The following is a 72,089-nucleotide window of genomic DNA, read 5'->3' on the forward strand; positions in this document are numbered from 1 at the left end:
CATTCAAAAAATAGTAGTTAATTTTTTTGTTATTTATAATTTTTACAATGTATTTGGTTTTTTTAATTAAAAATTTTAAAAATTAAAATAAAAATAAAAATAAATAAATAAATAAATAAAACAATTGAATTCATAAATATTATATAGCACTGAATTTTTTATTGCTGTGTTGTTGTTTTCGTTAAATAACAAAAAAATTAATTACTATTTTTTGAATACCATAAAAAACTTTTAAGAAATAACTTAGAAGAATGTTAAATAAAGGTGGACAAAAAAAAAATCTTAAAATTTTTTGGATATTTTAGATATTTTTAAAGTCATGTGTCATGTGATTTTAGAAGATATTTTTAGAATCAGGGCATAAACAAAAAATGTGATGCACGTAAGATGAAAAAAAAAAAACTCTTTCCCGAATACATTTTTTACGAAAATTTCTGCGTAATAATTTTTTTTAAAAAATAATCCCCTTTATTAAATTTTATTACATAAATATAAAAATGTCTATGGATAAGAGCCGAACACCAAACGAAGAAGCTTTAGACTTCGTTTCTATGTTTAACGAAATTTATTTTCAAACTTTTACACACAATTTAAGTTCTTTTGTTACAGACGGTTTTCTTAAGGACTTATTTGAAAAAAACCCTTCAGTACCTAAGGATAAAGCCCAGATACTGATAGAGAGGTTTGGCGAGACAGCCAACCCTGCGAACTTCACTACACAAGCTCAAGCTACAAATATACAACCCACCACCCTTTCGCTAATATTTTCTATAGCGCTATATGCTGCGTCCAGGTCTTGGGATAATTTTTCTACCCAATTCTATGGCAAATTTGGCGATACTGGTGATGATGATGATGACGAAGATAGGAATCTCAGGATACTGATGATTACCTAATGGATGCGTCACCTTTTTTGATCAAGATGTAGATGATCTAATACGCCAAGGATTCCAAAAACCACCAAATCCAGTACCTATCAAGCTTCCATCAATGCCTGATATAGTAATGACCCCTGTTGATCAAACTGTGATACCCGAAAATTCCCGGAAGAAAGATAAACAAAAGGCGTGTGTTACAGATGATAAACAAGTCGTGTACCAATCAACAAAGGCAAAACCTGATGTGAAAACATCAGCCAAAAATTCCCATAAGGGAAAGAAATCATCCGAACCGGAGGTTACGCAGATACTGACAGGATACGAAGCTGTCGGAGAGGAGCAAGAGCGAATCTGAGACATAATAGTTTACGATATCCCGTATACCTGGAACCTGCAGAAAATAATAGCAGAGTTAAAATTTTGAGGGAACGCTATTAAATGTTCCGTTAAACGGCAACATAAGTATCAGACTCTTCGAGTCAAAATAGCACTTTCTTCATTTGCCCTTCCCCAGTTTAATAAATATTGGATGACAGACCTGGGAGGTATACCCGTTAGATGGTTCCCTGCAAGTTGGACTTTACGAGAAAGAAAACAACGTGAAAAGTTTCAAGCCGTTATTCATGACATTCCGGAGGAAATGACAATGGCTGCCTTGTGGATGGACCGTAAACCATGTGAATTTTTAATGAGGTGCGGTGCTAGCTCATTTAAAATTATCCAAACAAGCAAAGGAAGGAGGAAACTTGTGGCCTATTTCGAGAATTGGGAGACCACACTAAGGGCTTTAGATATGCCACAGTTTTTCGTACCTGACGGTAAGGAGTTGAAATGGTGTCGACACTCCATCCCCACCTTGAAGAAAGCACAAAACAAACCGAAGGCTAAAAATACACCAAATCTGAAAATATCAGGTAAGTCTGATAAGAATTTGGAAAGTAATCAGCCTAAGAAGAAGGATAAACCTACATCCTTGAAGAAAGTCCCGATAAATAATAACCAGGAGGAGAAACACCCAAAGAATTAGAAGAAGGCAAAGAATACCTCGAAGAAAAAGGGTGGTAATAAAGATAACAAGGCGGTTTTAGCAGAGATTTTAACTTTATTGCAGAAACTAGTTTAGCCTATGCTTTGATTAGCGGTTTTACGAATTTCAGAATTGTATTATTTTTTAGGATAGAATAAATTTATGTTTAGTACCACAACTTCTTGGAAAGGGGACTTGTCCTTTTTACTTTTTTTCCCCTCCTTATTTTTACCCAGTGTGTTTGCCTGGCCTTTTACCGGACGTGGTAGTGGTTTAGGTCTTTTTTTTCGAGAAGCTCGGGTTGGCTTCCAGCTCCTCTGGAAATTGATGGTAGGATTCAGTTGGGCTGTATTATATAGGTTTTGTTACTTATTAATCTTGCTCATGTTTATAATTCCCGCCGGCTTTACATAAAATAAAATAAATGTGATGCACATAAACAAATTTAAGGTTACACCTGATCCTTGGATTTTATTGGCCATACACACGTGCAGACAGACAACAACATGAAGTGTCCTACGCTTACGCTTCAGACAATAAAAAAGAGAACGCATAAAATGAGAAAAAGAATCTGCTAACAAAAATAGATTAGTAAAATGACATTGTTATTAGTGAGCAAATAAATTAATTAAACCCAAAGTTTGTGTTAAATGCAAAATCGCAAATGAGACAACTTAGCCTTATATTTAACCAAGTTACGGACAGAAGAGGTAACTGTAGAGCATTCAACCTCTGACAGATGGGTGACTTGCATGTGTAGGTAAACAACTTGTTAAAGGGTCAACTTCGCAAGATGGAGAGTAGCAGCAAATAAATTGCATTCTTGTTTGATTTGTTTTTGAATGAAATCCTGAGAACTATTAATGTTAAACTATACTCCTAGAAAATGGAAAGATGAAGAAGTTTGTAAGGTGAAAGTGACAGGAGACAAATCTTGAACGGAAGAAATAGCATTAGTAGCTAAAACATATTTATTATTATTGGCAAAAGTATTGTTGAAGCAATAAAATTCTTCTGTAATTGATAACATATGTTTCATCCCAGCTTTCGAAGAGGAAATTAAAGTGGAATCGTCCATAAAGACCAAATTATTAATTTGCAAACTATTTGTCAGAGATGGAGAGGAAGATAAAGAAGCAGGAGCCAAAGGAGAAGTCAAACAATAAGGATCTTGCATGTTGTTTTTGAGAGCCATAAGTGAAGGATCAATATAAATGACCCATAAAAGTGGAGAAATAACCTCGCCTTGATCTATGCTAATGCAGACCCTATAAGGAGGGTGGAGCCATGTGCAGTGATAACTCAATTGGAATGAACCATAAATAATGCTAGAAGAAATTGTATAGCATTATTCGGGAGACGCAGATGTTAAAGAGCGAATCGTAAGTCTACAGAATCGAAGGCCTTAGAAATATTTTGGGAAAGAACCCATAATGGTTGTTTAGTGATCACAGAGTCATGAATAATGGATTCAAGCATAATAATGGGATCGCAACAAGCATCACCAGGAAGTCCAGCAAAATTTCCTTCTTGAAGAATATTGTTTGAGGCTAAAAGAGTAGCCAAGCGATTATAAAATAATTTGACTAAGGTCTTATCATGGATGACTTCTAACAAAGTGATAGGATGTGTATTTTTGAGTTGACACTTCCATTCAAAATAGAAAAACTAAAGCTTGTCACCATAAATCAGGAATATTCGCATCGAAAAGGCAAGCGCTTACAAGGCTCAGAATAAGGGAAGAAGCACGAGGATGACCATTCATCAAGAGTGGGAGGATCCATAAGGGTATTATAAATATCAGAAGGATAACATTTATTTATTTATTTATTTATTTTATGTGAAGCAGGGAGAGAGATATACAAAGGCATGACATATAGTACAACCTAAACGAAATCTACCATCGACAACCAGAGAAGCTGGAAACTGACCTGAACTTCTTGAAAAAAAAGACCTGCACTACTACCACGTCCGATAATAATCCAGGCGAACACACTGGGTAAAAAAGAAAAAAAAAGTGGAGAAGACAAGTCTTCTTTCCAAGAAATTGTGGTACAACACATAAACATATTCTATCCTAAAAATAATACAATTCTGAAATTCGTAAAACTGCTAATTAAAGCGTAGGCTAAACTAGTTTCTGTAATAAAGTCAAAATTTCTGCTAAAACCGCCTTGTTATCTTTATTATTACCTTCTTCTTTGAGGATTTCTTTGCCTTCTTCTGAGTATTCGGGTATTTCTCCTCCCGGCCTGGTTATTATTTTTAGAGACTTTTTTTAAGGATGCAAGTTTATCCTTCTTCTTAGGCTGATTACGATCCAAATTTTTGTCAGACTTACCTGACTTTTTCGTATTCGGTGTATTTTTAGCCTTTGGTTTACATTGTGCTTTCTTCAAGGTAGAAATGGAGTGTTGACACCATTTCAACTCCTTACTACCATTAGGTACGAAAAACTGTGGCGTATCTAAGGCCCTTAGTGTGGTCTCCCAATTCTTGAAATAGGCCACAAGTTTTCTCCTTTCTTTACTTGTTTGAATTACTTTAAATGAGCTAACACCGCACTTCATTAAAAATTCACATGGTTTATAATCCATCCACAAGATAGCCATTATCATATCCTCCGGAATGTCATGAATAACGGCTTAGAACTTTTCACGTTGTTTTCTTTCTCATAAAGTCCAACTTGCAGGGAACCATCTAATGGGTATATCTCCCAGGTCAAAGAGTCTGATACTTGTGCTGGCGTTTAGGCTGTTGCAACCTAATTGTTTGTTTAACGTCCAGGCCTTTTGAAAAAATTAAGGGGGGAGGGGGGCTTAAGTTAAACAAACTAAATAAATAAACATAGGAAAATTTGAAAATTTCAGAAGGGATTATTTATCATTATATGTTTATTAGCTTTTAAATTTTTTCAAAAATAGAGGGGGTATTTAATAATAAGTGTTTATTAGATCTCAAATTTTTAAAAAAATAGAGGGGGGTGGTGGACGTTAAACAAATAATCAAGTTGGAATGGCCTTAACTGAACACTTTATAGTATTTCCCCATAGTTTTAACTCTGCTATAATTTTCTGCAGGTCCCAGGTATACGGATATCATAAACTATTATGTCTTGGATTTGCTCTTGCTCCTCTCTGACAGTTTCGTATTCTGTCAGTATCTGTGTAGCTTCCAGTTCGGATGATTTCTTTCCCTTATGGGAATTTTTGGCTGATGTTTTCACATCAGGTTTTGCCTTTGTTGATTGGTTCATGGTTTGTTTATCATATGTAACATGTGCCTTTTGTTTATCATTCTTCCGGGAGTTTTCAGGTATTACAGTTTGATCAACAGGGGTCATTACTAGAAGGACCCCGGATATCTCCAAAACAGGTCATAAGTCACACTTTCGGCAGATTGGCCCATTTTTCGGGCATAACAAAAAATCGTTTTTTGTAAATATCTCGGCATCCAGTGGTCCAATTTTGATGAACTTTTTTTTAAATTGTAGAGCTAAATGAGGGCTACAAAATAAAAAAAAGTTCATTAAAATTGAATTACTGGATGCTGAGATATTTACAAAAAACGATTTTTTGAGTTTCAGCAAAAAGGGGTGTTTTTGGCCAAAAGTCCATTATGACCTTTATATTAGATATCCGGGGTCCTTTACTAGATCAGGCACTGATGAAAGCTTGATAGGTACTGGATTTTGTGGTTTCTGGAATCCTTGGCGTATTAGATCATCTTCATCAAGCGTTAGCAAAGGTGACTCATCCATCAGATAATCATCAGTATTCCATATGGGCCGATTTGGCTCACTTCAGTTATATCACCTGCGAAAATGATCAATGGTCGATCATTACCAGTTTAACTATTATACATATCACATTTGTCATTATTACTTTACAGAAACCTTGAATTTTTAAACAATACCGAATTGATATAATAATGATGTTAAATAAATATCGTGGCGATATCGATTTGCAAATGATATCATTATGATATCGCAATGATATTATTTCAATATATCGAAATGATATCGTAAAGATATTTGTTTGAAAAAATATCAGATTGATATCATTTCGATATTGTTATAACAACAATGAATTTTTTGAAAAATGGGAAGTAAATACGATATTAATATGATATCGTTCCAACATTAATTCAATATCAATATGATATCGTAAAGATATCACTTTATAATTATCTAATCGACATCATAACGATATTGACGAAACATCAAATCGATATCACTTTACTAAAAATGGCCAATTTTTTGAAATGATTTTGTAATAATTTTGAAATACTACATAAATACATTTAATACATCAAAATGGTTTTATTATATTTTTGTTATTATTTTGTAATTATATTGTATCTAGGTCTATAAAAATAACTCATAATAATATCACAATAATTTTTTAATGTTTTTGTTATTATTTTATTATTATAATATAATTAACTTTGATATTATTTTAATATTTTAATCTCAAAAATACCTCAAATATATCTTGATATATTTTAAAAATTTTACAAAATAATTGCACAATTGTTTTGAAAGCCATTGTATCTAGGTCTATAAAAATATTTCAAAAAATTGGCCATTTTTAGTAAAGCATTTCGATATTGTTATAACAATAATGAAAAATAGAAAGTAAATACGATATTAATATGATATCGTTCTAACATTAATCCAATATCAATATGATATCGTAAAGATATCACTTTATAATTATCTAATCGACATCATAACGATATTGACGAAACATCAAATCGATATCATTTCGATATTGTTATAACAACAATGAAAAATAGAAAGTAAATACGATATTAATATGATATCGTTCTAACATTAATTCAATATCAATATGATATCGTAAAGATATCACTTTATAATTATCTAATCGATATTGACAAATAATGAAACGATATCATTTTGATATTGTTATAACAATAATGATTTTTTTTTAATAAATGCAATATCAATATAATATTATTTTAATATTAATTCAGTATCAAAATAATATCAAAATGATATTATCTATAAAAATATCAAATCAATCAAATATCGTTAAATTCAATTTTATAATATTTTAATAATTTGTAATCTAATTTAAAAGTTAATTTCAATAGATTTAAGTTACCGGTTATTTATTACAATAACAATTTTAATTACAGATAAAGTATACATTAGTTTAAATATTATATAACAGATAAAAAAAATATCAATAAATCTATAATAAACTAATTCAATAAATTAGAATTATGAGTTAAATTGGTGATGTAAGTCAAAACATTATGCCTTAATACTCCAGAATCATAACTCATCAACCCAAAGTTGAGGATTAACCGGGTACCTTGCTTTAGATTCAGCGACACTGCCCAAGTTGGATGGGGTGTCACAGGTACGCTTTAAGAAGACTCGCTACGACTCTATTGCAAAAAGGATAAGTATATTCGAAAACACCAGACATAAATTCACCTCAGAAGTTTGGCGGGAAACCCCTATAAACAACTGCAGTTTCATCATTACCAAAATCATTGAACTTAGGGATACAATGAAAAAGTTCATGAGAATGACGGCTTTAAAAAAAAAATACAAATATATTCTCAACTTTGACAATGCACCCTTATTCTTTGGCCTGGAATTCTCATATGACTAAATTATTGTTGTTTGTAATTTGATCCATTGAATCCACTATAAATTGCCAGGCAAAGCGAACTTTTATTAGACAACCATAGCTTCATCAACAAACGTTGCAATGTGTTTGGACGGATGACATCCTGTTTAATAAATTTTAAATGGGCAAACGTGGACTTAAAACCCATTAGAAGATAGGCTGCAAGAAGTGCAAAGCAACCTACCTAACCCACGAGTGGGTCTAAGGGTTAGGGAATAAATTAACGCCCAAACACACACAAGTTGGTATGGAGTTAAAGTCTTACAAACTAAAAATTATTTTTGCCACTTAATTCTCCAATAATCAATGTTATAAAAAAGTTACTTACGACTTAAGCCTACTTAATTATATATAAAATGACACTTCGAACAGACAGAGCTCATGATATATGAGAATATCCCATCATGCCTATTTTAACCCTTGATTAAAGGATTTTTGTTGCGTTATCAAACTGATTATATAAGTTTTACGCCTATATAACATAAGCTTATGCCCATATAATCAATCAAACAAGTCCGCCTTTTCCTATAACACACTATGCACGACAGCAAACGGTATAGGAGGAAGATTCTAATTTTCAGAAAGAAAGTTTTTTTTTTTCAAAAAAAAAAACGTACAAATAAATAGCGGTTAAATAAAATGGTGGTTGAATTGACTTTTTAGGAATTAATAGGTCTTATACGTGATCATTTAATATACGCGATCATTTAATTACGCGATCATTTAATCAGACAATTTTATAAATTTGGTATTATACGAACTTGATCAACCAATAATTGTTTAGGTAATGCACGGATGAGTTCTTTATAGGTGGATATTATCAAAATAGAGCCAAATTAACTTTACACAGTTTATATAGATAATTGATTATTTAATGGTAATAACACAACAAGTTAAAGAAATTCAAATATGATTGAATCTCAACAGATATTCAAAACTTTTAAAACTTTTTGTGATTTTTCGATTGAAGCTAATTATTATTAAAGTCTATACCATTAAAAGAATATAATTAAATAAACTAAAAAGAAATACTCAATAAAACTCAATTTTATTTTTTTATTAAAATTTTATAAAATCATTTATTAATGATTCTTCTTCGTCATATAATTTTATAAGAATGCACCTAAATCTATAATTTAATTTTATTAATATATTATTATCAAAGGCGTGATGTGCGAAATAAATAAAATAACTTACTTGTTTTAGGGTATTTACTATATCACTTCCACTTCGGGAAGGGATAATTATATTTTTAGTCATGGTATCCAACTCCTTTATACCAGGTAAGTTTTTACCGTCCTAAGAAACGCGGACGGCTTCCTTAACAAACTCAACTAACGTATCCATGCCTTTATTATTTGTCAATTCCAAAATATTGACAGCTGCGAGTTGACGGTTTAGAAGTTTCTGCACTACGTTTTCGTCAACGTAATCTTTAATTTCTTTTTGGGAAAGATTTCCAGTCGTACCCCTATAATTAATTAATTAATAATTATACAAATAGCACTATTTTGTTGACTATAAAACAATAAAATAAACAAATACCTGCTCTTTCTGATTTCTTTGTATTCCCTCACTAAATTTAGAATATTTTGGTTGAATTTATTCCTGAAGTCTGTTAAAGACTTACGAGTTTTATCTAGATATCCTCTAGCTTCGCTAGTGTAAATTTTAAACCGAAAAATTTTCACAACCAAATTGTCGAGTGCTTCACTACTCGGATTCCTCACTCGTAAAAATAAGCACTTTACCGACTCATCCCATAGTCGTATTTTATCCTAAAATATTGAGATACGTTATTTGAGATTTAGACATAATAAATATTATCATATTGTATTAATACTAACTTCAGTATTCTTTGAACTAACAACATAAGATGATTCGTTCATTTCATTCGCTAATCGTAAGATTTCTGGATTTTTTACAAGCCAGTTACATATGTCTAATTTGGTACAAAACTGAAACGGATCTGGAATTGTTTTAGCCGCGCCTAACTTGTCGTTATCATCATCATCATCTTCTTCTTCTTCCTCCTCTTCTTCTTCACTTTTATCCCTTACATCCTCTTCTACTATTACTTTCTTTTCACTTTCGTTATGTTTTTGCCTGGTATTCATATCTGTATGTAATATATTATTTCAATTATTTCAATTAAAAATTAATAGAATAATATTAAAGAGCTAAAGCCTATATAAATTAATATTTACCTAATAATAATTGATTAGTTTCTTCAATATTTATTTCTCTCCTCTTTCTCGGTAAGGTCCTTTGATTTTTTTTCGATCCTATTATACATATTTCGGTTATTATTCTTACATATAAGCAAAACTTTTACGGAAGAGTTACATATATACCTGTTTCGATTTCTATTTCTTTATTATTATGTTTAGTCATAATATCGTAATGAGAGAACAAGAGAAAATGAGAGAACGAGAAAAAAAGTGAAGTAAACTTCTCGCAAGATTGTCATGATATAAATGAGATCTCCTTGATCAAAAGAGCGAGATTGTCGATATAACCCCTTGATCAAATATATGATATAAAACGAGGTTGTCACGATATAAATGAGATCTTGGTTACTGTAATTTTAATTATAGAACGTAATTGGAAAGTATGCAGGATCTCAATATCGTTGTGTACCGTATAAATTGAGGGGAATGCGGGATCAGTTGAAAATGTTGAAAGATGGAAAAAAACTATGATTTCTAGAGGATCGGAAATTAAATTTAGTTTATATAAATAAATAATTACAATATCGAATTTCATTCAATGACATTTTTTTTTATATGGAAGATTACCTCAAATCGATTTTACGGTTCCAAATTTTATTATATTTTCAGGCTATACGTGGAATGAGAAGAAAAATAATGGAAAGGGGTGAGAAGAAAAATGATCGGTAGAAGAAAAAAGGAGTGAGAAGAAATTAATGGAATATTACGTTTTGAATTTCCATTTTTATGTGTGATACGATGACATGCAAGAAAAATTAAATTTTTAAATAATTATACTCTTGACGATAAAATATAAAATATGATCGGAAAAAAACCAATTAATAAAAAAGATCGATTATTTTTAAACTGAACCATGTGATGATCCTATCTAACTAAGCCATATCTAAGCCTTATTTAGTGTAAGCCCCTGGATTGATTACATAATAGAATTTTTTAAATAGATAGATGGGATCTACAGTAGTCAACTTACAACGATATTTGAAAAATACCGATATATTGATATTTTATACTGTAGGAAAGAGTTTTAATACATATTGGTGTAATCAAATATCGGTATATAAAGTATCAACTATACAAATAATGCAAGTCATGTGCAACTAATCATTTGTCTAATTGTTCGGTAATATTCTAAAACGGAGTAAATTAAGATCGAATTAAGTTCCTTACAGTGTAGATTAAGGTTAGCTTAAAATTCAGTATAATTGTAATATATCATCGCAAAGTGTAATATGAAATATAATCAAGGAAGGACATGCGTGGTTTAAAATATTACATTTTCTTTTACCTTAAATATAATTTGCAGATTACTTTCGTCTTCTTTATTGCTTTTTTTAATGTATAATTATAAATAACATTTTTAACTCACTTTTTATTAATAGAATTTGTTTATTTATTTTTATTTATATATATTAATTAACGCCGTGATGCAGTATTACTGTAACTATATTTTTAAAATAAATTAATAAATCAAAAAATTATGTGTGTATTCAATGTTAAATAAATTAATTAAAGATGATTGCATTAGAACTAAAAAATTTAGACAAGATCATAAAAATAAACTCAAAGAAATCAAAAAAAAATATGTGTGTATTCAATGTTAAATAAATTAATTAAAGATGATTGCATTAGAACTAGACAAGATCGTAAAAATAAACTCAAAGAAATCAAAAAAAATTATGTGTGTATTCAATGTTAAATAAATTAATTAAGGATGATTGCATTAGAACTAAAAAATTTAGACAAGATCGTAAAAATAAACTCAAAGAAATCAAAAAATATTTTTACGATCTTGTCTAAATTTTTTAGTTCTAATGCAATTCTTAATTAATTTATTTAACATTGAATACACACATAATTAAACTCAAAGAAATCATAATAAATTTATTATAAATATAGAGCCTTTTCTTGACATTTTCCCTATCAAACTAATAATATTTAATAATGGCAGCATTAAACTTAAACGCAAATTTTCCAGTATACATTCAATGGCCCGATGACGCTGCTTTGACCTTAATTCAGCGTCATCGGGCCTATCAGCCCTTATTCACCACAATGAGGTTACATGACCAAAAACAATTATGGCGTGGAATTGCTCGTGATATACGAAACAACCACACATTCAGGCCAACTAGAAAACAATGCAGAGAGAAGTGGAATGCACTAAAGGCAGGGTACGAGAATCTAGAGAGGCTAATCAATAGAAATCCTGATGATTACCCTACTCGTACCCCGTCTTTGCACGATGAGAGGTTCCACCAAGAACTCTCAGACGAGTTCTGGAGAGTTGAGCGTAAGTATTTATTATTTAACTGATTTTTTCATTAATTCATTGCATTTATATTAATAATTGCTTTGTTTTAAGCATTAGTCCAGTCCTCCCGGAGAAATAGGGTGGATCGTAGGACATACGAGTATAGAGAGCGCAGGTGTGCGGGCGCTCTCATTCTCGATTTCATCGTCACCGACGTCATTAATATTTTTATTTCATTTTATTTTTTATTTTATTTTATTATTATGTTTTATTTTATTTTATTATTATGTTTTATTTTATTTTATTATTATGTTTTATTTTATTTTATTATTATGTTTTATTTTATTTTATTATTATGTTATATTTTATTTTATTATTATGTTTTATTTTATTTTATTATATACTTATTATTTTATTCAATAAATGACATTATTCGATAATATTATTTGTCATACCAATTGTTATTAACCATATACAGTATAATTGACCCTAAATTTTGTGTATCCATTAATAGCCAAATCGGCATTAATTTAACCGAAGTGATTACTTAATTGGCAATTGCATTTTTTTTTTTTTTTTTTGCCGACACGCTTAATAAATTTAAAGTTCTAATTGAATTAATAAAATTCTAGTTAAATTTAAATTAATTTAAATTGTAATTGTTATAAAGATGAGGAGACGATATAGTCACGCCAAACCAATAAAACCAATTTGAATTCGAAATCGGTTTTCTTACAGCAATCTTGGTGAGACAACTACTTCCGGTGAGAGGCGTTCACCTGTACGTTCACCTGATAATGATGACGATAACATGGACTTTCAGTATAATCACGAAGATAATGATTTAAGTTTTCAGGACATTAATGATGATGATAATGAATATGGATCAATTGGTCCTCAGTATTACAATGATGAGATGGAAGATGATGATCAATCATTTGATAATGAAGAGGAAGAAGAAATTGACAATGAATACAATAGTGAAGAGGAAGAGGAAAATGACAATGAATACAATAGGGATGAGGAGGAAGATGATGATAATGGAGACAATAATGAAGAGGAGGAAGAGGAAGGTAATAATGAAGAGGAAGAGGAACGTAACAATGACGAAGAGGAACGTAATGATAACGAAGAGGAAGAAATACATCAAATTGTTGAAGCTTTGGATGAAGACAAGATACCATCCTGCAATGGTGAATTTGCACCGTACTTTGATAATTATACAACTACGGCACTATTTTGTTGGCTTCAGAAGCATAATGTTTCTACAAAAGCATATGAAGACCTTGTTGATATCATTCACAATCCTCAATTCGAACCTACTCATGTAGTAAAAAATATCCGTAGATTCCAATCATGGAGAAAACGTCTTCCTCTCCTACCAATAATAACAAAGCCTATTCAAATTTACCAAAAAAAACTCCGTCAACTTCGTGAGATTCGAAGCTTTCATATCAACTCTCAATTAGTGATATTATATTGCGTGTTCTCAACAATCCAATGCTGATGAAGCATATGTATTTCGGACACGGTGTTAATTCTGAAACAAAGTCAGAATATTGGCATGGAACTTTATGGGGAGAATCACCACTTTTTGGACAACATGAAATAATAATATCAGAAGGTAATAGGACAATATACTTTGGTATAATTATGATTTGTTAACATTAAAATATTTATTTTAATAAAATAGTAATATATCAATCTGGTGATTTTGTCTACTATCATGATAATGGTCTTAAAAAACTTTGAAGGTTGAGAGCAATTTTAAAAGATGAAAATGGAAACTATGAGTTACGAGTTCAACTAATTTTAAATTATGATGATTTACCTGGAAATATAAAAGGGCTATCAAGACGACGTCGTTCTCTAACTGAGGAAGTATGGTTTCAGGATGAACCATTTATAATCATAATTACCTCTCAAATTTTAGAGAAAGTAACTATAATGATGACGTATAAACACCAAATTATTCCAGAAGGTTCATTACGAATTACTGAAATAATTTATAAATGTAATGACCGTTGGCACGTTCGTGATGCAAAGCTTTCATACCAACATCCTTCAGATTACATTTCTGTCAGAAATCCACCGTCGTCTATGCCAGTTTATAAGCTGTTTTTAGATCTTTACTATGATGATTTTGGTACATTTGGAAATGTATACCATTCCTTAGGTGGCGTCTATATACAGTTTGGTAACATGCCAACGCATCAGAGAAAGCTAATCAAGAACCATTTTGTTCTTGGATTTATTCCTTTTGGTGGAAATTTTAACGAGTTTATGGTACCATTTGTTTCAGAAATAAAAAAATTTGAGAAAGGAAAGATTATGACTGTTCAAGGACAAGATGCATGGGTTATTGCTGGGTTGGGCCTTGTTACAGCAGATCTACCTCAAGGTAATGATATGGCAGGAGTACTGAGGTATTTTTCAATTTAATTATTAATCTTAATAATATATTTTCGTAACAACTATTAAAATGATTTAAATTTAAAAATCAATTTAGACATAATGCAAATAAAGGTTGCCGTACTTGTACAACTAAAAAGGAATCATTGAGTACCTATAATCAGGATAGTGTGACAACATTACGTTATCATCATATCACAGATGAAGAAATTTCAAAAATTTCTCAAGAATCTGTAAGTTCAAAAAGAGGACAACTTTGTACAGAATATGGTTTAAGATCATTACCTAGTATTTTGGATAAATTAAAACGTGAGAGACATTTACAAATGCCACAGGATATTTATCATGCCACCGCAGGAAAGATTGGGCGGCTACTAAAACTAACCTGTGAATTATTTTCACAAGAAGGAGAGGATGATTTTGTTAAAATTTGGAAAAATTTTGAAATTCCAAAAAAGTGGTCTCGTCTACCTAATCCAATTAGTCATTACAATAGCTTTATGATGTCTGATCTTCTTAGACTAGCTATGATTATGCCATTTTTATTAAATCGATTTTTAAAGGAATCAAGCCTCAAAAATAATGAAGCAGCCACTATTCGACAAAGGATTGATGTGGCTCGAATTAGCTTAGTGCTAAAAGCTATTATATCTTGTTGGGTACAAGTTGCAAAGACTATGAAAGCAGTTTTTAATAAGGAATTTACGTTAGATAGCTATGAGGAATTACAGCTATGTCTTAAAGAAGAGTTTTTAATTCTTCCAAAGGTATAATTATAAATTTGAAATTCAGAACATGGAATAATTCAATAATTAACAATATTTTGTTTTTTTATAGGTTTTTGCAAGTTTTGTTAACTTACCAAATATACATATTAATATGCATCTTTTGATGCATGCTAAAACTTTTGGTACACTTGTCAACTCTCAGGTTGGTATAAAAGAGATGGTTCATCGTATCTTTAAAGGAATGGTACCAAAAACTAATTGCAAAACTATAGACCTGGATTTATTAAAACGTTACAATACTTTATTTGCAATTCGACATTTAGCAGATGGAGGTATAGATCCAAGATTAAATAGATCTTGTACTGGGTTCACAAGTTCAAATTTTGATCAATTATTTTCAAATTGGTATGTTACAGAAGATAAATATTTAATTGAGAAACAAATTCAAAATGATGACATAAAAGGTAAGATAGCAAAATATTATAGTACTTCATATTTATTTTTTCACATATGCATAATATTTACTAATCTTTTAATTTAGTTACTTCACCAGTAAATTTTATTTCCAATATTTCCTTAAAAAAAAGAATATCAAAGCAGGAACATGATAAACTTCTCTTGACTTTGCATAATTTTAAAATTGAATTGTTTTTATCTTATGTGGATATGAAGTTTGAGGCGGCACTTATAAATTCTTCAATTAGTTGGTACAAATTAGCATCATATACAATTGAAGAAAAAAATGGTATTCTTTCAAAAGTTCACCTACATCTCAGTGATTTTATCACAATTTATGAAGAAGATCATGAAGAATCTTATGCAATAATCAAAGGTATCTTTCAACATAAGGGTAATAATAACAAATATTATGCATTTATTGTTGTAGATTGGTTTGAAGATACTATGGTTGAACATTCAGTATTAAAATGTCCACTTTACCGTCTTCAAGCAACAGGAGATAAATGGAGACGTATTTTTCCAATTACTGTAATAGATAATGTTCAAAAAGTACACTTTATTCATAATTGTAATTCAGAAAGGTGCCAACTACCAAATCATGATACTACAAATAGAATTTGGATAAAAAATAATTTTTATTTTACAGCCATATAATTATATTAATTATATAAATATAATAAAATAATTATTTAATTTGTATCGTATAAAATTTTGGTTAAAATTAACCAATAAAATCATATGCATGATGTAATAATAAATTAAAATTAACCAATTAAAATCACTTTAATTACATGCATGTGATATCTAAAAATAGCTAAAATTCGCGTTTATTAATGAGATTTTTTTTGTTTATTTTCAAAAATACACTTTTCTCTTGTCTTTTATATTAACACTTTACGGTATTTTGTTCGTCTCTTCTTTTCTCTTTTTAAAGTATACTTTAATTATCTTTTTACAATATTAACAATACTTTGGGACACTTTAGTTTATATATTCAACATAGTAAAACACCCACATATGAAAAGCAAGAATAAAAAAAGAATAAAGAAAAGAAAATGTACCCACCACTCACATACGAAAGAAAAGAATAAAAGAAAGGAAAAATGTACCCACTTACTTTACTAAAAATGGCCAATTTTTTGAAATATTTTTATAGACCTAAATACAATGGCTTTCAAAACAATTGTGCAATTATTTTGTAAAATTTTTAAAATATATCAAGATATATTTAAGGTATTTTTGAGATTAAAATATTAAAATAATATCAAAGTTAATTATATTATAATAATAAAATAATAACAAAAATATTAAAAAATTATTGTGATATTATTTTGAGTTATTTTTATAGACCTAGATACAATACAATTACAAAATAATAGCAAAAATATAATAAAAACATTTTGATGTATTAAATGTATTTTTGTAGTATTTTAAAATTATTACAAAATCATTTCAAAAAATTGGCCATTTTTAGTAAAGTAACCACATACAAAAGAGAAAAAAGCCATTTTTTAAATAAATAGTGGAGCTGTTAAGCAAGGTATGAAAATAGGATATACGCGTATTTTTCATATTTTTTTTACAATATGTTGTGGTTTGAGTATTTTTTTGTTAGATTGTGGTATAAATGCGAATATATTTTTCAACGGCCATGTATCTATTGCTTGTTAAATATATTTGCAATTTCTTTGTTAGACTGTGGTATTACAATATGAAGTGTGAATATATTTTTCAATGGCCATGTATCTATTGCTTGTTAAATATATTGGCAATTTCTTTTGTAATATTTGCTTTAGCCTGGAAGAAAATGTTGTAAAATAGGGCTGGATATTTATGGCATTTTCCGCCTTCCAATTACTTTGTCCGGGGGTAGCCTGACAATTTGTCGTTATCCGTCAGTCGTAGCAACCAGCATTTTTTTACAATATTATGATTTTAAGAAACAAAACACTCAAAAAAATTTAAAAAAAGAACTAACTTAAAAATATTATCATTTTTATTATTCTTTACAAAATCCCGGAATTACCTGCTCTAACTATTATCCCAAGGTTATGTATTAAATTTTAAATATATTTTACAAAGAATACATTTTATTAATCATGATTGTTTTTTTTATATATATATATATTTTTTAAAATTGAAAATGACGTATTCATCCACTCACATACGAAAAGAAAAGAATAAAAAAGAGAAGAAAAAGGAAGAAAAGAAACGTACTCCACTCACCCATAATAATTCACTAATAAAAAATTATTATTATTAATGTATAATAAATAATAAACATATATTACAATAAAAATATTTTTGTGATGTTAATTCAGTGTTGATATAATATCATTACGATGTAGTTACGATATTAAATAAATGTAAAACATTTTTTGTAATATTAATTTGATATTAATATGATATTATTATGATGTAGTTACGATATCAAATAAAATTGTAATATTAATTCAATGTTAATACGACATCACTACGATGTGGCTACGATATCAAACAGATGTAAAATATTTTTGCAATATTAATTCGATATTAATATGATATCACTACGATGTGGTTACGATATCAAATAAAATGTCAAATATTTTGTAATATTAATTCAATGTTAATACGACATCACTACGATGTGGTTACGATATCAAATAGATGTAAAATATTTTTGCAATATTAATTCGATGTTAATATGATATCACTACGATGTGGTTACGATATCAAATAAAATGTCAAATATTTTGTAATATTAATTCAATGTTAATACAATATCACTACGACATGGTTACGATATCAAATAAAATGTCAAATATTTTGTAATATTAATTCAATATTAATATGACATTACTACGATGTGGTTACGATATCAAATAAATGTCAAATATTTTTGTAATATTAATTCAATGTTAATATGACATCACTACGATGTGGTTACGTGATAATATTTACATCGCATAATGATCGCAGCGATATCGCAGAGATATCGAACTAATCAATATCGAATAAATACAGTTACGACTAACTTAACGATGTCGAATCTATTTTTTATCAAAATATCGTAATGATATCGTAATGATATCATTGCGATATCTAATCAATATCGATTGTAAACTTCAAGTTTCAGCAAAGTATTGTTTACCAATCACAACTAAATAAAATTCACGCTGCGGCACAATTACGCGTTTACTGTATCCAACATGTCCTTTAAATGTTACCTTTGCCAAAAAACCTTTTCTTCCCGAAAACAACTTTTAACTCATGAAAGAACTAAGCATAAAAACAATAAAACTATACCTCATCTCCATTCACTCCACCAGCCCACTTTTGAGCAGCTTGTGTCTTACCAAGATGCGTTTATAGTCTTAATTTAAAAAACGTCTTGGTTTCAATAGACATTCTGTAGGATCTAAACGACTCTCAATAAGTGTCTTTCCTAAGAATGTATTTGTTTATTTATTTCAAAATGAACCTTCTTTTAGGTATAATTCAGTACTGCGAAAATATCATTATACATTTAAAGGTGAGGCGGGAGAAGGTAGATTAAAGCAAATTTTAAACTATGAATACTGGAATTGCCGACAAGATCCCAAAACAAAAACAACGGGATATGTACTATTTGTGAATAGTGAGGAAATTTATGAAGTTTCTTTCAGTTGGGCACAGAATGAATTGGTTGAAAACAACCGAATCTTTCAGTGTGGGACAGTTATCTGCACATTTATAACGGATTCAGGAGAGTTTATTAATGGGTAAGGTTTGGAATTTCACATACAAATCTTTTATAATTTTGAAGAATTAATAGTTTGATTTTTTTCTTTATTAGAAATGAAGTAACAAATGAAAATCAATAAATAATTTATAGATATTTTAATAGAATTTTTTTTGGATTTCAACAGAATTCCAGAAATAAATAATTTATAAATTAGTAGTTTTGTGTGTAAAACATAATTTAGATTGTATTTTCACCATTATAAATATTAATGTTTCTACATGTTATTTCATTAGGAATATTATTAATCAAATAAAAGATTTGACGATTTTCAAATACTAGTATATCATAAACAACAGGAAGTTTTTTTTTACCACCTCCCATAGTTGTTCCTCCAAAAAACAATCTAACCTAATAAGTAATAAATGAATAAAATATTTATGCAAAATTTTATATCATACCTGATCGTGATTTTTTTTTTCAACACTACTTGTTGAAAATAATCTAAGCGAAAGTCCTTTTTCTTTTAATCGACGCATAAAATAAGGGACATGCATTGTAAGCATATGCATGTAAGGTGTGACATCATCCTTCCTATAAAGTCCCGGAATTGCTGTTGCAGAATTCATTTGGCCTATAGTAGGTCGACAGAAAGTCCTTACCCAATTTTTTGCATCTTCCTCAAATTTTAAAATTTCTGCTTCAGTGTGAGATGGTTTTCTTAAAACCTCATACAACTGATAAAATTTACGCCACAAATTTTCAATATCCACTCCACGTACTCCAGGTATAAATTCACTTACAGGAAAATATTGTAGCATTTTTTTTTTTTCTGGTCCCATAAGAGATGTCCAATTCCAAGTACCTTGAGCAGAACTACGATAAAACTCAAAATGAATATTAATGTTATTCATTTTTTTTTCAATTTTTTCTTTAAAATTTCGTTCAAAATCATTTTTCTTAAATAGATCTCTAAATAGACATTCCATCAATATATCAGATATCCGTAATAAGATATGAAGCTCATCAGGAATATAATTAAGTAAATCAATCACAGGAAACAAAGATGCCCTTTTTTCCCTAATTAATGTAATTATAATGATTACTTACATATTATTATTTTTTACCAATTAACAATTTAGAAAAAAATTTTAACCTTTAGTATTTCCAGTAGGCATCCAAAAAAGATCCATATTATGCCGGGATTTAGCATCACATTCACAGAATAGATAAAAATATTCAGAATTAGGTGCATTTAGACCTAAAATAATATAGGTAAACTTCCAATCACCAGAAAAATAAAATTCAACAGGCCAGTGAATGCCATCATCATCAATTATTCCATTCTCCTTTAAATCAGCCAACTGTAAGGCAAATATTTTGCCAACTTTATCCAATGTCTCATATTTTTCTTTACCTATGTAAAGACATATACTAAAACAGTAATGAATTTTATTTTATTTTTTATTAAAATTACAATTAAATTAATTTAACAACACAAAAAATATACCTATATTGATGGTTTGGTTTAAGTACGTCATCCTTTTCATTTAATAAACAAAAAGTAACTATTACATGATTTTGTTTTCTCCTAACATTACGACCATCTCCACCAAGTTTTATATGAAGAATATCTCCTGGAATTATTACAGGATTTTCTCTTCCTTTCCAAACAGGTATTAATATTTTAAGTAAAGTTGAAAGTGAACAATAAGCCCCATTTCCTACTTCATAATTATTTACTAAAGTATCACTAGCACGTTTATCAGAATTATTATCACCATTAAATTGATCAATATCTTCTATATTAAAAATTTCCACATGTATCTGAGTATTTATTAATTTATTTATCTTATTTCAGCGATCAGCAACTAAATACTCACGAAAAAGTGATGGCACAACTGCTGCTAAATGCCGGTATCCATCACGACTTAAAAGTGCTTCATCACATACACGTACAATAGCATCAAGTTTTGTTTGAATTGTCATAGAATTCGAATTTTGAAGTTGATGCAAACTTGATTCTCTTTGCAATCGAATCCAATATGCTGTAAATATAAAATTGGCTCTCCAGATAAATTTGTCAGCTTATGTTTAACAATCAATTCATCAACTGCTTTTTGCACATCCCTTCCGAAACTGTTAAATCTTTTATTTTGCTGTGAACGGGAAGTGATATCTTCAAGTGGTCTTTTTCAGTTATTAACTTCTGTTGTAACAGCAGTAACAGGTCGAAACCCAATTTGTAAACGAGCATGATATAGTGGCTCAATATCAAATCCAAATAACCGAGGCCCAGATGATTTAGTTGATGATTTTAAGTTAATTTTCTATTAAATATAATATTAAAATTAATTATATGTTATTAAAATTTATCTAATATAAATATGAGTTAAATACCTGTAAAAATGTATTAACAACAGCTGTTGAAGATTGGGTACTACTAACACTCCACTCTGCATGACCGATCTTCCAATTAATTGTATAGCATACCTTTGAAACTGAAATTTATTTAGTTTTGCATATAAGACTTCTTTCAGAAAACTTTGTTTCAACTATATAATCGTCAGGTATTGGATATTGAGACGCGTTGTTTTTAGATTTTTGTGTCAGTTTTGGTGTGGAAGGATAGGTTCCCAGAGAAATAATATTGTAATATGAAATATATAATCGTTCATTTGATTGAAAATGTGCTTCAATTTTAGAACTTCTTGGATAATCATGTATGAAAACACGATTAGAAAATGTAGCTATTGATAAAAGGGTGTTATTGAACGTTCCTACATTAAAAAAAATTATTGAAAAAAAAATTACTTTCAGCAATGGGAACGCGTATGGTTGTTCCAGCCATTTTTATTGTTTTAAAGCAAAAAAGGTTCGTTAAGTGAGTATAACAAATTTTTAATATACTACTTACCGTTTTCCAAAAAAAATAGTTCTTTCCAAATAAAACCAATTACAGACCAATTCCTGACAGGTTTCAAAGTTGCGAGAAACTAGTTTCGAGATACCAACGATTGGTTTAAATATGAAATCGTCATGTATGTCATTGTGCATAATCTGTTATTATCACTTTTTTCAGGTTATTTTGATCAGCATGTTGATCATAATTCATATTTATCACTAAAAATTAATTAGTGATAAGAGACAAATCAGCCCATATGCTAAGATTCTGCATCGTCGTCATCATCATCATCACCCATATTGCCAAATTCGCAAAAGAATTGGGTTGAAAAATTATCCCAAGACCTGGACGCAGCATATAGCGCTATAGAAAATATTAGCGAAAGGGTAGTGGGTTAGCCTGGGCTTGTGAAGTAAAGTTCGCAGGGTTAGCTGTATCGCCTAACTTCTCTATCAGTAACCGAGCTTTATCCTTAGTCACTGAAGGGTTTTTGTCAAATAAGTTTTTGAGGAAACCGTCCTGTACAAAAGAACTTAAGTGGTGTGTAAAAGTTTGAAAATAAATTTTGTTAAACTTGGAAACGAAGTCTAAAGCTGCTTCATAAAATTTAATAAAGGGGATTATTTTTTAAAAAAAATTATTATGCAGAAATTTTCGTAAAAAATGTATTTTAGGAAAGAGTTGATTTCAGAAGGATAACATCAAACCATCTTGCTGGTAAGTCATGAATAGAGGAAGGAAGTATGGAGGTTATTGGCACAAAATTCTGATCAATTTTTGGCTGGGTAGGATGATCTACAAAAATTCTATCTGTCTTCTTGTTTGTGAAAGAGCAGATTCAATAAAGGTCAAAACATCATTGGTGAAATTATCATTTCAAGCTTCAATTTTTGATAGAATAGAGGAGCTTAAAAATCTTTTTCCTTAAGCAAAAGCAGGCCTCATAAAAGCAAAATCATTTGATCTAACGATTTCAGCAAATCTAAAAAATTATTTGATTTACATTCCTATAGGGAAGAAGGAAATGTTAAAGGTGCAGTAAACATAGTCCTATATATGGATAAAATAATATTGATATGTGATGAATACAGCAAAGGGTTTTGTGAAGAAGACGAATAGTTTTAGCCACTTTTGAAAGAAAGTGGTAGGATTGAATTAAATATTCCAGATCTTTAGGTTTCTTTGGAGTATAGGTATTCCCAACAGTGACAGAGGGCAGTTTGGCTTTAGCAGCCTTAATAATGTGAGAATGAAGATATTCACATTTTTGATTAAGATGCCAGGAATCGAAAACGAATTGTTCAGCAGAGCATAATGCATCTAGTCATCAGCAAATTCAGTCCATTGAGCAGGAGAGATCGAGTCATATTTGAATACATGTCTTGTATTGTGGCCAAATTGACGAGCATGAGCAAGTTTGATGGTATCTGATAATAAAGAAGCATCAAAATGTAATAACAGGGTTGTGATCAGAAATGTGCATGTCATAAGCATCAAAAATGGTAGCAGTTAACATGAATTGCCAAAGAAGTGGACAAGACCAAATAAAGTTGATTCGGGTAATGGTGTCATTATGTTGGTAAGTACCTAAGGTTCAAAGGAGTGCAGTCTTCATAATTATGCGATAAAAGATAGTAAAATAACCAATGAATACGTTTAGAAGCAATTTGGGGTTGTAGGATAGTATTTATCTAAGTTCATATTAAAATCACCACAAATAGCGTGATGGAAATTTGAGAAACAGCAAGGGTAATAAGAGAAATCAAATGGTCAATTACTTCATTACGAAGTACTGGATAGGGATTGGAATCAAAAATTGAATCTTTTTAAGATTTTTCTTATAGACGACCAACCTGACTTTGAACCAGTTTCTAATTTCAGCAAAAATAATCAGCACTTGGCCACCATGAAAAATTACTTTGGAGTCAGGTTAACTTATATGTAAAAAATTGCTGAGAATCGATTCTCAAGAATCGATTTTACTATGTTTTGTCGATTTTCGATTAATCGATTCCAATCCCTAGTACTGGATCATTATTAGGTGAATATAAACAATGAAAATACGAAGTTTAAAATTGCCTTTAAAATATAAATTCACTGATAAAATACGAGAAGAGTGTAGGGATTGAAATTGATTATCGAATCTTTGTAGATTCAATTTTTGTGATCAGTAAATATATAAATTCTGAATTAAAATCGTAAAATCTATTAAGAAATTATATATCATTACTAATACCCATACTATAACATCATTGCGATCATTGCCGATTATTTGCCAATCATTTCGTCATTTTTAAGTTTTTGAAGGCCATTATCAATCAATTTTTTCTTTTTGAAAATATTTTAAATAATGCATTTATTTTTTGGATGTAATGTTGAATTAATTTTTTTTGTTTAATTTTAATTTTCTCTTCAACGATTATCAATTCCAATTCCTAGAAGAGTGAGATTCATAATATTGAATATGAGTGGCTAAAGAATTATGGATGAATAACAAAAAACCACCAGAAGAACAGCCATGTTTCGTAGGGTCTAAATCAAAGTGAAACAAAGTGTAATCACTAACACATTTTGATAAAAATTTCATTTGTTTAGGAGAAAGATGAGTATCAATGATACCACCAAAGGAAATATGTTTTTGAGAAAAAAGGTCAATTTTAAAAGGACCTTGACCAGGAGATTTAAGACCATTAACATTAAAAGATGAAATATTGAAAGAATTGGGAATAGGGGAATCAGAAAATAGAGTATCAAATAAAGGATCATTAAAATTTTGACTAAAATTTTATGGGGTTGGAAGGGTTGCGCACAAAGGTGTCATAATCTGTAATATTGTCCATCTGAGAATGCTCCACCAGTGATGGTGTTAATGAATTTTCCAATAGTATCATTTAAATGGTCCATTTTGTTATCAAGGTTGTGCTGAAAGGTATAGACTTCAGCACACGTTCTTTATCAATAGTAGCTTTATCAGAAGTAGTTACAGAGATGAGAAGTGGGAGAGTGGTGGAGCGGGAGATAGGGATCAATGGTAGTTAACAGAAAAAGGAGTGCCGGTCAGATTGTATTGTGTGGGTGGTCATCAATTATCATACAGGAAGAGTCACTGGGATCAGGGGTGGTGACATCATCTTGTTTGTGACCAAATACTTGTTGTTCAAGTCTAGACATTCTTTGGTCGGCTAATTCAAGCGCATAAACTCTAGCATGAACATTGGTCATATCTTCTTGTAGGCTTTTAAGCAGAGTTAAAATCTCTTGAATTTGCGAGCAGTTCAGATCTACTAGGAGAGGTTTAGAACCCTCAGAACCAGAGGAAAGTGTCCCATCTGACCGTAGGTTAGAGAAAGAGACAGAATGGTCTTTGCCTTTTCGTTTATTAGATTTAGGTCGCTGAGGAATTTAAGATGAATTGGTACCAGAAGAGGGAATTCTGGTAATTATGACCAGCTTTGTTGGTCAAATTGTTATCCCTAGATTAGATTGAGAATGATAGTGTTGCCAATTATGGTTATTGGAGGAGTTTTTGAGAGGCTGTCCAATATTGAAATGTTCTTTGAGGTGAGCAACCAGATTGTGGGTGCGTGAACAACCTCTAGAGTTATTCAATGGGCAAGCAGTAGGAGCATAACCAAGTTTAGCACATCTGTGGCATAACTTATTAGTATTTTGTAGGAGCTCCCATGTGAGCACATGTTTTTGTAAAGCGATTGATTGTTCCATCGCAGCATCCATCATTTGCTGGGATTTGAAGGTAATGTAAGCCCATTTCTTCAATTTATATGAATTAAGAGACAGGGGGACATTGACAGCCATAGCACCAATTTCACGTACTAAAGGTGCTAAGTGGATGTCCTTAGTATTAGAAGGGAGTTGTGAAAAAACAGTGACGAATTCACGATGTGATTTTTTCTGATCAAGTGTGAGGGAACACAAAGTAATCCGCAAGCAGGTGGAATAACAATAGATGGCTTATTGCTTGTTGAAGAAGTGTTTGGTAGAAACAGCATCATCATAAAAACAATGCATGCTTGTTGGACTTTAGCATTGGCACGGGTATGTAAGCAGCAAGATTGAATGTTACCATATTTTTTAAAGAGTGCAGTGATGTCATCCTTTTTAATAAAGAATGGGATATCAGTGACCTGAATGGCACAGAGATCTTCACTAGTCCTGAATTGCTGCGGGTTATGCAGATGAAATTGAAGTTAAAATGAATAACTAGTCTCTTTTGGTCGCCAGAGCCAGAAACGTGAGCACGGCCAGTGTAGGAATGGAATGTTTCTAAAAAGAGGTTATTGACAGCATCAATCATTGCTCTATTAGTGGGGTATTTTTTAATGAATTCAGAGGAAGCGTTCAGCAATGCAGCAGTCTGAAAATCGTGCCTAATAATAGTAATGGTAGGCGTGTCAAAGGAAGGACTAGTATCATTAGTTTCCATAATATCCTTATCAGGAGACGCGTCTAGAGGAAGTTTCTTTATCCTTTGGAGAGTACATAGACGCGTCAGTACCAAATGTGTTTTGATCTGGCGCAAAAGGCGCAGCAGAGTCTTTGGGAGGAGAAGATGATAGTTTAAAATATCAGTATTATTTTGTTGAGAAGGAGTAATACCACTGCCTCCAGCATCAGCCACTGAGTCAGCGATAAAGTCTTCTTCCATTGGATTTTCAGGGAGTGTATGAGTACGCTTGGAAGAGTTATTTTTTTATAATATCTTCTTACATCTTTCACAAAAGTTTTTGATACATGACACTCTTTATAAATTTGTGAAATACTATGTCTACCTAATAGAGTCTTTTGAATAATTAACTTCCTTATATCTTTGCCTAAGCGAAAATGTTCCATTGTTTAAATTTTTTAAAGTGTAGTAGTTTATTTGTTAGTTGTTACACATACTAATTTATAAATAATATAATATAAATATATTTTACTGATTTTTGAAAAATCAAAAATATCAAATTTTCAAACTGAAAAATCATGGGATGGTCGCACAATTTTGCAATTTGCTGTAATCCTATTTTTTATAAAAATGCGATAAATTGAATAGCTATCCATCTAGTGATTGTATAAAGTCAAGCCATATATCATTGAATTCCTCTTGACAAAACGTGTCAAATGGTGGTAAGATTACATCTTTAGCATTGATAGATCACAAGTAAATAATTTATAAAAAATGGAATTAGCAAGCTATCTATTGATGCTAGAGACATGATCTTAACACCATTTGACGCATCTCAGTAAGATTTTATTTTATTTTATTTTATTTTATGTGAAGCCGGCAGGGACTATAAAACTGAGCATGATTCCGAAGTAATACAACCCAACTAAAGCCTACCATCGAATTCCAGAGGAGCTGGAGCCCAACTCGAACTTCCTGAAAACAAAAGACCTGCACTACTACCACTACCGATAATAATCCAGGCGGACACACTGAGTAAAAAATAGGGGGGGAAAAAGTGGAGAGGACAAGTCCTCTTTCCAAGAAATTGTGGTGCGAACACATAAATCTATTCTATCCTAAAAAATAATCATCTCAGTAAGACGAATCTAATAAATATTAATTCACCTATATATAATCACTGGATGGCAAATAATGTCAAGTTTCGCATTTTTTTAAAATTTTTGAGTGTTAAAAATTAAAATTCTGATACATGAATTTATTCATCATCCAATGGTCATACAAATATGAATTAGGACTAGAGCTCCGAAAATGACTTGCATAAACTTGCATTTTGACTTGCATAATTGTAAATTTTCGTTTAATTATATTCTAACTTAATAAAAAGTACTTTAAAATTAAAGTTTTTGACTCGTGACTCGATTCAACTCAACTTATTAGGAGCTCTAATTAGGACTCATTGGATTCATCTTGATGAAACAAGTCAAATGGCAGTAAGATCATGTCTCTAGCATCGATAAACAGCTTGCTAATGCCAATTTTTTATAAATCATTTAGCATAGGTTATAACTGCCATTTGACAATGAGTTCTAATTAATATTTGTATAACTATTGGACGACAAATAAATTCATATATCAGAATTTTAATTTTTAACACTCTAAAAAATTTTAAAAAAAATGCGAAACTTGATTATTCTCCATCCAGTGATCGTACACAGATGAATTAATATTGCTAAGATCATGTCTCTAGCTTTGATAGATAGCTTGCTAATTCCAAATTTTTTATAAATCATTTAGCATAAGTTAACTTGTGATTTATCAATGCTAAAGACATGATCTTACCACAATTTGATACTTTTACAGAAACTTTAAGTTTTCAAGTGATATTGTTGTGCCCCAAGTTGCGATCTGCCCCGATTTAAAATTGGGGCAGATCCATTTTGCCCGAAATTGAAATTTCAATTTTGGGCAATCCAACTTGAAATTTCGAAATGGGGCACAGACATTTTACTGCCCGAAATTTTGATTTTGGGTCATGTGACTTATATGATCATCAAAAATCATTGGCTTTCAATTTGTTTGTGAAACTGTTACGCAAAATTTTGTACACATGATTCCGATGTTACAAGTCGATATACAACCAGTCGACAGATTAACCTAATAGATAATATTGATTATATTTGATTAATTTACACATATAGTATTATTATGTATATTCATTTTTATTATTGTTTATATTATTAATTTTCTGTATTTGTATTGTTTATATGTATACGATTTTTATTAAGATTCATTGTAGAATAATTAGCTCAATAGTAATTAACCGTTCAAATTTATCATTTGTGTTCTATTAAAATGTGGCTTACAATAAAACTGTCACCATTGTAATTACATAGATATATTATAATGAAACACTAACAATCTAGATAGATATATGATGTCAATAGGAAATCAATAGATTAGATTTCGCCCTTAATATTAGAAAAAGAGATGTCAGTTAGATAAAAATAGATATAAATATACCTTCTGCCAACTCACTGATAGAAGTAGTGTCAGAATAGTGAAAAAGTGTTCAGAAATCATAAGAGTATTAAGCATTAATTAGTTTTCCCTTGAATTCTTTTAAGTTATCACTTTTATTGTTTTGGTTATAAAACAATAATCCTACGTTTATTCAATAAAAGCATTATACTTCAGTTAACTCCAACTTGTCGTTTCTTTTGTTATCAATCCTTTTTTTCGTGTCTCTCCACCCTAAATTTTATAAAAAAATTTTTTATCATGGAAACAGAAGAATTTTCTTTTATTAGTAAAGATACTTTTAATAAAATTATTGATAAATGTATACAAAACAGTAAATCTAAAACATCTGAAAAGCAATTTATAAATAGACACCTTTATGATGAAATAAAAACAGTTCTTTTAGATCATGTTTCTACATTACGGGATGCAGACTTTCATTATTGGTGTAGAAAGAATTTCATTTTATTAAATACTGGAGGTGATTCTGTTGTATGTAAAAATAATAATAAAAGAACAAAAACAGCTTTAGATAAAGAAGGTAAATCTGCTGATTTTTTACCAATATTAGTCTTAGAAGAAATGTATAAAACAATTTGTTTGGAGCATGTACAAAATGTTCATTGTGGACAAAAAAATTTGTATAGAAAATTAAGAAGCAAATGGTATGGGGTGAAAAAGAAGATTATAGAGGAGTTTGTGAATCATTGTGAAATATGTGTACCACGCAGAACTATGTCCAAATCCACCTTAGCAGCAAGGCCTATAGTTGCGAAAAGATTTCTTTCGAGAGTACAGGTAATTTTAATGTTTGATTTTTAGCTTCTGTTTGATTACTTTACCTCCTGTTTAATTTGCTATATTTTTTTATAATATTTAGATGGATTTAGTTGATTTACGTCAGTATTCTGACAATGATTTCAAATATATCTTACATGTAAGAGATCATTTTTCCCGTTATTCATGGGCAAAACCCTTAACTTCTAAGGAACCCGCAGCTATTGCAGGGATATTATATGAAATTTTTTGTCAATTTGGACCTCCAATTATTTTGCAAAGTAATAATGGCAAAGAATTTACTGCACAAATAATTAAAAATCTAGTAGACTTATGGCCTGGTTTAAAATTGGTAAATGGTAGACCTAGGCATCCACAATCACAAGGCTTAATAGAAAGAGCAAATTCTATTTTAGAAAAAAAAATTGGAATGTGGATGGAACAAAATAATTCAATAAATTGGACTTTGTGCTTAAATTATGTTATTTTTACTATGAATAATACTATATGCCGAGCTACCAATAAAACTCCATATGAAATAGTATTTGGTATGCATCCACACAGTGATATAGCATGAATGGAACATCTATTTAAAGAAGAAAATTGTATAGATGAAGAGCAATTATTAGAAATATTAATGTAGAACAAGAAGATACTTCACTTGACTTTGAAGAAGTAAGTATAAATAAAAAAATCTTTAAATTTGTTTATAATAAAATAATTTTTTTAAAAAAATTACAATATATAACATAGGAAAATGACGAAAATGAAGATAATAATAGTAATTCTATTCATGATAAACATCAGAGTAAAAGTAGAAATACAAAGGTAGTTAACTGTAATATATTTATTTAATCACAATATTTTAAATCAAATTATTTCAATATATTAAAAATTTGTTTATAATTTTATGCAGTCATTGAATAAAAATTCTAAAAACAAAGGTAAACAAAAGCAAGTAACTTTTGCTGTTAACAATAATCAAAATAAAGAATCAGATTATAATCACTACAATAATGATCTTAACAAAGATTCCGATAATTTTAATAAAGATTCTGATGATCTTAATAAAGATACTGATGATTCTAATGAAGATTCTGATGATTTTAACGAAGATGCTAATAATTTTAATGAAAATTCTGATGATTCTAACAAAGATTCTGATGATTTTAATGAAGATCATGCTAATAATCTTAATGAAGATTCTGATGATTTTGATGAAAATTCTGAAGATTTTAACGATCTTAGAAGTACTGTACGTAGCATTTGAGATGACGCATCCCATTTATTGCTCATCCGGTAGGGGTTTTTTACGTATTCCTTATGCAATGTCTCGTAAGTTTCGGTCGTGAAGTTATTCACTGCACCGTATTCGGTAATTGATGAAATAATGTGATAAACCCAGCTATGAAATTTGGGTAGTTGCAATTGGGACATGGAATATGAGGAAAATAACTTTTTAAACTTTTTTGCCCAAATAATAATAAGTAACTAAAAATAGATTAAAACTGTTATTTTACACATACATGTATGTATACATATTAATCATATCAATTGATACACTTACTTTAAATGTTTTTAAATCTGATTCTGTAAATTTATCTTTACGAGAATAAATGTACATTTTATTCCAATCAACATATAGCTGAACCAATTGTTTATCTATATTTTTAGCTTGTTTCTTGGTATAATCAGTTTTGTGTAATGTAGGAATAATACCATCGATAACAAATACAAGTTGCCGCATCATTGCACAAAACTCATCTGCCGTAAACCTTTTAATATTACCTAACCCGTGTTTAAATAACTTAAGTCCTGAAAAGCGCGGTATTTTTGCCAATAGATTATCAAATTCTATTATTCCATTTGAACCACACCATTCTGTGAGCAATTCTCGCGTATATTCAACTTGATATTTATATAGGCCAAGATCCAAATGGTGCATACGGTCTGGCAAACAAGCCTGATATATATTTAATTGTCTATCAAATAAACAAAGTAAATTAGTAATGTATATATTAGAATCTTAGCATTTAATGGAATACTTACGATAATTTCCAGAATGGATTTTCAATTTTATGAATTGAATAATCTTTTGCTAATCCATCTGTTAACACGCCTTTCATTATATTGGGTGTGCGTAATTGAATTGTTGAATGATTTATTAATGGGTTATTCAATTACTTTTTTGGTATCATGCACATGTGACATGGCATCTTGCAGTTAAATGAGTTATATGTCAACGTTATAGCGTAATGCTCAGGTAAATCACCAAGTAATACGGACAGAAATGGGTAACACCACAATATACCATCGTCAGTTCGTAAATCAAGACCATCTGACATAACTGACATAATAGGTTCAATAACAAGAATGTTCATCGAGCGTTGAAAAAGTTGATGTTTTGCCATCGCATGCTTCTTTTGATGGTCATTAATTTTAGGCAAATATGCCAACAAAGCCTTGGCATCTGGCTTATTACGTCGCCAGCTTGGGATGTTACCCAATGTTAAGAACACAGGATGTTCTGTTTTTTTTCCAAGCGTGTCACAAGTAGTTGCGTCTGAATAAATTATTATCGAAAGTACCTTTGCACTTTCATTGATTGATTGTTGGGCACGACCCCACCAGTCACTGTTATATAGTTCAGAGTAACAATGTTCTTGTTCACCTTTGTCATTCGTTATGTAATCTGGACTATAATCAAAAACGCAATATTTAAATATTTCTTTATTGCTCAATAATTCTTTAATAGCGTCAAAAATTGTGCGATGATGAAGTGTGTATTGAATTTGGTTGTATTCCATTATGATCGTTTTTTTGTAAAGAATATGAGGAATTTCTATTGAATCAAGAAATACTCGTGCAGCTTTTGCATTTGATGGTAAAGTCGCAGTTGGATCCATACTATAGTTATTAAATAAGTGAATAATATCATTTGCTACAGAATCAGAAAGTTTATGCTTTGTAACTAACTGTACGAATGCCTCATATGCAGGGTTTGGAAATGTTGTTGGAGTTAAATTAGTTGTTTCTTGTATTATCTGTATTGACCTGACATCTACTAAAACAGTACTTTGAACTTCAGAGCAATTGCCGATGGTTTCAATTGTATCATAATTTTTATCATCATCGCTTTCAATACTAGAAATATTTTCATCTGACTTTGCATTTGAAGTTTCGCTTAAATTTTCGCCTGAATTGTCACTTAAGTTTGTATTTGAAACTTCATTTAAATTTTCATCTGAATTGTTACTTGAAGTTTTATTGGAAATTTCGCTTAAGTTCTCATTCAGATCTTCACTTGACGAAGGATTTTCATCATAATTTCCATATATATCATTGTCATCCTATAACATAAAAAATTTTTTTTAAGTTTTTTTAAGTTTAATAAACTCTTAATTGCTACAAAATTCTGGTTCTTTTACCTGCCAATAACTATCTTCTAACGTTAAGTCTTGTTCATTTCTCATAGAAGGTCTGTTGGCTTCTTGCAAAGGATGGCTAATATAGGTATTTTCTTCACCAAAAAGTCCTGTTTCGTTCAAGTACATCTAGTCGCGATGCGTTCGGAGGTGGTTTCAAAGGGAGCTACGTTTGCTATACGTTTTTGGACAGTATTCACATCGAAATTCTTGTGTAGTTTTAATTTGAAACATATTTAATTTTCTTTTTCTTTTTATCTTATGAATGAATAATCGATTCATGAATTAAAATTAAAATTTTGATTTGATCGATTTTTAAAAAATGTTCAAATATAATAATGTAATTCGATTTATTTAATAATACAATTAATCATTACATTTTTATTTATAGAATTCTTGGTGATGTATTCATATGTAAGTTAATTGTTGAACTAAATTTCACTAGTGTAAATCGAAACTCCTGATCATGTATTACACTAATTTTCTTTTAAAAACCCCTTTATTTTTTTCCCATCATTTTTCTCATCATATTTTACAAACAAATTCTTTATAAAAAAAATGTCTTCAAAATCATCAAAATCAATTAAATCAAATAATCCTCTCTCTGCATTCGCGCCTAGTAGAAAATTACGTTCTCATACTACTAAAGTAAGAAGATATTTTTATCAATGATTGTACTTGTATTTATATCAATGATGATTATAATAACAATTATTATTATTAGAAAACATCGTCAAGTTCTTCAAAAGAGATCAGCTCCGTTACATCAAAAGATTCCGCTAGCAATGTTCAGGACAATGTTCGTGTTGTAATCTGTGATTCAAATGATTCGGATAAACAACGTTTCGAGACCCCAGTGGAACACGTTGAAATCTCAGCTACTAGAATTCATGGTTTGACTTCTAATAAATCAAAAAATTCCACTTCAATTCCCTCTTACGATATAAATTTGGAAGATTCGAATCTTATATTAGGTATTACTAGCGGTTCATCATCAAAGGTATATAAAAAATTGAAGCTAATGTAATTCAACTTTACATCGTCAGTATACACTCAACTAACTCATCATATGTTATTTCAGAATGATTCTTCTTCGGAAATTGAGCACCACAAACGTAAAAGTATGAATACTCGAAATGAAACTGCAAAGGGTAAGAAAGTGATAGGAATGTCACCTGAATGATGATTGTTATTAAATTTAATTATTTATATTACAGTGCCTCGTCTTAGTGAGAAAGATGCCGATACGTTGAATAAGGCCTTATATTATTCTAAAAAAGCATATGAGGAAGTGCTTTTAGCAAAAGAGTCCTCGGTTCGTACGGAAAACGCGATTAATGAATTTATCAAAGCACAATCGTCATGTAATGAAAGTAATCAGAATGCCAATGGAGAGTCAAAAGTACATACTAAGAAAAAGCAATTTTGGTATTCTGTAAGTACTACTATGTTTCCAGGTTGGCTTTTTTTGAAAAATTTCCTTTCTAATGAGCATCTATTTCAATTGTAATTTAGCAAACCGTAACCAACGCGTGTTCAGAGTTGTTTTTCTTGGAAAAAGATCCAAGTGACGAAACAATGTGTGAATTTATTTACGATAATTTGAAAAAAGCGCATCCTGAGAATGTTTCAAAGATCGAAAATAATACAGCTGGCGGGTGGAAAAAATTCTGGAGAGAGGCAATTCAGTCACTAGTAAGTCGATTCATTCGTAATAATGTGTGATGTTCTATTAATAAAATTATAATACTGACGCCCACACATTTCAGGCACGTAACGAATTTCGCACCAGACGTGCCAATTATGTTAGAAATATAAAGAGTGCAATATCAAACACATTTGGTAAGGTTTTCCTTGGAGAAATTCCTGGACAAAAGGTGTCTTTTGATGAGATCGCTAATTGGAAAAATTCAACAAATGTTTTGTGGGCCAAGAAAAATTTGTGGAGTCAGGTTAAGGACAGCGATAAAGATGATGACACCTATATAAATCGAATTACAAGTCAAGTGTTCAAAGAAGAAAAGTTTAATACCAACAATTGTTTGTTTGTTATTGCAGTTGTTGATCTGATCTTTGATGTAGATGTGCAAACAACAACGCTTTCTGGAGAAACGATAACCAAATGTATGAAAAAATTAAATAATGACAAGGTATTCAAATAATTATCATTTATCGTCTGTCATTGATTAATTTTATTTAATATTTTTACTAAATTACATTTAATGTTTAAACAGAAAAAGCAGGAAGAATAGGAAGGCAATGATCAGGAAGGTGGAAGCGATGATCAAGAAGAAGTCAATCGTGATGATGATGATAAAGGGGAATATGAAGATGAATAAAATTTAATTATTATTTATTTTTGTTTTTTTTTTGCTTTAATTCGTTTGCTTTAATTCGTTTGCTTTAATTCGTTTGTTTTAATTCGTGAATATATTAAGATTGAGGTTAATTTGGTAGTGAGGAAATCAGGAAAATACCGAAATAAGGGAAAGTGGAATGTCATCAGATTGATGTGGATCGGAGGTAAAGGGAGTACTACTGTAGTATAGTAAGAAACTGAATAGTGAGTAATTGTAAAACCATTTTATAACCATTCTATAATAAAATATATGCAGTTTAATTGTTGTTGATTTCACGTTTTATATTTTATGTAATTAATATTTTGATGTTTATTAAATATTGTTATAATAAAAATAATGTACATCGTTAATAAACATTAAATTTAGGTGATGCACATCGAATGTTGTGACATCGGTAGTACATTGCAGGGTCCGATGTTCAGTGTTTCTTTATGATGTACATCAAGTGACCGATGTACATTGGATGAACATTTTTCCCGTGACTTCCTGATGTTGAGTGATAGTAAAAGGACTTTTCGACATTATATGAAGTTATTACCGAGGTCTTTAGTTTTGCCTGAACTCCTTATGGTATATATTGAGTTAGGACCGTTATTATAAGTCTTGGAGTTACCAACAATAACGTAAGATAGCAGTTCTATACAAATGTTTCTCTGAGCTTTCTGAAAGGTTGAAAAATGTGCGTCTTGATTTCTACGCCTATACTTCTTAGTAAAATTAAAAAGTCAATGTCAAAATATTACAGTATAGCCAAAAACAATTACGTCAGTGCAAATATTTACTAATAAAATATATAATTATGGCGAATTATGGCATTTTAAATACATCTGTCATAATTCAAAAATTCAATTCTGCTGATAAGTATACCTACGCCTTTAAAGTCTAACTGGTCAAGTGGTTTGCAGGCCAGACCGTTATTTCTTGAAAGAAGCTTATCAACTAACATATTTTTTGCTAGTTGATATTGTTAACGGGTTTTTAGTATTCTAAAATAAGAAGACAGAGTTGAGGTGTATATTTGGTATTTTTTATTCAGATTTTTCTCATTGCACTGCGAGTTTTTCTAAGATTTATGTCTTTATTTTTTGCTTTTCATTTTTCTTGGTCACTTTTTTCGGTGTAACTTTATTTTCTTTGGGGATGGGAGGATACTGGAAAATTTGATCGTCATGGTAGCTTAATGTTACTTTTCAAAATCAATGATCACTTAGGTGATAAGAAGGTGACAGATTGGGTACCGCAGTTTTTGTAGTATACCGATCAAGGTGATCACATGTTAGGCTATCATTGGATTGACTTATTATCCGAAGCATAAATGTAAGACATTTCCATTCTATAGTTGGGGACACAATTTTATTTTATTTTATTTTATTTTATGTGAAGCCGGTAGGGGCTATACAGCAAGAGCATGATTCCTAAGTAATAAAACCTAAGTAATACAACCCGACTTGAGCCTACCATCGATTTCTGGAGAAGCCAGAAGCCAACCCGAGCTACTTGAAAAAAAAGACCTGTACCACTACCACGTCCGGTAAAAGGTCCAGGCAAACACACTGGGTAAAAATAAGGAGGGGGAAAAAAGTGGAGAGGACAAGTCCCCTTTCCAAGAAGTTGTGGTGCTAAACATAAATCTATTCTATCCTAAAAAATAATACAATTCTGAAATTCGTAAAACCGCTAATAAAAGCGTAGGCTAAACTAGTTTCTGTAATAAAATTAAAATCTCTGCTAAAACCGCCTTGTTATCTTTATTACCACCCTTTTTCTTCGAGGTATTCTTTGCCTTCTTCTGATTCTTCGGGTGTTTCTCCTCCTGGTTATTATTTTTCGGGACTTTCTTCGAGGATGTAGGTTTATCCTTCTTCTTAGGCTGATTACTTTCCAAATTCTTATCAGACTTACCTGATATTTTCGGATTCGGTGTATTTTTAGCCTTCGGTTTGTTTTGTGCTTTCTTCAAGGTGGGAATGGAGTGTCAACACCATTTCAACTCCTTATCGTCAGGTACGAAAAACTGTGGTGTATCTAAGGCCCTTAGTGTGGTCTCCCAATTCTCGAAATAGGCCACAAGTTTCCTCCTTCCTTTGCTTGTTTGAATAATTTTAAATGAGCTAGCACCGCACTTCATTAAAAATTCACATGGTTTACGGTCCATCCACAAGGTAGCCATCGTCATATCCTCCGGAATGTCATGAATAATGGCTTGGAACTTTTCACGTTGTTTTCTTTCTCGTAAAGTCCAACTCGCAGGGAACCATCTAACAGGTATACCTCCCAGGTCTGTCGTCCAATATTTATTAAACTGGGGAAGGGCAAATGAGGAATGTGCTATTTTGACTCGAAGAGTCTGATACTTATGTTGCCGTTTAACAGAACATTTAATAGCGTTCCCCCAAAATTTTAACTCTGCTATTATTTTCTGCAGGTTCCAGGTATACGGGATATCGTAAACTATAATGTCTCGGATTCACTCTTGCTCCTCTCTGACAGCTTCGTATCCAGTCAGTATCTGTGTTGCCTCCAGTTCGGATGATTTCTTTCCCTTTTGGGAATTTTGGGCTGATGTTTTCACATCAGGTTTTGCCTTTGTTGATTGGTTCGCGACTTGTTTATCATCTGTAACACGCGCCTTTTGTTTATCTTTCTTCCGGGAATTTTCAGGTATCACAGTTTGATCAACAGGGTCATTACTATATCAGGCATTGATGGAAGCTTGATAGGTACTGGTTTTGGTGGCATTTGAAATCCTCAACGTAATAATTCATCTTCATCGGACTCAAGCGGAAATGACTCATCCATTAGATAATCATCAGTATTCTGAGAACCATCGTCATCGTCATCATCATCAACACCCGTATCACCAAAACGCATATGGAATCGGGTAGAAAAATTATCCCAAGACTTGGACGCAGCATATAGCGCTATAGAAAATATTAGCGAAAGGGTGGTGGGTTGTATATTCGTAGCTTGAGCTTGTGTAGAGAAGTTCGCAGGGTTGGCTGTCTCGCCAAACCTCTCTATCAGTATCTGGGCTTTATCCTTAGGTACTGAAGGGTTTTTTTCAAATAAGTCCTTAAGAAAACCGTCTGTAACAAAAGAACTTAAATTGTGTGTAAAAGTTTGAAAATAAATTTCGTTAAACATAGAAACGAAGTCTAAAGCTTCTTCGTTTGGTGTTCGGCTCTTATCCATAGACATTTTTATATTTATGTAATAAAATTTAATAAAGGGGATTATTTTTTAAAAAAAATTATTACGCAGAAATTTTCGTAAAAAATGTATTCGGGAAATAGTTTTTTTTTATCCTTTATTACTTATACAATTATTTTATTTATTTTATTTTATTTTATGTGAAGCCGGTAGGGGCTATACAGCAAGAGCATGATTCCTAAGTAATAAAACCTAAGTAATACAACCCAACTTAAGCCTACCATCGATTTCTGGAGAAGCCAGAAGCCAACCCGAGCTACTTGAAAAAAAAAGACCTGTACCACTACCACGTCCGGTAAAAGGTCCAGGCAAACACACTGGGTAAAAATAAGGAGGGGGAAGAAAGTGGAGAGGACAAGTCCCCTTTCCAAGAAGTTGTGGTGCTAAACATAAATCTATTCTATCCTAAAAAATAATACAATTCTGAAATTCGTAAAACCGCTAATAAAAGCGTAGGCTAAACTAGTTTCTGTAATAAAGTTAAAATCTCTGCTAAAACCGCCTTGTTATCTTTATTACCACCCTTTTTCTTCGAGGTATTCTTTGCCTTCTTCTGATTCTTCGGGTGTTTCTCCTCCTGGTTATTATTTTTCAGGACTTTCTTCGAGGATGTAGGTTTATCCTTCTTCTTAGGCTGATTACTTTCCAAATTCTTATCAGACATACCTGATTTTTTCGGATTCGGTGTATTTTTAGCCTTCGGTTTGTTTTGTGCTTTCTTCAAGGTGGGGATGGAGTGTCGACACCATTTCAACTCCTTACCGTCAGGTACGAAAAACTGTGGTGTATCTAAGGCCCTTAGTGTGGTCTCCCAATTCTCGAAATAGGCCACAAGTTTCCTCCTTCCTTTGCTTGTTTGAATAATTTTAAATGAGCTAGCACCGCACTTCATTAAAAATTCACATGGTTTACGGTCCATTCACAAGGTAGCCATCGTCATATCCTCCGGAATGTCATGAATAACGGCTTGGAACTTTTCACGTTGTTTTCTTTCTCGTAAAGTCCAACTCGCAGAGAACCATCTAACGGGTATACCTCCCAGGTCTGTCGTCCAATATTTATTAAACTGGGGAAGGGCAAATGAGGAAAGTGCTATTTTGACTCGAAGAGTCTGATACTTATGTTGCCGTTTAACAGAACATTTAATAGCGTTCCCCCAAAATTTTAACTCTGCTATTATTTTCTGCAGGTTCCAGGTATACGGGATATCATAAACTATAATGTCTCGGATTCGCTCTAGCTCCTCTCCGACAGCTTCGTATCCAGTCAGTATCTGTGTAGCCTCCGGTTCAGATGATTTCTTTCCCTTTTGGGAATTTTGGGCTGATGTTTTCACATCAGGTTTTGCCTTTGTTGATTGGTTCGCGACTTGTTTATCATCTGTAACACGCGCCTTTTGTTTATCTTTCTTCCGGGAATTTTCGGGTATTACAGTTTGATCAACAGGGGGCGTTACTATATCAGGCATTGATGGAAGCTTAATAGGTACTGGATTTGGTGGCATTTGAAATCCTTGGCGTAAAAGTTCATCTACATCGGGCTCAAGCGGATATGACTCATCCATCAGATAATCATCAGTATTCTGAGATCCATCGTCATCGTCGTCATCATCATCACCCGTATCGCCAAAATTGCAATAGAATTGGGTAGAAAAATTATCCCAAGACTTGGACGCAGCATATAGCGCTATAGAAAATATTAGCGAAAGGGTGGTGGGTTGTATATTCGTAGCTTGAGCTTGTGAAGTGAAGTTTGCAGGGTTGGCTGTTTCACCAAACCGCTCTATCAGTATCCGGGCTTTATCCTTAGGTACTGAGGGGTTTTTTTCAAATAAGTCCTTGAGAAAACCGTCTGTAACAAAAGAACTTAAGTTGTATGTAAAAGTTTGAAAATAAATTTCGTTAAACTTGGAAACGAAGTCTAAAGCTTCTTCATTTCGTGTTCGGCTCTTATCCATAGACATTTTTATATTTATGTAATAAAATTTAATAAAGAAGATTATTTTTTTTAAAAAAATTATTACGCAGAAATTTTCGTAAAAAAATGTATTCGGGAAAGAGTTCTTTATTACTTATACAATAAAAATGTACGTACATATGGTATATACAATCTCTAAAATCACGTGACCATAGATTTTACTTAAAAAATTTTTTTTTTTTATGAACACAAATTTTACTTTACCTGGGAGGTATACCCGTTAGATGGTTCCCTGCAAGTTGGACTTTACGAGAAAGAAAGCAACGTGAAAAGTTCCAAGCCGTTATTCATGACATTCCGGAGGATATGACTATGGCTACCTTGTGGATGGACCGTAAACCATGTGAATTTCTAATGAAGTGCGGTGCTAGCTCATTTAAAATTATTCAAACAAGTAAAGGAAGGAGGAAACTTGTGGCCTATTTCGAGAATTGGGAGACCACACTAAGGGCCTTAGATACGCCACAGTTTTTCGTACCTGATGGTAAGGAGTTGAAATGGTGTCGACACTCCATTCCTACCTTGAAAAAAGCACAAAATAAACCGAAGGCTAAAAATACACCGAATCTGAAAAAATCAGGTAGTTCTAATAAGAATTTGGAAAGTAATCAGCCTAAGAAGAAGGATAAACCTACATCCTCGAAGAAAGTCCCAAAAAATAATAACCAGGAGGAGAAAAACCCAAAGAATCAGAAGAAGGCAAAGAATACCTCGAAGATTAAGGGTGGTAATAAAGATAACAAGGCAATTTTAGCAGAAATTTTAACTTTATTACAGAGACTAGTTTAGCCTATGCTTTAATTAGCAGTTTTACGAATTTCAGAATTGTATCATTATTTTTTAGGATAGAATAGGTTTATGTGTAGTGCCACAATTTCTTGAAAAGGGGACTTGTCCTCTCCACTTTTTTTTATTTTTTCCCAGTGTGTCTGCCTGGCCTTTTATCGGACGTGGTAGTGGTTCAGGTCTTTTTTTTTTAAGAAGTTAGGATTGGGTGCCAGCTTTTCTGGTCTTCGATAGTGGGTTCTAAGTAGATCAGTAACTTTCGACTTGTTCATATCTTTTTGTATACCTCGCCAACTTCACATAAAATAAAATAAAATAAAATAAAATAAAATAAATAAATAAAATTTTACTTTAACTTCACATAAAACAAATAAATAAATAAATTTTACTTTAACCATTTGAAAGGTTAGCGTAGTTCTAGCTTTTTGAATAAATAGTCCAAAGGTATGGGATTAACTTCCAAAATTCTATACATGTATATTAATTTATCAAGCATGTAAATGCTATTTTTTCTTTTATTTGTAATAGTTTTGGCTTCTAGTAATAAAATAAAATAAACAAAATAATTACTTTAAAAAAAAGTTTTTTTACAAACACAAATTTTGCTTTAAAAACCAATTTTTTATGGACTAAATTTTATTTTTTTAAAAATTTTTTATACTACTAACATATAATCTTTATAATCTTTATTGAAATTTCATAAAACTAAACTTTTTTCAATCTAAAATATGACTAAATTTTCAGTTTTTGTTGTTGATTAGCTATTTCTAATGCCTCAGCTTCAGCTTCTAGTTTTCTAACTTCAGCTTCAGTTTAATAGCACGCTCTCTTAATGCTATTTTTTTCTCTTCAATTTCTAATTCAAGTATCTCTGTTTTCTCATTTATCAATAGCTCCTCTTTACTTTTTTTTGATGATTTTCTATTAGTAGAGGGATAATATTTTCTATAGCGTTATATGCTGCATCCAGGTCTTGGGATAATTTTTTTACCCAATTCTTTTGCAATTTTGGCGATATGGGTGATGATGATGATGACGACGATGCAAAATCTCAGAATACTGATGATTATCTGATGGATGAGTCACCTTTGCTTGAGTCTGATGTAGATGATCTTATACGCCAAGGATTCCAAAAACCACCAAATTCAGTACCTATCAAGCTTCCATCAATGCCTGATATAGTAATGATCCCTGTTGATCAAACTGTAATACCCGAAAACTCCCGGAAGAAAGATAAACAAAAGGCGCGCGTTACAACTGATAAACAAATCACGAACCAATCAACGAAGGCAAAACCTGATGTGAAAACATCAGCCAAAAATTCCCATAAGGGAAAGAAATCATCCGAACCAGAAGCTACACAGATACTGACAGGATACGAAGCTGTTGGAGAGGAGCTAGAGCGAATCTGAGACATAATAGTTTACGATATCCCGTATACCTGAGACCTGCAGAAAATTATAGCAGAGTTAAAATTTTGGGGTAATACTATCAAGTGTTCCGTTAAACGTCAACACAAGTATCAGACTCTTTGAGTCAAAATAGCACTATCCTCATTTGCCCTTCCCCAGTTTAATAAATATTGGACGACAGACCTGGGAGGTATACCTGTTAGATAGTTTCCTGCAAATTGGACTTTACGAGAAAGAAACAACGTGAAAAGTTCCAAGCCATTATTCATGACATTCTGGAGGATATGACAATGGCTACCTTGTAGACGGACTGTAAACCATGTGAATTTTTAATGAAGTGCGGTGCTAGCTCATTTAAAATCATTCAAACAAGCAAAGGAAGGAGGAAACTTGTGGCCTATTTTGAGAATTGGGAGACCACACTAAGGGCCTTAGATACGCCACAGTTTTTCGTACCTGACGGTAAGGAGTTGAAATGGTGTCGACACTCCATTCCTACCTTGAAGAAAGCACAATGCAAACCGAAGGATAAAAATACACCGAATACGAAAAAGTCAGGTAAGTCTGACAAAAATTTGGACAGTAATCAGCCTAAGAAGAAGGATAAACCTACATCCTCGAAACAAGTCTCTAAAAATAATAACCAGGAGAAGGTACACCCGAATATTCAGAAGAAGGCAAAGAATTCCTCGAAGAATAAGGGTAATAATAAAGATAACAAGGCGGTTTTAGCAGAAATTTTAACTTTATTACAGAAACTAGTTTAGCCTATGCTTTGATTAGTGGTTTTACAAATTTCAGAATTGTATTATTTTTAGAATAGAATAGGTTTATGTGTTGCACCACAATTTCTTGAAAAGAGGACTTGTCCTCTCCCCCTTTTTTTTTTAATTACCCAGTGTGTTTGCCTGGTCTTTTATCGGTAGTGGTAGTGGATCAGGTCTTTTCTTTTTAAGAAGTTCGGGTTGGGCTTCAGCTCCTCTGGAATTCGATGGTAGGATTAGTTCAGGTTGTATTACTTCGGAATTATGCCCTTTTTGTATCCCCTGCCAGCTTCACATAAAATAAATAAATAAATAAATTGTATAAGTAATAATATAATAAATACGTATGTACAGTCGCCTCAGAAAGTATTGCACGATCACTTACAGATGGAGATCATAATTATTTGGCCACTATGATTATCCTAGTATCTAGTGATCTGAATTTGATAAATAAAAGCTCATTGGATTTGTCACATCAAGATGAGTCAAATGTTAGTTGTGTCATATTTTAAGGATCAATAAATGCCGAGATATACCTTAAAACATTCTTTACTTGAAAATTCTTCAGAATTCTGAATTTCACAAAATCAGGAATATCTCACTATTCAATGGTCCGATTTTGATGATCAAAGGCTCATTGGATTTGTCTTATCGAAAAGCGTTGAATGATAGCTGGATCATGTGTATAACATTAGTATATCACAGGTTAATATCCAAAACGTCCAAAATATGTTTTAATGCACACTTTAGCATATATTGATTCTAGAGGTATGTGCCAAGCACCATTCAACTCATCTTGATAAGACGAATCCAATGAGCCTTTGATCGTCAAATTCGGATCACTGGGTGTCAAGATAATCACAAGTGGCAAAATTATTATAACCTTCATCTTAAGCCAAAAATCAGCTAAAATTAAATAAAATTGCAACTACTGATTTACCAATAAATTTATTTGGTTTAAACCAAGTAAAGAACAATTAGAAACGATCCAATATATTGCCCAGAAGTGTGACTCCCTCTTAAGAGCTGTAGGTGAACTTAAAGCTGTAATGAAGGAAAAATAAAATTTAAATAGTTCTGTTTTTGAAAAGGTTGCCACCCTGGCATTGTGAAAATTTGTTGTAGTATGGGAAGTAAACTAGATATAAACTTTTTATTAATACATATACTAGTGGAAAAATATGAATATTTTTATTTTTGTCTTAATTTTCAAATCGTGCGATACTTTCCGAGGTGACTGTACATATAGTAAAAAAATACAACCATACATACAAAGAAAAAGATCACTGTACGTGACATACAAAGGGGCAAATGTATCATTCTTATACGATCAGGTGCTATGTTCTTATATGACATATATATCACATAATATAGGTCGTATAAGATAGTATGTCATGCACATATCAGAATGATACATTTGCTACAAAGGGTTGTATACATAACATGTTTTCTACACACCGTCCTGCAAAAGCTGTTATTAAGTAGCAACTCATAAAACCTGAAATGTGATTAAACCAAAAAAATCCATATTGCATTGAGTTTTCAACCAATTAGTTCTGGAGTCACGTGAATCAGCATGGGTCAGATGTGGTAGAGAGGAGTAAGGTAAGTACAAAGATTTAGGTAAACCTTTAGGCCTTGGAGAATTTTTAAGTTTTGAAGTAATGTTTATCGTATGTTCCCATATTTCTTTATCATAGGAGCGTAGTTCCCAAATTCTTTTTCAGAATTTGTTGACAAAATTGTTGTGAATGGCAGCAATCACATTCATCGCAGAAATTCAAGGAATATCAAGTTCAATAAAGACATCTAGAAAGGTGGTAGGCAAACAACCACAAACAAAAAAACTCTTTCCCGAATACATTTTTTACGAAAATTTCTGCGTAATAATTTTTTTTAAAAAATAATCCCCTTTATTAAATTTTATTACATAAATATAAAAATGTCTATGGATAAGAGCCGAACACCAAACGAAGAAGCTTTAGACTTCGTTTCTAAATTTAATGAGAATTATTTTCACTCCGTTACATACTACTTAAGTTCTTTTATAAAGGACGGTTTCCTTAAAGACTTATTTGAAAAAAACCCTTCAGTACCTAAGGATAAAGCCCAGATACTGATAGAAAGGTTTGATGACTCAGCCAACCTCGCGAACTTCGCTGCACAAGCTCAAGCTACGAATATACAACCCACCACCCTTTTGCTAATATTTTCTATAGCACTATATTCTGCGTCCAGGTCTTGGGATGATTTTTCTGCCCAATACTATAACAAATTTGGTGATATGGGTGATGATGATGATGACGAAGACGGTAATTCTCAGGATACTGATGATTACCTAATGGATGCGTCACCATTTTTTGAGCAAGATGTAGATGATCTAATACGCCAAGAATTTCAACAACCATCAAATCCAGTACCTATCAAGCTTCCATCAATGCCTGATTTAGTAATGACCCCTGTTGATCTTCCTGTAATACCCGAAAACTCCCGGAAGAAAGATAAACAAAAGGCGTGTGTTACAGATGATAAACAAGTCGCGAACCAATCAACGAAGATAAAACCTGATGTGAAAACATCAGCCAAAAATTCCCATAAGTAAAAGAAATCATCCGAACCGGAAGCTACACAGATACTGACAGGATACGAAGCTGTCGGAGAGGAGCAAGAGCGAATCTGAAACATAATAGTTTACAATATCCCGTATACCTGGAACCTGCAGAAAATAATAGCAGAGTTAAAATTTTGGGGGAACGCTATTAAATGTTCCGTTAAACGGCAACATAAGTATCAGACTCTCCGAGTCAAAATAGCACTTTCCTCATTTGCCCTTCCCCAGTTTAATAAATATTGGACGACAGACCTGGAAGGTATACCCGTTAGATGGTTCCCTGCAAGTTGGACTTTACGAGAAAGAAAACAACGTGAAAAGTTCCAAGCCATCATTCATGACATTCCGGAGGATATGACAATGGCTACCTTGTGGATGGACCGTAAACCATGTGAATTTTTAATGAAGTGCGGTACTAGCTCATTTAAAATAATTCAAACAAGTAAAGGAAGGAGGAAACTTGTGGCCTATTTCGAGAATTGGGAGACCACACTAAGGGCCTTAGATACGCCACAGTTTTTCGTACCTGATGGTAAGGAGTTGAAATGGTGTCGACACTCCATTCCTACCTTGAAGAAAACACACAATAAACCGAAGGCTAAAAATACACTGAGTACGAAAAAGTCAGGTAAGTCTAATCAAAATTTGGAAAGTAAACAGCCTAAGAATTAGGATAAACCTACATCCTCAAAGAAAGTCCCAAAAAATAATAACCAGGAGGAGAAACACCCAAAAAATCAGAAGAAGGCAAAGAATACCTCGAAGATTAAGGGTGGTAATAAAGATAACAAGGCGGTTTTAGCAGAGATTTTAACTTTATTACAGAAACTAGTTTAGCCTATGCTTTAATTAGCGGTTTTACGAATTTCAGAATTGTATTATTTTTTAGAATAGAATAGATTTATGTGTTCGCACCACAATTTCTTGGAAAGAGGACTCCTATTTTTTACCCAGTGTGTCCGCCTGGATTATTATTGGTAGTGGTAGTAGTGCAGGACTTTTATTTTCAGGAAGTTCGGGTTGGGCTCCAGCTCCTCTGGAATTCGATGGTAGGCTTTAGTTGGGTTGTATTACTTCAGAATCATGCTCAGTTTTATAGTCCCTGCTGGCTTCACATAAAATAAATAAATAAATTGTATAAGTAATAAAAAAAACTCTTTCCCGAATATATTTTTTACGAAAATTTCTGCGTAATAATTTTTTTAAAAAAATAATCCCCTTTATTAAATTTTATTACATAAATATTTTAACCAATCTACAAAAAAAAAAAAGTAATTTGTTAAAATAATATAATTACTTAATTTAAAGTATTAATAATAAACTAATATATAGTACCTTCTATTCCATCATCATTTGTATCTTTTATTTGTTGTAATAGAATATTTACTTCTTCTTTACTAGATGCATTAGGAATTTGTCTTGTATTTTTTTCAAATGCTCTGTTATGCAAATTTCTTAAGAAAAAAAAAATAAATTAAACATTTAAAGATTTATAAAAAGTAATAAATAATGAAAAATAAATATATAAATACCATTCAAAATGCATAAGACAAGACTTAAAATAAAGGTCAAATGGGTCTCCCAATCTTTTTCACAATCCAAATCATGTAAAGCTAATCCCAATACCATCTTTATGAATGTGTTAAAACTTAATATGTTGTCCACTTACTTCATAAATTACTTGAAATAAGGATAAAAATAATCTATGATATCCTTCAGCTGTAAAAACATTTGTAAAAATTCTACAAAATGATAATACTAAAATAAAATTATATATTTCTTTTTATATGTATATTAAATTGAATTTAAAAAAAATTCACTTACTTAAATGATGATTAGAATCATATGTATTTATTTCAAATTCATTAATTTCTTCTTTCACTCGTTTGAAACTAACATCAATTTGAAACCACTCAAGTGCAATCAACTTTTTGGCTTGTTCAGCAAGCATGCATATAATAATTACTTGGCCATTATTTGTAAAAAGATCTAAAAAATAATTATTATTAATATACAATTAATTAATTAATTATGGATGTAAATTGGATTTAAAAACTTACCAATTTTACAAAGTACTTCAATCAATTGAAAAGAAGATAACAAAATTTTGAATGCCAATGAATTCTCTAATTTTACAGCCAATCAATGATGAGATTTTTTTTTAATATATACTATCATGGTGTTATAGGATCGGCCATTTTCTATTTAAAGATAGGCAAATTCTCACTAATTTTGTAAAAGTTTCCATGATTCTAGTTAGATGAATCATGGAAGTTAATAATATGAAGAAAGCCCATGAAGGATTAGGATAATAAAATTGATCGAAGAATACTATAGTGAAGTAAAAATAATGCTGAACTTTCACCTATCATTGCATTTATATAAGTGCTCTTATGATTATAGTCCTCTATATTCATTTTAGTGTTTTTCATTTGATGTTGCAGAGGGTCATAAATTAATTGATTTACTTCTTATAGGGAAAAGCAACACTATTACTGGATTAAGAATATGAATTGTTTAATATCATAATAGATAAAAACAGATATCTGACATAATGGATATCCATAAATAATTTTAGATGTCTGTTGAATTTTTTGTGTAATACAAAAGTTGACTCTGGCTAACATTATATATTTGACCAGAATTTGTAACTTAATAGTATTAAAATTCTGTTAGAATGCCAGATATGCAGGATATCATATACTATAATGCTCTTTTTTATCTTCAAACAGTATCATATACATTTAGTATATTCCTTTTGAGACCTTCTGCTTCATTGATAATTGATCCTTACTCCTTAACCTATTTATCCTTATCTTAATGGAATATTACAGATTGATCAGTTTCAGTAGTAGCTTCTGAACCATATGGGTCATTATTACTTTCAAGGACAGTATTGCCAATCTACTGAAACAGCATGAATGGCCATAAAAATTTTTATTTATTTTTATTTTTAATAATAAAGACAGAAGTGGAACCAGAAAGATAATGAAAAGCCTGCACACTTATTTATTTTATTTTGAGTCAACAACAAAATGAAGCTACTTGATATGTAAATACAAAAAGCTAGATATCATCCCATATAGGATTTTACCTTTCATTAAAGAATGGAACTATACTTAGGTGAAACTATACTACCTAATATAACCCAAATGAACTGAAAAAGAAAAAAAAGAATTCAACTGAGGCAAACCCCTTTCTTTGGTCATAGAGTAGAAATAAAAAGTTAAAAATTCAAGTTAATTTTTGCTACAAGTTACTTTAGAGAATACCAGGTATTCACAACAAAGTGCAGAACTAACTAATACAAGAACAAATAATCTTCCAAGAAATACATAAAAAGAAATGCTAAGACTATAAACCCAACACCCTCTCTATATAAATAACTATAGCTACTCCCTATGCTATACATAACCCATCTAGCACTCAACCACTTCTAAAATGACTTATTGTACCTCCAAGCTACCATTAGCACCATCAAAAACACACAAAATTCAATTTCCTCTATTTGACTACATACTATGGATAACAAACCTACTTCAAAAAGACCTCTGGAAACTTTTTAGTGTTATGCAATACTTCCGGCGAATTGACCCATTTTTTACGGGTTCAAAAAATCATTTTTTTGAGTTTTAGCGAAAAGTGGTGTTTTTTTTCCGGGTCCTATTAACTTCCAATAATCAAAACAAATAGACATTTTTTTATTGTAAACATTAGGCTTGTGATAACTAATCAGAATTTTTTTTCCCATGCAGTTTATATCGTAGCATGTCTTAGTTACTTCTTATCCAAATGATCCAAAAAAGCAGAATACATGATAATAACTACTGTATTTTTCATTATAGCTGATTGCAAAATTGTAAGACCACCCTATGATTTTTTAATTTAAAAATTTGATATTTTGAATTTTTCAAAAACCAGTAAAAAATCAAGTTTAAAAACCTGTTTATCCAACTCCTTAAATAAAAATAGAAATATATCATATGATTCAATATAAATAAATTACTTTGAAATCTTTATTAATTTTAAGGAGTTAAAGTTATTACCAAAATAGGTCATCTAAAGCAGGGGCAAATCACGTGACTTCGAAAAAAAATTGTTTTCATAAAATAAAACTTTTTACCATATATTCAACCATTTTGAACATACATCCTAAATGCATTTTTGCCTGCTTTGCAAGTTTACTTGAAGCGCAGAGTAGGGTTTTGAATGCTGTTTTTGATTTATTTTACTTTTTCAATTTCGTTATCCATTTTTGGATATGTTTTGTTCATTCATATGTAAAGTCAAAAACAATATTCATAATTTACTTTTTTTCCTTAAGTAAACTTGCAAAGCAGATAAAAATATGCTTATAATATGATTTTAAAGTTTATATTAATTTTTCTTTATAAAAAATTAATCTAATTAAAATTACACCGAATCACGTGATTTACCTCCGCTTTAGACAACCTCCAAAATAGGGGCATCTAATACAGGTCAAAAAGTGAAAAATCAGGCATCAATCAGTCACCAATCGGTCACCAATCAGGTACTTTATTAATTTTAAAAAGTTAAAGTTATTACCAAAATAGGGGCATCTAATAAAGCTGTGTTCAATCACATGACTTGTAAAAATTTATTTTTTACAAATAAAACTTTTTCGCCAATACATAAAACTTTAAAGTTACATATAGTATATGTATTTTAACCTGCTGTGCAAGTTTACTTAGTGCGCAACATGGGGTTTTGAATTTTTTCATTTTCATCATCCATTTTTGGATATAATCAGCAAAGATTATTCGTTCATATGTAAAGTCAAAAACAGTGTTTAAAACCAGCTTTTTTTCACTAAGTAAACTTGTAAAGCAGGCCAAAATACACTTATTTTATAATCTTCATACTTACATTAATCTTAGTTCATAAAAAAATGGCTTATTTATAAAATGTTAAGTCACATGATCGAATATGGCTTTAGATGACCCCCAAAATAGATACTTATTTTGGGATCATCTAAAGCCATGTTACTTAAACTTGCTTTTTTACTAATTCTTGAAAAATTTAAAATATCAAATTTTTAAATTGAAAATCATAGGGTGGTTTTACAATTTTGCAATCAGCTGTAATTAATATTTGCAAAGTTGATCTTATTTGATCACCCTATTATCATAGTGTCGGTTTTAACAAGAATTTTATTGTCAATATATGCATAATAATTTTTAATATATTCCATTGCAAAGATTAGTGAGTTTAGGCACAGATTTATTAAAAATCTTGTCTAAAATAATATAAATGCATTTATTGGGTCTTAGTCTGTTAATATGAGATGCTATGTTACGTTTGATTTAGCACTTGTGCAATGGTATGACTATAAAGATACTCGTGAACTAGAAAAATATGGATGTCCGTGGTTAATTCAAACTTCCCAATACGAATTTATTCCTGTAGAGTCAGGTGTAGAACCAGTGCATATTATACAACGATTTATAAAAAATGATGAATTTTTTGTAAACGTTTTTATGTTTTAATGTTATATGATCATATACTGAGACGAAAATTACTAGTAAATGTAGTGTTTTAATAATAGTTAAATAAATGAAACTGAAATTAGTAAACTAGAATGTATGAATGTCGTTCAGTTAAAGAAAATTTAGTGGCGTATTTTCTTGTTGAGCGAAAATAACGCTAACTTTTCTACTAGTTCTCGACATTTTTAATAAAAAATATTATACTAATAAAAGACGTACTATTCAAAATAAAATTTTTGCAGAAACTAATACTACTATTCGTAGTAAAAAATGTGTATGTACGGGAAAGACGGAGTTCTTAGTAAAATACATATAAAGTAATATTTTTATTATAGCGGGTATTCAGTTTAAATTACTATTGCTTGCAAATCACTTTGATGTACATTAAATGTTCATTATTAAATGCTGTACATCACGATAGATGATGTTCATTAACGTTAAATATTACATGTATATTTTTTTTAATGACAATTGCGATGTAAATGATCTGCAAAAATCATACATGTGATGAACATTTTTCCCGTGACTTCCTGATGTAAATATCTTGGCATTTAGTAGTCCAATTTTGATGATTTTTTTTTAAATTGAGGGCTACAAAATAAAAAAATGTTCATCAAAATTGAATTACTGGATGCTGAGATATTTACAAAAAACAATTTTTTGAGTTTAGTAAAAAGTGGTGTTTTTGGCCAAAAGTCAATTATGATCTTTACATTAGATGTCCGAGGTCCTTTCCCTACCCATTATCACAGGTCGAAATTAGTTAAATAGGGTATCAATAGGTTATCAATAGGTTATCAATCGGCTACCAATAGGCTACCCTATTGGTAGCCTATTGAACTCTTGTATAATCCGTCGCCAATCGGACAGGCTGATTGATAACCTATTGATAACCTATTAATACCTTATTGATAACCAATTTGATAAAAATACCAATAGGATACTAATAGGTTATCAATAAGTTATTAATTGGCTAACAATCAGCCTGCCCGATTGGTGACGGATTATGGCGCAAGTTCAATAGGCTACCAATAGGGTAGCCTATTGATAGCCGATTGATAACCTATTGATAACCTATTGATACCCTATTTAACTAATTTCGACCTGTGTATGTGATTGATTTCTAATCAGCTAAAAAAACAATTAGCTTGTTATCTAATAATCCAATTTACATAAACTTTTTTTTGTTTTATAGCCCCATTTATGCTTTATAAAATAAAAAAAATTCATTGAAATTAGACTGCTAAATGGTGAAATAATTGCAAAAAGCTTATTAATAAATAAATTACCATATATTATATATATTATAATACAATTATTTCACTATCCAATAATCCAATTTGCATAAACTTTTTTTTTGTTTTATAAACCTCTTTATGCTTTACAAAACAAAAAAAAATTCATTAAAATTGAACAACTAGATAGTAAGTTAATTGCAAAAAAGCTTCTTAATAAATAAATTACTATATACAGTCTGGGATATTTTCAAAATTGGATTGTGTAATGAATCACGTTCTGGAATGATTCTAGAATGATCAGCAATTACACCAACATTTTAATTGGTTAATCCCTGTCATATTAACGTGATTTGGTGAAAGAATTTCTCACGATATATTCTTTGAAACTGCAAAACGTAATTATAAAAATACGTCATAAAAGGTATGTATTTTCATAATCAGTGAATATTTTTTCATAATCAACTCTCTTTCAAAAAGGTATGAAGACCATAAAATGACTATAAAATGACATAATTTCATTTTAAATGCTTTTTTTTTTGAGTTTCATTGTCATTTTTTTTTATTTTTAATTTAACTTTTTTCTTAATTTTATTGTAGTGATAATGTGCGAAAAATCATATGCTAAAGAGCTGCCTTTTTCGCAAATTTAGTAATCACATATGAGCGAAAAGGTTTGAGAAAATGTGAGACAAACCATTACAAGTATGGCGACATGTCTTCTTCTTTATCATACTTTTATCCTGAATCAATTACAGAATGTCAAAGATTTTGGGTTTATTTAAGAAAACTTAATTTTCTTAATCCAATGGAGACAAAAACAGATTTTAAAAGTCTAGGTGGAGAGAGTAAATTAAGGAAAATTTTAGTATTAATTTAGCAAAAAAGGCACGACAAGAATATATTATTGAAGTGTTTTACAAAAAAAAGTTCAGTTCTTTCATTTCTACTTATTCCAATAACTCAACAAGAAGCAATCATGGTGTAGGCGGATGAATTCAACATAATACGAATAGATATTTTGCATAAAGTAGAATCTCTTTTAGAACAAATGAGTGAAAGTATTCGCAAGCAGTGCTATGGAATAGGATCTAAAAAGAAAAGTGAATTGCTAGCCATATTACAAGAGGTACGAAATTTGCAGAGTATAGATAGTGAATTAGATGATATAGATGTAGTTTAGGCGAAAAAAATATATTTTTCAAATACAGAAATAAATTAGAAAAAATAATAAAATTATCTAAGTTTTATCATTTCGAACGATCAATGTAGTGATGTCAGTCATAGAATATTCTGATCAACATTCTTTGATCAGCATATACAAAAATGGTAAGATCACTACCAATCAAAATGCTTAAAAATGATTCCATTTATGGTAAAATCCCAGACTGTAATATATATATATTATAATACAATTATTTTACTATCCAATAATTCAATTTGCATAAACTTTTTTTTATTTTGTAGTTCTTTTTATACTTTATAAAACAAAAAAAAATTCATTGAAATTGGACTTTTAGATAGTGAGATAATCGCAAAAAAAGCTTCTTAATAAACAAATTATATATTATTTATTATAAAAGATATACTATTACATAAAAGGTATATTGTGATACCTGATTGCAGGACCTGACCCTTTACCTACCCATTAAATCATGCATGCCCTAATACGAAGGATGATTTAAGGAGAGTTAGCGTACTGATAATCTTCTTTATTTTAGTTTTTTATTTTTACTTTAATTACTCTTTAGGAGATTTAATATATAACTTTATTTTTGGTTAGTTTATTTTTTTATTATTTCTTTTATTGTATTTTGTTTAATTGTAAATATTTCTAATAAATTAATAAAGATAAAGGTGCTATACCATATTTGCTGAAAAGTCAACCTCTGAGTTATATATGTAATATCTGAAGTTCTGACATTGCCAAACATCTCTATTAATAACTGGGCTTTATCTATAGTTTTTGACAGATTTTTTTTAAATAAGTTTTTGAGAAAACCATTCTCTATAATAGAACCTAAGTGTTATGTAATATTTTCAAAAAAAGTAATACTAAAGTCAGAAATAAACTCTACAGCTTGTTCATTATGTATTTTACTCTTATCCATGTTTAACATTTTTATTTATATGTAATAAAATTTAATAAAGTGCCAGATTAATAGCGCAGTAATTTCAAAAAAGATTTAAGTTAAAGATTTTTTTTTTAATGTAAAGCTTTCAAATTTACATATTAGATGTATTTTCATCTGTTTTACAAAATTCACTTATAAATGGAAGGAGGTTTTGGAAGTAGATTTTGACTTTAGTATATAACAACCAATTTTATCATCTTTGCCAATCATTTCCAAAATTGGATTTGTCAAAAGAACAGTTTTTGTTAAATAACTCAAAAATGGCTTTTTAAACCACCTGTATATGCTCTAAGTAAATTTGCAGAGCAGACAAAAATACACCTAATGTAGGAATTTAAAGGTTTTATTTTAAATAAAAAAAATTGCAATTTGGAAAAAATCGCTGCGCCACACTGCGCCATCAACCTGGCACACACATTTCAGACATGGGGTGTGATGCCGATGATGAATATTATTAGGTCACGTGGGGTGAAAAATTTGGTGTTACTGGGAAAGATTCGACCCCCCCTTTTTTTGAAGCCTGTATTTAACAAATAGAAAATGCATAATTATAATATAAAATTATTCTTTTTGTGTTTTGTGTAATAAAGATAATAATATTTATTGTCAATAAAGTACACATATTTTATCCTAGATTACCATTGATAAATCTATATCTTTAATAATAAATGTTAATTAATCTATACCATTTTTAGAAAATGGTCTATTTTCCAACGGAATATACCAATTTCTATTTTTACTAAGAACCTGATCGGAATTAAGTTATCAATAACTAGCCAAGGCCAGTATTTAATTTAAATTTATACTCCTGATTACAAAAAGGGTACTTGTACAAATATCTTATGTCACATTTGTCGAACCGGCGTTAAAAAGGCGTTCATAACTATAACAATTGCTGCGCTTACATAAATATTTATAAGCTCTGTTGGTATTCTTGTAGAGCAGAACTTTACGTTATTTAGTATCCAGCTCGAGACTTTATTTATTATTTAACAAACTTTTATAGAATACGAAATATGAAGATCAGCGGGGCTCTTTTGTTGGTTACTGCATTGTTTAGTGTTTCCAGTAATGCGGCTATTCATAAGTATGTCTTTAAAGTTGTCAATATTATTTTTATATAGAGTATTAATATCATTTAACTTAAAAGAATGACGTTGAAGAAAGTTCCTGAGACCCCGTCTCAGAAAATGAGTCGTTATTCACAAACTGGCGAATACTTAACCCAAAAATACTTTGGTAATTCACGTTATATGCAAGAGGCGAACCAAAATTTTCGCCCGGGTGAGGTGGAACATGGCGTACCTTTGTCAAATTATATGAATGCTCAAGTGAGTAGTAATAATAGGAGCGAAAAAATGGATATTATAATTTAATTTTGCGGTTGATACATTAATAGATCAGATTGATCTAATAAAGTTTATCACTTCTTGATAGTAAAAATAAAATCGAATATTAATTAATTTTTTATGTTAGTATTTTGGAGAAGTTTCTCTTGGAAACCCACCACAAACATTCAGCGTTATATTTGACACTGGTTCTTCTAACTTTTGGGTTCCTTCCACTCATTGTACCTCTATTGCATGTTTTCTTCATCGTCGATATGATTCTAACCAATCAAAAACTTTCAAGCCTAACGGTACCGAATTTGCAATTCGATACGGTACTGGTAGTTTAGAAGGCATTATTAGCAATGTAAGTTCCTTTATTATGTGCTATCGAAAAATAATTCAAAAAAAAAAAATATGTATATATATATTTTGGTTTTGTTTTGAAATTTGTTTATAGGATATTTTAACGGTTGGTGATATTACCGTTAAAAATCAAGATTTCGGTGAATCTGTAAAAGAACCTGGGTTAACCTTTGCTTTTGGCCGATTCGATGGCATTTTTGGACTTGGTATTTATTTAATAACCATATTGTTATTATTATTAGTATATGAACCATTAATTTTTTTTAATATGATAATAAATAGGTTATGATACAATTTCCGTAAAGGGAGTTGTTCCTCCATTTTATCATATGGTTAATCAAAGACTAATTGATGAGCCAATTTTCTCTTTTTGGCTTAGCGATGCTGATAAAGATAATAGTGTGGGGGGAGAACTTGTTTTTGGTGGTGCTGATGAATCACACTTCACAGGAAATATTCACTGGGCTCCAATTCGAAGAAAAGGTTATTGGGAGATAGAACTCGAGAAAGTTGTTTTTGATGGTGAAGATGTTGAAATGGAGGATACAGGTGCTGCAATTGATACTGGCACATCACTCTTGGCCGTACCCACAGTCATTGCTGATTTAATTAATAAACAAATCGGTGCTAAGAAAAACTTTGCTGGTCAATATATCATTGATTGCGAAAAAGTTCCTAGTTTACCCGATTTCAGTTTGCAATTCAATGGCAAATTGTTTACCTTAACTGGTTCAGAATATATCTTAAAAGGTAGTGGTTAGTTAATAAATACTTATTTATACTTATTTTTAATTTCAAATTAACAATTTTATTTATTTAGCACAAAACCAATGTATTTCTGCTTTCATGGGCCTTGATATTCCCGAACCTCTTGGCCCAATTTGGATCAGTAAGTAAACTTATTAATATGATGTTTGTATTTTATTAAGTATTAAAATATTGATTTTTTTTTACTTTAATCTACAGTTGGAGACGCTTTTCTTCGTAAATTTTACACCATTTATGATCTCGGTAATGATCGGGTAATTATTTAGGCTAAATATTTCTATGCTATTCGCTTTAACAAAAATTTGCCCTAATTCCAATTTAATATTATATTACTCAGGTCGGTTTCGCTAATTCCACAAATTAATTCTAGTTTATCTGTTGTATTTTTAAGCAATGCAATCGTTTTTTTTTTGTAATTTGGTAATTTATTAAAGTTATTATTTTTCTTTCACTTATTGTGTAATTTTTTTACATTTATGTCAATAAATATATATATGAGTGAATATGAGGCTAAATAGTTAAAATTTATTTTTCGAGTGAATCTGAAATAAGTGGCGGTGTAAACTTCACTGTATCAATATACACACATTGGCCAATGATTGTATTTTATCCGTATAAAGATTTTATTGAGAGTAATAAAATAGTAACAAACCAAATTGTACGGACACAAACGGCTCTTAAGCAATGCAATCTCTTTTATGAACTTGTATATTTTTTTTACATTTATATCAATAGATATATGAAAATGAATATGCAAATAATTAAAGTTTATACAAATACTGGGCAATTAATGTATATTTTATCTGAAATTACAAAGATTTTTTGAAGATAATTTATTGTAATAAAATAGCAATAAACAAACTGTACGGACACAAAACGGCTCAAGAAAGAAAATTACAACCCGAAAAACTAAACCCAAAATAAAAAGAATTTAACTGAAAAAAAATATCTCTAACAGAAAATAGAATTTAAATGAAAGAAAATAAGGAAAATTCAAATGTTAATACGTTCGAAATTTTATATATATAAAACCAATATATTATGCATTTCTATAATCAATCAAAAAAGAAATATATAATGTAATAAAACAAATATCTTATACAAATATGAATAATAAACAAAGCAATTTCGAATGTTCGAGTTTTATGCGTAGGGATTAACGGCCAAAACTTTGATAACAGGCGGACTTTTTTTGCAATCCGCAGTGATAACAACTTGAAGATGACAAAGCTCTCTAATTATCTGTGAATTAGGAGTATCAGGATCAGATTCTATTTGTAATTGAGGTAATTCATTAATTTTGATAACCGGAGGAGATATTTTGGCGGGTGATTGGTTAAATGTAGTTTCTGAAATTGAATTATAGTCTACTTTTGGAGATTCATGAATCGAAACAGATGGGACGGTGGTTTTAGTTGTTTCTTGATTGATTTCAACACTTTCGTCGCCAATTATGTCATCATCAATATCATCATCATCACCAATGTCAGAGTTGGCATCAAATAACCTATTTTCTTCATCAGAAGGACGACTAGTCACATCCATCAAATAGTGGTAATCATCATGATCATCGGCAAGCAAAGCTTCTTCATCTACATCTAATAAAACATCATCATCTTCTCCAAAACCATCATAATCAGGGATTGGTTCAAGTGAACTGACACCAGGTTTCCAACGTAAAACGAGATCACCAGTTTCATCATTAAAAACAAATTTTTCTAAAGGCAACTGATCCAAATGAACACGTTTTTCGATACCAAAGGCTGGGACTAAAACATCAAAAGCATGATCTTTAACGCCAATAACAATTGCTTCGCGAATGACTGGACCAGATTGCAACGTCAAATTACGAAGAAGAACACATAGGAAGAGATGGCTGCTTTGTTCCTGTGCATTTTTCGCAGCTTCTTTCTTAACATTGCAATGACTAGCCGTCTTTTGAACTGCATCTTTATCCAGATAAAAACGTTTCTCTATAGTTAAATCGAAAAATCTCAATTAGTATACTTAATAAATTTTTTTTTTAAAAAAAAGAAAAAATAAATAATATACGTAATAATTTACTCACCACCGGATAAAGCAGCATCGAGCATACGATGAACAAGAACATCGGCATATCGACGGATAGGAGATGTAAAGTGAGTATAAAGTGGAAAATTTAAAGCATAATGATGATATTTTGCAATATCCAAAGTACCAGTGCAGAAATATTTTGCTCTTTGCATTGGTTTAATGGCGAGAAGATTCAATACCTAAAAAAGTAAAAATAATAATTATTATACATAATTAATAAAATATCAATGAATATAAATTACATGCCTCTCTAGCATCATCATCTTTTATAGAGTTAAGAGATTCTTGCAATGCTCCAGCGGATGTGGCATCAAAATCATCATAATCTAATCTATTAGCATGTTCAACAAAATCATTCTAAATAATAAAAATAAAAATATGAGTATACATAATATATTATTAATATCATTAATTTAGAGAAACATACAAGTCTACGCTCAATAGGAGGAGCATGTCGCCTTAGCAAAGCTTGTTCTGGAAAAGCACTAGAAATTTTTTGTGCAACACTCATGTTTGCAAGTAGCATGAATTCTTCAATGAGGCGATTGGCATCTTTAGGTTTATAAACAGTACATTCAATTGGATCGTCTTGTTCGTCGAGCTCAAAATTAAGCCTGATCGAACCCAAAGACAAAGCACCGCGTTTAAAACGTTGATCGCGAAGACGTTGAGCCAATTCCTGTGAATAAAAAAAGATAATATCAATATTGAAATATTACATTAACCAAGATTGCCATTGTTAATAAGATCTTAACTTACATGAAGTAATTTAATATCAGCCTCAATCTCTTTAGTATTATGGTCATTAAAAATTTTAACCTCGGCATTTAAAGGATTTCCATCAATCACTTCCTGAGCATTTTCATATGATAATTTAGCACATGGTTTAATTATAGTTCTGCCATACCATGTTTCCATAGTTTTGCCTTCGGGTGTCATTTTCCAAATAATGGAACATGCAAGTCTAATATTAAAAGTAAAAAAGAATTAAAGAATTAATAATAATCAAGAAAAAAAATAATGTAAATTTCGAAATTTTAAAAAATTACTTTTCAACTCCAGGACACAAACTACATAATTCTTCACAAAGTAACGGGGGAAGCATTGGGACAGATTTTTGTACCAAATATACTGTAGTAGCTCTTTTGCGAGCATCTCTGTCTAGAGCAGTATTTGGTTTTACGAAATGGCTTACGTCGGCAATATGAACTCCTATCTCGTAATTACCATCAGGTAAACGAGTACAAGAGACAGCATCATCGAGATCCTTGGCTGTAGAAGGGTCAATGGTAAAAATTCTAGTAGAACGTAAATCACGACGTAATTCAAATTCTTTTTCAGGAATAGTCCATGGAATTGGGGGAAGGCATTTTGTTACATTTTCATTGAATTCCTCTGCAGATACATTATTGTCTTTAAGAAGGGCTTCAGTTTCAACATCTATACCACCAATCTCACCAATTTGAGTAACTAAGGTACCAAAAGGATGAAGGGATGTAATAGGCCAACGTTTAATGCATGCCTAATTTGGAATATATGCAAATTTAAGAAATAGGTTTGTGTTAAAATGAAAAAAAAACTTTTAATATGTTCATAATATAATTAATACTTACGACAAATAATTGTTGAGCATACGACTGATGATTTTCAACAAAATCAGGTGGAGCTTGTTCAGTAGGAATAGCGATTAAAGGTACACGTTTATCGGTCTGTAGCATAGTGAATTATAGATTAATTATCTAAACTCTAATTTCTAAGACTAATTCTTCAAAACATACCGGTTTAAACCAAACGATTTTTGGGCGTTCATTTTTTTCATCTTTCTTATCATCTTTTGATTCATCAACTTTTGGTTCAATGCCAGCAGCTCGCTCTTCTGCTTCGCGACGAGCTTTTTCAGCGGCTTCTCTTTCTTTGGTTGCAGTAGAAGAAGGTCTGAGGAGTGCAAGTGTTCTATATATGTTTACGATTGTTATATTGAAATCGGGTTAACAATCATGATATTTTATTTTATGATTTAAATGTTAGAATGCATACCCAGAAAAAAGTTGTCCAGGCATTCGTTCCATAACAGCAACGACATGACCACAGTATTTTGGTCTATGTTCATCTGTAACAATATCATCGTCCTCAAATAGCAACAAACCTTGCCCTTCTACTTCAACATCATCTTTCTTCTTATCAACTTTCTTCTTGTCAATGCCCGCACTTTCTTCCTTTTTTCTTTTCTTTTCTTCTTTTTCTTTTTTTGTTTGCCAGACTTTCTCTGGATCTAATAATTCCACAGCAACTACATCACCTTCAAGAGCTCGGTTCCTGTCTTTGGAACCACAGATATAGATATCAGCGTCAAGTGACTCTGTAGTTACATATGCATCAGACCGGTTGCGTTTATTGATACGCAAAACACCGGATACAAGGTCGCCATTTTTGAGAAGCGGAGGAAGAGAAACTTGAGGAAGATAAGGAGCAAAAAGTGACTTTCTTTGTTGTTGGTTATTTGGATTCTGTTGATTTTGTTGTTTCTTTTGAATAATGCCGAATTTAGGAAGCGGAAATGGTTGAAAAGGTTGAGCTAAGGCAGAAAGGGGTGAGGCAGCTGAGTATTATTGAAGAATAAAGATTGCATTTACATTCATTATTTTCACAAGACACTTTCACTCGCAATGTGTCGAATGAATTATTAATTATCGTTCTAACTTTTTTTATAATGAATCTAATTAAAACACTTGTTTAACACTTACTTGATCGCCAGTTACCGTCAAAGTTTCTAGAATTGCTACGACGATGACCATTTTTAGCATCGGCTCCAGATGGTCTGCCTTGATTCTTCTCAAGTTCCTTCAAAACATCTTTGCTACCATTAAGAGCAACACTGTGTCGTCGAATATGCGTCGGAACATTTGTTTTTATAGTAGTTGCAGAAGTTGATGCAGGAGATAATGTATGGCCAAGCGATTGGTGGCGACGATGAGATTTCTTAGCATTCGTCTGTAATTGTTGCTCTTCATTTTTTTTGAAATCAAAAGGGGATTTCGGAGATTCTAACTCTTGCCTTCTATCACCAGACTGTACCATTTCATCCAAATTAATAGATTTACGGTTGTTCTGGTTCTTTTTACGTCGAGCCTTCTTTTCTTCTTCAGTTTCTATATCTTCATAATCTTCTTTCTTTTTGTCAACCTCCTTTTCCTTCTGAGCTTTGCCCTTGTCTAGACTCATACGTCTCAATGAAGAAATAGTATCTTGTAAAGCATTTTCAATGTCAATAGGTTTGCCATCTTCCGAGTCAGGAATGCCTTTCAATGAACTAGTAACCGCTGAAGAAGTCAAAGGAAAGGAAAATGAAACGGACGCATTCTTCTTATGTTGCTTTGCAGCAGAAGGACGTTTAGAACCAATAATACTTGATTCGCCCCGTCTGTGTTTTGATGTAGGTTCAGTTTGGTTCTCTTCTACGTCCTTTTTTTCTGATTTTTGAGATTTAGGAGGAACGGCTGGCAGATTTTTAAGACTAGCGATAATTTGTTGTAGAGATTCAAGGGCTGATTCAGACTTATTCTCGGAGTCATCTTTACTACTTTTAGATTTTCCAGCATTTTTTGATGAAACACTTGGAAGTTCTCCAACAGCCATAGACGTACCACGACGATGAGATGATTTGTTTTGGTGACTGTTGTTAGAATTTTTATTTTTATTTGGAATATCAATTGTGTTAGCTGTTGACTTTCTACGTTGATGTTGAGATTGCTTGTTGTCCGTTAAGTCTAATGGAGTCTGATCGGTTACATCAGCTCGATTTTTACTCGGTTTTTTTTCTTTTTTCTTCCTTTCATCGCCGTTGTCGTTCCCATTAGTGTCTTCTGTGGCGACGACAGTTTTGTTTACTTTAACTTCTTTACCATCACTTTTAGATGGAACTTTCAAGCTTTGTCTGTTTTGCTTTTTACGAGCCTGTTTTTCAACGGTATCTTCCTGCACTATGTTGTTATCCGATAAAGCGGTGACAGAAGTATTAGATAACGTTTCAGGAACAACGGAGGAAGGCCCTGCAGTAGTCATGTTGTTATTCGTTTCGCTCGACATGGTTGTGTTTAAAGAATAATTATCTTTCTGAAAGTCGGTCGTTAAATTTTTCTTTTTTCAGTTCCAATATATGTGTATATAAGGAGTGTCACAACCAGGTTCAGAAATTAAGGAAAGAACATTTGGTCTTCACGACAAAAAACCACGAAATGGCAACAGCAGTCGTTTACTGCCGAAAAATTGTAGTCTTATGAAAGAGAGTGAAAGCGAATGAAGTAAGTAAAAGTACGATATTACTGCTATATTTTAAACAGAAATCACGTGAATTTAATCATATGATGACATTTAATAAACAAACGAAAAAAGTCCCCTATTATCAGTTCTGAAATTTATTATTGCTTGTTTTAATTTTTAATTTGGAATCTTCTTAAGATCGATTTTTATTATATAATTGAAATAGTTTTCTAACGAATTAACTTTAAAAGTGTTACACAAATGTATTTTATTTAAGGGGCTAGTAGTACTTAATTTAATAAGAAAATGAAATTTTTTTAAAAACATAGCTGAAATTATTATCAATTTTGGCTGGAATTGATTTATTCTTTAAAATTAGGTAAATTGTATATAGGTATCTTTTATATATATATATATATGGTATATATAAAAATTATAAAAGAAATAAAATTATAAAGAAAATAAAATAAGTTTTACAATTTGCCTCTTGAATTAAATAAATAATCTGGGTTAAATTACTCTTCTAAAAATTTATATTTTACATGATTTTTTACTAGGATTCTGCAATTTGATTTGACATTTAACATTTGATTTGAATTTGATTCAAATTTGATAATTTCAAATCAGCTTAATTTAATTTTAAAATTTAAGTTTGATTAAAAATTCTTTAATTTAATTAGTCAATTTAACAAATATTTGATATTTAATTAGAATTTAATTTGAATTTAATTTGATTTAACAAATTCAATTAGTTTTATATTTGATTCAATTCAATTTTAAGGAATCCTATAATTTTTGCCAATTATTTTTTTTATAATAAAAATTATTATATAGATTTTATTTATTTGAATATTATAGAATATAATAACCAAGTTTTTTTTATATTTTTAATAATATTACTTATATTTTTGATTGTAATTATAATTTAAGGGTTTGTTTTTTATTTACTAACAATAAATTACATCATAAGCACTTTAGGCAAAATTACATAATACCAGGCAAAATTAAAACATGTGATATTTAACTAAAATGTAAAAAATAGATATTTACAACTGAAATAATTTTAAGTTTTAAATATATATAAAAATAAAAAGAAAAGGAATGTGATATAAATAACAAAAATGTGACACTTATGGTATTAATAGATTTTAATGACATAACTTTAGATCATTGGAATAAAGGCGTTTGGACTGTTTCTTTAAAAATTTGCCTGTATGATAGTTTTTAGCAATCTGGAATCTAAAGCAATATAAAAAAAATGAAAAATTTCAGGCGATCTTAATGGATATTTTCAAATCAATGACAACTGGTGTTCTATACTTTACTGATAATCCTGCCCAATCATTGCTTTTTTTTACTAGATGTAAAGCTTTCAAAATTATTCAAGATAAAGAACACTCAAAATTGATTACATACTATGATTTTTAAATGAACTTAGATAAAGTTACTAATACAGATTTTTAATTTAAGAATATAAAAATATATAAATGACATCCATCTTGAATTGATTTTGTATGGTGCTAAAAATTTATATTAGATAATAAAATTGTAATACTTCAAAAGTTTTCAAAATTTTATAAAAATATGATTTTAGAAAAAATAAACTGGTAACTTTATTCTTTATGATGAATATTATTAAATTACCAGTCAAATTTTCAAAAAAAATGTCTATATAAAAAGTTATAAGCATTTAAAGTTGGATGATTTTCATATTATTGGCTTAATATTAAAATAATTACATTACATAAACACAATTTTATTGGCTAAAATTTTTCATAATTTAAGCCAAAAATTAAGATAATTTAGTGCCGGTCTGAATTATCATCACGAGAAAAATGAGTGATCATGAGAAAATCTTTAAGTTTTCACATGTAAATAAGAAGTTTTTATTCAAATAACCAGTGATTGTTTATTAAAAATACCACGTAAAACAAAAAGACAACTACAGATTAGCAAGTTACCTAAATATTACATATTAAAAGACCAAACAGAAACTGAGTTAAAGGCTATTAAAGAAAAGATAGAAAGTAAAATTAATGGAAATTGGATAGAAGATATAGAAGACGAGACTATCACAGGTCGAAATACTAAAAATCGGCAAAAAAAATGGCGCGAAAAGCAGTGGCTATTCTTGGCTATTCTTGGCTATTCTTGGCTGTTTTTGGCTATTTACGAATTAACCTATACTATTTGTAAATAGTTTATACAAATTTGCGAATAGTTTATGCGATTTGCGCCATTTTTTTTGCCTATTTTTGATCATTTGACGTGTGTATTAATGATTGGGCAGAAGAAGATTTAAAAGAGTTTCAAAAAGTAGAAAAGAAGTTTATTACCGAAGTTCTTTGTTGACATGAGAATAGAACAGCTTATACAGTCACCCCTCTCTACAGCGAACCTTGATATAGCAAATAACACAATATAATGGATTATCTGTGTGGTATTAATTTTAAATATAAAAAAAATCTTGATATAATAAAGTTTACTATTTATTTACTGTATAACGTAGTATGAAGTAAAGTATGTAAATTGTTATATACAAAATAAACCTTTTTATAATGAATTTTTTTTATAATGAATTTTTTTTTGGTAAAACGAAGATTTTATTTATTAAATTTCCTTTTAAAGCAAATTTGCACTACACATTTACCACATATTTTACTCATATTGTTTTTATACTGAAATATTAATAAAACACTCTCATCTTTAAAATCAGTGGCTAAAAAACCCATTCTTACAAAAAAATAAAAAAGAAAGAATGTTATTAAAATGTTCTTATACAAAATTACTACTAAATACAATACTTCTAAGTCCCACCCACCTTTGAAATCGCCTAGGAGTTATGGCCAAATAGTCCGTTCCTACAAAAATAAAAAAAAACATTAGAAAAATGTTCTTATATTAAATTACTAAACACAATACTCCCAAGTCCCACCCACCTTTGAAATCGCCTAGATGCCATAGCCAAATAGTCCGTTTTTACAAAAATAAAAAAAAGAACGTTAGCAAAACGTTCTTATATTAAATTACTAAATACAATAGTACTTCTAAGTTCCACCCACCTTTAAAATCGCCTAGGAGCCGTAGTCAAATAGTCCGTTCCTATAAAAATAAAAAAAAAAGAACGTTAACAAAACGTTCTTATCAGTCAGCGGTTATTTCAGATCATTTGCTGATCATTAATTAAAATAATTTTGTGTAACTATAATTGAATATTCCATCATGTAGCTAAAAAAAGAAATTCTTAATACAACACTTATACAAATTAAGTAAATTAATAGTTCGTCATGTGTATTATAAATTTTTATCATCATTTCCTCTTTAGTAATAATAATTTTTTTTTTTTGCATATACAAGAAAGTTCGTCTCAAAAATTAAGTTTTCCTCCAGATGCAACTTAAAAGTAGATGTAAAATACAGTTTAAACGATAAAAATATATGTAATTTTACGAGATGAAAAAGATTTACTAAGTTGAAAAAGGTAGTTATTTAGGTAGTTTTTGTGTAAACCGCAAAAAGTTAATTTTTATAATAAAAAAAATTTTTTTGATTTCAATAAAACTTTTAGCAAAAGCTTTTTTTAACCATTAATTATTTTATTTCTAGCCATAATTTGGCGAAACAAACAACTTTTATTAAGCTTAGAAGAGTGATTATTATACCAGATTTTTTGTTATTTATAAATTTTGTTAAAATTTTTTAATTAGAACGCTAATAAGAATTTTTTTTTTATTAGAATAATATTATTAGGTCTATTTGGGTGTCATAAATAATTTTAAATCGCAAAACTAGTCAAAATATAATGTTTTTTTATTTATCTATATTAGACCTTTAATGCTTAAATATTGGTATTGTAGTAATCATGTAAATTTTTGTAATTTATTAAAAAAAACTTTAAAATTTTTAAATTTTAGTTCATTTAACAAGAAAATAAAGCAAAAATTATTTATTTATAGAAAAATTCAAATTGGATATTAGGTTTACTTACCTTGTTAAACCATAAATACAAATAGTATAATATAAATAAGCAAAATGTTTTTTTTATATCTAAAGTAACGTTAAAATAAAAGATATTTATAATATATTTAAAAAAAATAAGCAAAAGAAAAAAGTTAAAAAAGTTTTCTTAATACTTTATTAGATTGCTATATTAAAATAACCATATAATTGACAACCTTCACTGGCCAGATGCAACTGAATAAAGTGAAGTTTTTGACTTTTAAAAGGTTTAAAAATATTTTTCAAACCTTGAACGAACATGTTTACTATTGTTGGAAAAAGTGTTACATTGCATAAATACGGTATTACCTTTGATCTGAAAATTCTGATTTTAACAAAATTTAGGCCGGCATTATGAATCTGGCCAGAATTAAGAAAATTTTGGCCAGAATTATAATTTAAAAATTAATGAATTTTAACTAATCAAACTAATTTAGCCGAATTTAAATATTAAATAAATATTATATACCTAAAGACTGTATCATATTAAGAATTTTTATTATAATATCATAAGTACAAAAAATCTCACAACTAATTTTGCTGAAATGACCAGTGACTGTTATACTAAATTACTAAATACAATAGTACTTCCAAGTCCCACACAGGTCAAAAAGTGAAAAACAGGCATCAATCAGTCACCAATCGGACACCAATCAAATAGCTAATTGGTGACTGATTGGTAACTGATTGGCATTTTCGCCAAATAATGCAAAATCGCAATCAGGCAGTTTGCTAACTTTTGATCCAGTGATCAGAAAAGGATTAAATATAGCTCATTGAAATCGTCTCAACAAGACGAATCTAATGGTAGTAAAATCGCATTTCTAGGATTAATACTTGATGAGAAATTAAGTAAAATATAAAAATAAAAATATATCATTTATATTTTATTTAATTTTTTATTAACTATTAATTCTGGGAATGCGATTTTACTACTATTAGATTCGTCTTGTTGAGACGATTCCAACGGTGCTATATTTCATCCTTTTCTGATCACTGGATCAAAAGTTAGCAAACTGCCTGATTGATGACAGTATTTAGTGAAAATGCCAATCAGTCACCAATCAGTCACCAATCAGCTACCTGATTGGTGTCCGATTAGTGACTGATTGATGCCTGATTTTTTACTTTTTGACCTGTGAAAATCGTAAGAGCCATAGCCAAATGATCTGTTCTTACAAAAATAAAAAAAAAATAGTTTATAAATTTTTTTTTATAAATGAAAATTAATTGGAAATAGATCAGCAAATCATATAAATCACATGATCCACATATTTGATATACCCATACCAAAAAATTCGTTATAGCATTAACAAATTTGCTTATAATAAAGCTCTGATCAGCTGGGATAGAGGGTTCGTTATATTAAGAGGAAACTGTAATGAAACTTCAAGAATTACAACTTAGAGAAATAAAAAAAAAGAAGAATTAGCATATAATGCAAAGGAAATGAGAATACTTGATACATTATTTAGAAATACAAATTATAATCCTTGCAACTGCAATTTTCATCTCCATCCTCACCTTTATTTTTTGAAACACAAAATTCTCCTTTAATTACTGAAGAGGCCACAATAGATCTAGAAATACGATTAAAAGAAATAAATCAACAATATTCAATAATAAAATCAGCAAAAACAAATAAAAATATTTTTACCTATGATTATTTACGCTGTCTAAGTATATGCAAATATATACAATTGTTATTAAATAGTTGAAGTAAAATGGATGCCAGTAATCAAATTGCACAAACTATGTGGAATAAATGTAATTATATTACAAGATGTATCCAAAAATGAGGAGTCCATTTTATACAGATAGGAGAACTTCTTATTTATTGTTAAGCGAAACATATAAAATTGAAGAGTTTGCTAAATGATGAAGACTTTAAGAAAGAATGCCAAGTATAGTTGTGACAATAAAAACTAAAATCACGTACTTTTGAAAACTTGAAAACATATATTAAAGGAATAGTATTTTCTAAATTAACAGGCCATATTAAGAATGACACGATTTCTGAGAAAACTTGTTGAAATTACATGCATTTTTGGAAATATAAATATGATAAGAGAAAAAAAGAAGTTTATTATGATGGGCATGAGTGATCAGATGTAGTAATATACAGAAAGGAATAGTTGAAGAAGATATTTGAATATCAAAAGTTTATGAAAGACTTTGATGGCAATATGATGGATATTGTTTCAAAACCCCATCTTAAGCCAGGAGAAAAAGAACTAATTCAAGTGACACATGATGAATGTTATTTTTATACAAATGATGGGTAACAGAAAATCTGGATAAAAGAAGATGAAGATATCTTACGCTCAAAACACCAGGACGTTCTATTATGGTTTCAATATGGTTTCAGCCTTTTTTTGTCCATGCTATAGATTACTATGATTATCTAATGAACAATTGTGAGAAAATCCACATATTAAAAATAAGAAGTCTTTTGTTATTCATTCTATACAAACAGATGGATTCTGAAAATCAGAGCATATGTTAAATTAGGTAGGATTAATGCATGATTGGATCAAAAATGAAATGAATTCCTTATTAGGATTTTTACACTTACAAAATAGCTTATACATCAAATTATTTCAAATTTGAGATATTGCATCCAAGTTATGTCACAGTTTTTTGTTTTAATCAATCAATAAATCACAATGCAATAGCAACTGATATACTGATTGTGACGATAATGAACTTGAGTCCCAGAGAAGCACAATCTAAAATGTGTAATAATTGATATATTAAAGAAGACGAAAGGAAGATTGTACAATCAATAGTATTTCCAGATAATCATAAACTAAAAGAAAAGCCAAAAGGTATTAAACAAGTACTTATAAAATGTAACCTTTGACCAGTAAATGGTATTTGCTTAATGTATAAGCATTGCTCTGAAAAACAAAATAATGCTGATTCAGAAAGACTTGGCTGTTGTGCGTGAAGAATAATATCACTGCAACCAGATTTTTGTGAACAACAGTCAATATTGAAAGAGGTGATAATTAAAGCAGGACATATTTTTGAACGTTACCTGAAATTTTATTGCGAATGCAACTTCATAGAAAGATACTGGGGTTTAGCAAAATGGGAAACAAGGCAGCTATATAATTATAATTTCAGTAATTTATTGATACAGGTTTCAGAAGTTCTTATTGGTGTTTCTATAACTACCATTCGTAAGTTTGCATGTAAACCATGAAGATACATAGACATATATGATAAAGGATTGAAAAGTAGGATTGCTGAGTGGGCTGTTAGCAAATATAAATTGCATTATCGCTTACCTAAAAATATTGAAATAATAATGGAACAGTTAGAATTTAGAGCTTGGACTTGCACTCATGTAACTTGAGTTGACTCGAGTTAAACTCATACTCGAGTCAGAAATTTCTTGACTCAAGTCAATCAGGATTATGTGGTTGATAGTACCAGCTGAACCCTATTTGTAATTCCTGCCAGCACTATGACTATAACAGTCTGGGTAAAATTAGGATAAGTTTTTTGACCTACACTTTAACTTTGACTCAAATTAATTCAAGTTAACTCGAGTTCTGACTAAGGTTGCTTGCCGAAACTAGAGGGTTTCAGCAAAATGGCATACGCAAAACTGCCAAAACTAGTTTCACGAAATCATCAAAAAATGCTGAAACTGCGAAATCCATCAAAATCGCGAAACTGCTGTAACTTGCCAAAACTGTTTCAACGTTTCGGCAATACTTTCTATATGATTTAATTAGAGTTTCAGCATTTAAACAATTTATAAAAATAAAGACAATATAATTTTTTGTATGTAAATATTTATTTTATAATATTTAATATTAAACTAATAAAATATACGATTAAAAATATAATAAAAATTAAAATTTAATATCTTTATCTTCTATGTGGGAACCTGCTTCTACCTCTTC

General features: G+C 30.4%; 9 protein-coding genes across 9 annotated transcripts; 6 read left to right on the forward strand and 3 right to left on the reverse strand.

Moving 5' to 3' along the window:
* Window positions 1-8,691: 8,691 nt before the first annotated feature.
* On the reverse strand, window positions 8,692-9,962 carry OCT59_022365 (uncharacterized protein; the record flags this gene model as incomplete). Its single annotated transcript, XM_066144762.1, has 7 exons — window positions 8,692-8,697; window positions 8,766-8,840; window positions 8,904-9,039; window positions 9,114-9,346; window positions 9,416-9,687; window positions 9,776-9,853; window positions 9,923-9,962. The coding sequence occupies 7 exons, from the start codon at window positions 9,960-9,962 to the stop codon at window positions 8,692-8,694; spliced, it is 840 nt and encodes a 279-aa protein (XP_066006192.1).
* A 1,778-nt stretch (window positions 9,963-11,740) lies between these two features.
* OCT59_022366 (uncharacterized protein) lies at window positions 11,741-15,528 on the forward strand (the record flags this gene model as incomplete). Its single annotated transcript, XM_066144763.1, has 8 exons — window positions 11,741-12,089; window positions 12,162-12,225; window positions 12,789-13,535; window positions 13,805-14,196; window positions 14,353-14,476; window positions 14,560-15,229; window positions 15,300-15,434; window positions 15,514-15,528. The coding sequence occupies 8 exons, from the start codon at window positions 11,741-11,743 to the stop codon at window positions 15,526-15,528; spliced, it is 2,496 nt and encodes an 831-aa protein (XP_066006193.1).
* Window positions 15,529-21,544: 6,016 nt separating this feature from the next.
* Window positions 21,545-22,200, reverse strand: OCT59_022367 (uncharacterized protein; the record flags this gene model as incomplete). The annotated part of the gene is made up of 4 exons (XM_025328178.1): window positions 21,545-21,679; window positions 21,750-21,805; window positions 21,881-22,099; window positions 22,164-22,200. 4 exons carry the CDS (start codon window positions 22,198-22,200, stop codon window positions 21,545-21,547), a joined length of 447 nt encoding a protein of 148 aa, XP_025167758.1.
* A 7,240-nt stretch (window positions 22,201-29,440) lies between these two features.
* On the forward strand, window positions 29,441-31,226 carry OCT59_022368 (uncharacterized protein; the record flags this gene model as incomplete). The annotated part of the gene is made up of 4 exons (XM_066144764.1): window positions 29,441-29,720; window positions 30,600-30,631; window positions 30,710-30,784; window positions 30,873-31,226. 4 exons carry the CDS (start codon window positions 29,441-29,443, stop codon window positions 31,224-31,226), a joined length of 741 nt encoding a protein of 246 aa, XP_066006194.1.
* A 2,713-nt stretch (window positions 31,227-33,939) lies between these two features.
* Window positions 33,940-35,720, forward strand: OCT59_022369 (uncharacterized protein; the record flags this gene model as incomplete). Its single annotated transcript, XM_066144765.1, has 7 exons — window positions 33,940-34,029; window positions 34,106-34,381; window positions 34,463-34,532; window positions 34,599-34,816; window positions 34,897-35,076; window positions 35,151-35,531; window positions 35,634-35,720. 7 exons carry the CDS (start codon window positions 33,940-33,942, stop codon window positions 35,718-35,720), a joined length of 1,302 nt encoding a protein of 433 aa, XP_066006195.1.
* A 16,081-nt stretch (window positions 35,721-51,801) lies between these two features.
* On the forward strand, window positions 51,802-52,008 carry OCT59_022370 (uncharacterized protein; the record flags this gene model as incomplete). The annotated part of the gene is made up of 1 exon (XM_066144766.1): window positions 51,802-52,008. One exon carries the CDS (start codon window positions 51,802-51,804, stop codon window positions 52,006-52,008), a length of 207 nt encoding a protein of 68 aa, XP_066006196.1.
* Window positions 52,009-53,958: 1,950 nt separating this feature from the next.
* OCT59_022371 (uncharacterized protein) lies at window positions 53,959-54,426 on the forward strand (the record flags this gene model as incomplete). Its single annotated transcript, XM_066144767.1, has 2 exons — window positions 53,959-54,091; window positions 54,275-54,426. The coding sequence occupies 2 exons, from the start codon at window positions 53,959-53,961 to the stop codon at window positions 54,424-54,426; spliced, it is 285 nt and encodes a 94-aa protein (XP_066006197.1).
* A 1,881-nt stretch (window positions 54,427-56,307) lies between these two features.
* Window positions 56,308-58,362, forward strand: OCT59_022372 (uncharacterized protein). Its single transcript, XM_025321866.2, has 8 exons — window positions 56,308-56,465; window positions 56,529-56,709; window positions 56,855-57,073; window positions 57,167-57,278; window positions 57,355-57,822; window positions 57,893-57,961; window positions 58,039-58,094; window positions 58,178-58,362. Exons 1-8 carry the CDS (start codon window positions 56,395-56,397, stop codon window positions 58,202-58,204), a joined length of 1,203 nt encoding a protein of 400 aa, XP_025167763.1. The 5' UTR covers window positions 56,308-56,394; the 3' UTR covers window positions 58,205-58,362.
* Window positions 58,363-58,627: 265 nt separating this feature from the next.
* OCT59_022373 (uncharacterized protein) lies at window positions 58,628-64,216 on the reverse strand. The gene is made up of 10 exons (XM_025321867.2): window positions 62,658-64,216; window positions 61,951-62,488; window positions 61,692-61,866; window positions 61,527-61,622; window positions 60,963-61,435; window positions 60,673-60,877; window positions 60,341-60,592; window positions 60,160-60,270; window positions 59,909-60,092; window positions 58,628-59,813 (listed from the first exon to the last, which is right to left on the reverse strand). Exons 1-10 carry the CDS (start codon window positions 63,997-63,999, stop codon window positions 58,984-58,986), a joined length of 4,206 nt encoding a protein of 1,401 aa, XP_025167764.1. The 5' UTR covers window positions 64,000-64,216; the 3' UTR covers window positions 58,628-58,983.
* Between the last annotated feature and the right edge of the window lie 7,873 nt (window positions 64,217-72,089).

Source organism: Rhizophagus irregularis, chromosome 31, assembly GCF_026210795.1.
Source record: "Rhizophagus irregularis chromosome 31, complete sequence".
Lineage (NCBI taxonomy): Eukaryota > Fungi > Glomeromycota > Glomeromycetes > Glomerales > Glomeraceae > Rhizophagus > Rhizophagus irregularis.

Coding starts and splice junctions, on each gene's coding strand:
- OCT59_022373 (XM_025321867.2), bottom strand. CDS start 63,999: ATGTCGAGCGAAACGAATAACAACATGACTACTGCAGGGCCTTCCTCC. Junction 61,436..61,526: donor ATGCTCAACAATTATTTGTC/GTAAGTATTAAT, acceptor ATTCCAAATTAG/GCATGCATTAAACGTTGGCC. Junction 60,593..60,672: donor CTGATATTAAATTACTTCAT/GTAAGTTAAGAT, acceptor TTTTATTCACAG/GAATTGGCTCAACGTCTTCG.
- OCT59_022372 (XM_025321866.2), top strand. CDS start 56,395: ATGAAGATCAGCGGGGCTCTTTTGTTGGTTACTGCATTGTTTAGTGTT. Junction 56,710..56,854: donor CAAATTATATGAATGCTCAA/GTGAGTAGTAAT, acceptor TTTTTATGTTAG/TATTTTGGAGAAGTTTCTCT. Junction 57,823..57,892: donor TTCAGAATATATCTTAAAAG/GTAGTGGTTAGT, acceptor TTATTTATTTAG/CACAAAACCAATGTATTTCT.